The 72,044-nt window shown below is 39.1% G+C and overlaps 1 protein-coding gene across 2 annotated transcripts; it reads right to left on the bottom strand.

Moving 5' to 3' along the window:
* Positions 1–16,241: 16,241 nt before the first annotated feature.
* Positions 16,242–67,358, bottom strand: RAP1B (RAP1B, member of RAS oncogene family). 2 transcript variants are annotated; one of them, XM_079775010.1, is made up of 9 exons: positions 67,201–67,345; positions 57,989–58,081; positions 27,110–27,192; positions 26,063–26,131; positions 24,634–24,690; positions 23,587–23,727; positions 21,753–21,896; positions 20,211–20,327; positions 16,242–17,566 (listed from the first exon to the last, which is right to left on the bottom strand). In XM_079775010.1, the coding sequence occupies exons 3-8, from the start codon at positions 27,164–27,166 to the stop codon at positions 20,241–20,243; spliced, it is 555 nt and encodes a 184-aa protein (XP_079631136.1). In that variant the 5' UTR covers positions 27,167–27,192; positions 57,989–58,081; positions 67,201–67,345; the 3' UTR covers positions 16,242–17,566; positions 20,211–20,240. The 2 variants fall into 2 exon arrangements, with proteins under 2 accessions (XP_079631136.1, XP_079631135.1); XM_079775009.1 differs by lacking the exon at positions 57,989–58,081 and having other exon boundaries at positions 67,201–67,358.
* Positions 67,359–72,044: the final 4,686 nt, after the last annotated feature.

Below are 72,044 nucleotides of genomic sequence, written 5' to 3'. Positions count from 1 at the left end.
ATCAGGAACTCACAGAATTGTGGAGAAGCTGGAGAAAAGGCTTGGGAAAGAACAGCTGCTCAGGAACTCAGGCCCAGTAAGCAAGCAGCCATCCTCAAAACACTCAAACCTGAACTGCCTGATAGGGAGCACCATTTCCTCTCGCTCACCCCCAACAGCTGAGAAGAACAAACATCATTGCCCCCCACCCCACCTAGTTTTTATTTTGAAAATTTTCAGAACTACAGAAAAGCTGTAAAATAGTACAATAGGCATCAATATACTCTTTTTTATTTTATTGTTGACAGTTTTACAGATGTCTCCTTTACCTCCCTCCACCCAGCCCCTGCCTCCCGCCCCCCCCACCCCCAGATCTTCACCACCCTCCTTTTAATTTTATTGTTGACAGTTTTACAGATGTCTCCTTTACCTCCCTCCACCCAGCCCCTGCCTCCCACCGCCACCCCCCCCCCATCTTCACCACCCTATTGTCCATGTCCATGGGCTATGCATATCTATAATAATAAAAGCGTAATATGCTAATTAGACCAGACGTCCTTCCGGACGACCTTCTGGACAAAGCCGGGGCTGTGAGGGAAGCCCGCGTCCTGGGTGCCGGAGGGAAGCCAGTGCTGGCAGCCGGGGTAAGGAAGGCCTACTCTTTTTTATTCTTTTTTTTTAAATATATTTTATTGATTTTTTAGAGCCAGGAAGGGAGAGGGAGAGAGAGTTAGAAACATCGATGAGAGAGAAACATCATGAGAGAGAATCATTGATGGGCTGCCTCCTGCACGTGCCCCCTGGGGATGTGCGAGAAACCAAGGTACATGCCCTTGACCAGAATCGAACCTGGGATCCTTCAGTCTGCAGGTTAGGGCGGAAGGCCTACTCTTGCGCTAATTTCATGCATCAGGCCTCTAGTAAGTATATAAGTTCTTTGGTTTATCTCTCCTCGTCCCCGACCCCCACATGGAGGTATGTCAGTCTGTTCCATGCCTCCATGCTTCCGGTCTTATTTTGTTAGTCAATTCATTTTTTTTCATTAGATACACTCTTTTAAAGCAATTTTATTGATTGATTGATTTTAGAGAGAAAGGGAGAAAGGAAGAGGAAGAGAGAGAGAGAGAGATCCATTTATTGTTCTACTTATTTATGCATTCATTATTTGCTTCTTGTATGTGCCTTGTCCAGAGATCAAACCTGCGACCTTGGCATGTCGGGATGACACTCCAACCAACTGAGTTAACTGGGCAAGGTGGCTTCAATATAACTTTCATTAATTGCTAACATTTTTGCACAACTGCTCTCTCCTTTTTGTTTGTTTTTGCCTGAACCATTTGGAAGTTAGCTGTACACATCTTGACACTTCACCCCTAAGTACTTCAGAATGTATATTCTAAATCAGGGACAAAACATTCTTCTACCTAATACAATAAAATAAACAGAACATTTGACATTGACAGAATATATATTCAAGTTTCCGCAGTTGTCTCAATAATGCCCTTTTTAACAGCCCTCCTCCAAGACAGGATCCAATAGAGGATTATGCATTTAGTTGTCATGTCTTTTTGTTCTACTTTAGTTTAGAATAGTCCCCAGACATTAAAAAAATTATTAGTATATCTAAGAGTTCAGACCAATTTTTGCAGAATATTCCTCAATTTGGAATATACTCTCATTGTAAAAACTATTTGGAGGGACAGAGTGCAGGGATACCTCATAGGTATTGTTGAGTATTTCTTACTTATTCACATAAGATGGTACATGAGGTCAGTTTGTCTCAGTTCAAAAATCTGCCTGACCTCTCTTCCCCCTCAAAAGGAAGCATCCTTTCCCCTGGCACTCCTTTCTGGCTGTTGTCTTTCCCCTGTCCTTCCCTCCTCAGCCAGACTTGCTTTGGTTGCATTGTAAAACACTCAGTCTTCGGGATCCGATTTGCCTGTCTGACACTGGCATCATCTTGCCATTATCTCTACCTCAAATTCTATGTTCTAGGTACATTCAACTACAATTCCACAAACATTCTATAGGGGAGGCTGTGCAAATTTGGGGGGAGGGGAGCATATGGGACATCTCTGTTCCTTCCTCTCAATTTTGCTGTGAATCTAAAAGAAAATCGAGTCTTAAAAAAAATCTGAACAAAGATCATACCAAATTTTGATAGTGGTTGTCTTCGGTGAGACTGGGTGATTTTGTTGTTATTGTCTAGTTCACTGTGCCTTGTTTTATTTAAGGCAATTTATTTTCATAGTATGGTCCAATTGAAATGAAAACAATATTTTGATAAATTCATTAAGTATTCCAATGAGTCAGATGTGACCTAGTGAATTAAGTAAGTTATAGTAGATGCTTAAATATTCATTGCCATGTCCAAAAGTTAGAAGAATATTGAATATAATTTAGGGTACACTGCAGATTATAGAAAGCAAAAGGAAGTACTTAGATTTTAACAGCCTGTTCAGATTTTAGATTTTAAAAAATATTTGGGGAGCAGTTTTCTTCTTTGAGCTCAAAACATTGCAAACATGCCCTGGCTGGTTTGGCTCAGTGGATGGAGCATCGCCCTGTGGACTCAAGGGTCCTGGGTTCGATTCTGGTCAAGGGCATATGCAACGGGTTGCAGGCTCGATCCCTAGTGGGGGGCAGGAGGCAGCCGATCAATGATTCTCTCTCATCATTGTTTCTCTCTCCCTTTCCCTCTCTCTGAAATTAATAAAAATATATTTTAAAAAAACATTGCAAACATGCTATTATCTATATATATAAAAGCCTAAGTGACCATCGCAACCAAATGGACGAGCAGCAGGCTGCGTGGGGCGACCAGGCCAGCAGGGGGGTCAGTGAGGGGTGACCAAATGACCGAGCAGCAGGCTGTGTGGGGCAACCAGGCCGGCATGGGGGGCAGTAAGGGGTGACCAGGCTGGTGGGGGGGGCAGTTAGGGGCAACCAGGCTGGTGGGGCGGGGGGGGGGGGGGCTGTTGGAAGCGACCAAGCCGGCAGACAGGGCAGTTAGTGGCAACCAGGCCAGCAGGGGCGGGGCAGTTGGGGGCAACTAGGCCGGCAGGGGGGGCAGTTGGGGGTGACCAGGCCAGCAGGGGGGCAGTTGGGGGTGACCAGGCCAGCAGGGGGGGGGCAGTTAGGGGAGATCAGGCAAGCAGGCAGGTGAGCAGTTAGGAGCCAGTGGTCCCGGATTATGAGAGGGATGTCCAACTGCCGGTTTAGACCCGATCCCAGGATTGGGCCTAAACAGGCAGTTGGACATCCCCCAAGAGGTCCTGGATTGGAGAGGGTGCAGGCTGGGCTGAGGGGACACGCCCCCTGTGCATTCTTTCAAATTGTGTTCAATTTGAAGAGGAAAATAGAATGGCGAAATGTAAAACTTTATAATTTTAAGTTACTCTTTTATTGCTGGATTGTGATTTAAACACTGATGTCTGGAAGATTTTTAAACATGAAATCATAAATATATTATTGCTTCATAGAATTCTAACAGTAAGGGTTAGCCTAATATAGGTTTCATTGCGGCTTGTGCTTCTAGTGCAGAAGTTAACAACCTTTTTTTGGCCAAGCCCCACCTAAGCATCTCTAAAATCTGATGCTCCCCCCCACCCCCGTGAGATATTATTCTTATTATTCAAAAAGTGAACTCCTATTCATGTGGAGGAAGCCTAAAAGGCCATTAACTTCAAAGAACATGGCATCCATGAAAGAGAAAAATAAAAGAACAGTTAAAGTACTGAGGAAGAAATTGTTAAAAAAAATAACAACATGAAGTGATATGAAAAAATAGCAAATAAAGTTTCAAAACATTCTACATAATAAAATGGTAATATGTAAATTACCATCACTCCGCTACGCCCACGATTGGGCCAGCAGGAGGCGCAGGGGGCGGGACTCAGGGTGGCCGGGGTAGCTGATTGGGCCAGCAGGACGCTGAGCTCGCGGCGCCACTGGCGCCCCGAGCTCAGCGTCTGTGCCATGGCTGCCGGAGGCTTTCGGAAGGCCTGGGGCACCGGCAGACAGCCAGCCAGGTCCCCCGCGATCAAAGGCCAAAGCGGGGGACCTGGCCGGCTGTCTGCTCCGGCGCAAGGCCTTTCGAAAGCCTCCGCAGCGCCGGAGGCTTTCGGAAGGCCTGGGGCACCCGCGGAGAGCCGGCCAGGTCCCCCGCGATCAAAGGCCAAAGCGGGGGACCTGGCCGGCTGTCTGCTCCGGCGCAAGGCCTTTCGAAAGCCTCCGCAACGCCGGAGGCTTTCGGAAGGCCTGGGGCACCCGCGGACAGCCAGCCCGCTGGTGCACCAGGTGCATGATTAAATCATGCACTGGGCCTCTAGTATAATAGATAACTGAAATGCATAAATTTGTCACAATATATATTTATATACTGTATATGAAGCTCCTAGAACCATAAGAAATGCAAAAAAATTCACTGTTAGTAACTCATTCTCGAATTGCCCCCCTTAAAAACCAAATTGTCCCCCTATGGGGTGTGTGCCCCACGTTGGGAACCACTTTTCTAGTGTCTTAAGCAAAGAGTAATTAGTGACATTTTCAAGGTAGTGGGGAATTTGCTGACAAAAAGTTTGCCAGACAAATACGTTAATTGCAATGACTCCTCTTTACAGACATCTTAGGCCTCATCAATAGTGAAAATGACCTTGGGGGCAATTGAAAAACTAAAATCATGATTCCCTGTTGATATGGCATTCTCCAGCTAAACCACAAAACTTTTATTGCAGCTTGCACATTTTACCTTGCTGTTTTCACATACTTCTGTTTGGCATAGAAATCATGTAAACGCACATTTGCGTTTCTGAAGAATGACCTATTACATCTCTGTCTTCTCTAAGTAGTACGATTTATATTGTTTAGACCTTATTATGAAAAGAAGGTAGCTAGTATGAACCTTACCTCATAAATTTGACTGGGTAAGAAAATCACGTTAAAATTTTAATATGTGGTCTTAGTTCTGACTGCATGGTTTGGTGGGTTGAAGGCAGGAAATTCAACCTCATCTAGCATGGGAGTTTTCTCCTCTTCTGAGGTTTGCATAAGAATCCAGAGGATGGCTTTTGTGGTGCTAAGAACACAGATGAAGACATTTAGACTTCAGTCCACTTCATCTAATGAGGGTCATGTCCAGACCTCAGTGTTTGGCTCCAGTGGGAGGCACGTGTTGATTGCATACTGAGATAGTTGGAAGAGGGCAGGGAGGGGGAAAACAAACATCATCATCTGACTAATGATAACCTTTTGAGAAATAATGTAACAAATAATTAAAATTTTGAATAGGTAATTACCATATATGTACAGCTTTCTTTGTCTTTAAGTAAAGATCTCACAGCATGCATGATCCTATGAATCTATTCTTTAACAACAACAAAATTTTCAAGGTGTTATTTTAATGATTAAAAGTGTAGTATATTTATTCCACAAATCAAGACCAGGAACTGACTTTTAAAATACTTTGAGTATATTTTGAGCTTTAAACATATTGACATATAAGAGCAAACTAGGCAGGTTCTATTAATAGAAGTGCATTAAAAAGCATAAAATGGTAAAATGTAAATATTGGCAGTGCAATATAACGCCAAAAAAAAGCTGTGCCTTGTCTTGAACATTGCCCTTGAAACTTGAGTCTGTGCTGCCAAAGGGCATTAGGTAAATCTGTGCTTCAAAATCCATCCTGGCTTCCTTTTTGCAATTTTTAAATGATTGCGTTTAATCTTTAGGAAACTGCTTGCCATCCTAGGGGAGCCCTTCTGCTTCTTTGTCCTTCACAAGATCAACGGGACTTTTTTAGCTGCACAACAAGGTTGAATTTCAGGTAATAAAAGGAAGCTAAACTCCTTTGACTTTTTGAATGATGATTCCCATCCCCCCCCCCCCCCAATTTAAGTATGAAGTTATGATGATGACTTAATGACAAAATTTTTAAAATTTACTTTTACGTAAAGGTAGCAAAACAATGTTAGGGCAAAGTAATTCAAAAGTCATCCATATTACTACTGCTAGCACAATAATTTTTATAATTATACATTATCCTCCTCACATGCTTACATTCGTATTTTACTTATAATAACATTCATATAGTTTTTAATATTTATATTCCGGAAACTTATTTAGTTGCTACTGACAATGAAGATTCTCTATACCTTTGTCCTCCTGTTTTTTCCCCATCATTGTATTTTTGCTTTTCTTCTCTCACCTCCTGAAATCTCCTTAACTTGCTCACCCTACCCTCCTCTAGCAATTTAATTTATGTAAACTATTTTAATTTTAAAATAGCTTCCAAGTTTCTTGAATTGGGCTAAGGTCTCCCCTATCTCTAGACTACACTTCCAGTCTCTTAGATTTTCTTCTAAAATTTTTTTTTTACTTATAGCTTGAAATTTTTCAATATGTCTGCAATGTGCTTTTGGTGTGATATAGGGGTCAAAGTTTTATTTTCTTAATAAATATTTTCTAGCTTGAATATTTACTTCAAACTAGTTGTGCCAGCATCATTTACAAAATAATATTCTTTCTTATTGAAATGTTTTTGTTATATGTTAACTTTTGTTATGTACTGGAATCTGCTTCTGGACTCAAATCTAATCTACTGGTTAATGCTATTTCCTCTTTCCCTTGAACTTTAAGATCATTTAGTTCAATTTCAATTTAAAAATCTTACCCAGTTGAAATTCAAATTAGAATCATATTACATTAAATGTTAACTTGGGGGAATTGGTGTTTTATGACATTGTCATTGCATTCAAAAATATTTATTCAGATCTTGATTTATGTCATTTAATAAAAATTTATAATAGCTCTTTCTTGTTAGCTTTATTCCTTTAGACATTTATAGTTTTTATCTGTCATAAATATTTCCTCCTTTATCAACTTCTAAGTGCTTATTGTGACTATAGAAAAAAAAAAGCTATTTGTTTTTGACATATTTATCTTGTATCCAGCCACATTTCAACTTCCTGAGTAATTCTTAGATTTTTTGAGCTTTTGAAGTATTCATTTAGATCAGCAAAAATAACTTCATTTTCCAGTGTTTATAATGAATATTTCATTCTATTGATTTGATGCACCATTGGCACTATAATAGCCCCTATTTCATGGCATTGTTTTGTGGGCTAAGACAAACACATAAAGTCCTTAGAATAGTGGGAGGCACATAGTAGGAGGTTCAAGAAATAACTAATATGATTACTTCTTAACTATCAGAGCTTGTGAGTTGTTCATAGAAACATCATGCTGAAGAACCAAGAATTAAGCTGTCATTTGCTGTTTTTTCTTATTCTTTCACTATTCTCCTTTTGTGATTCTCTCAAAATAGGTTAGCCGGAAAGAAGAGCAGAGAAACAGTCCATGTATGGAAATGGTACTGCAAATTGTTATCAATATAACAACCTCAGATTATTTTCCTTTGGGAAAGAAAAGTTATAGTCTAATTAAGATTAAGGCTAGATAGTGAATATATTTTGGTTTAACTCAAAAGGTGTTTTACGGTTCATTTGTGCAGGTCAAGACCTGTTAAAATTTTTTGCTTCCTAGAATTTGTTACTTTTCTTCTTCAAAGTGATAAAGCAGTTGAGCCAATTGTGACAAATTCTATTGCTTCTCTCAGTAAGTTTTACCAATAACTGATTTAAAAATTCCTTCCTTATGATGTAATAGCCTTGGGTAGTTGAACTCTTGGGGAGATGCAGCTGACAGACAGTGGGGGAGGTAACACTGTAAACTGTCTTCACTTTCCAGGGCTGACAAGTTACATTTATTTCGTTTGGATGACATTCTGAGACCTGTTCTCTTTACTGTCACTAAACAAGAAGACCCTTGGCAGAGGGCCTAGGGCAACAAAATCATTAATTCTGTATCCGGCATTAGCCACATCCTGCTAAGGGGAGAGTGCCCTGATAACAGGAATATCCTGTACTCGTTTAGAGTGGGAGGATAAGGGGAGAGATAGTGGGCGCCACTTTCTTCCTTAGGGACATCCTCCATGGCAGCATTGGTGGAATCAGTAAGGGTCACGGTGGTGGCTGTTTCTGAAAAATTAGGAGCTGGCTGAAAAATCAAGTCAGGTATTTGCTAAATAATAACTACCAGCTGGTGCAGTTTCTACAAGGAGCCCAAGATGTAGTTCAGGTATTGTCTTTCAGTCTAATAAAATAGACTCTATAACTCTTCAGTTAAAATCTTTATTTTATTGAATTCAGAAAACTCAAAGGAAAGAATGAGTGAAGTGATGGAAACTATTTCCAGAATAGTTCTAGGAAAGGATGACTGGATCAACTTCTGGGAACATGTGTCTTAGATATGTAAACCACACAGATAATGACCATCTCCTTACACCGTTGCTTCAAATAATTAATAAATAAGGCCTATTTGGAGAAGGTCCAGTGACAGAAACCTCACCCCTATGCATGGTGTGTACTAACAAATATTTTTTAAAAACCCAAACGCATTGCGTTGAATTAATCCCTAATTTGTTTGAATGTTCAATGTACTTCATCTAACCATATGATTTTTATCATTTAATTCTTGTGCCTGCACACTCCTCCCATTTCCAAAAAACAAACAACACATAAACAAAACATTAAATTCAGGGCAGAAATTGAGTACAATCTTCTAAATCATGACACTGGTTTCAGCAGCACTCATTGTCTTCTAATATGAATCATGTATGTCTGATTAAAGGTGGGGGGTGAGGTGGAGGAAAAGCTCTCTTGTGGCTGAAAATGATAAAGAAAATCAAGTTTGCTATTTACCTCACTCAGTGGAAGGGGGAAATTTCTGTCATTACTGAAAATATAAAATATTTGTAGTACACAAGATGTATGCTAACACCAGTAGAAGGTAATTCAGTGGGAAAATGCTTTACACAGCATTCCATAGACACTATATTGATTCTTGAATTGCGAAACTAGCCCAGACTAGACCTCTCACTGACTCCTGCAAATTTTGTCTGATTCTAGCTTCCTTCAGAAGAATCGCTGCAGAGTAGCTTAATTCTGGAGCTTTCCTAGGTCTGATTTAATTCAGCATATTTTGGGTAATTCTAGAGTAGACCCATGCTAGTCTCTGTTATTGCAAAACTAGTAAAACACTGTGGTGGGCTGATGTCTCCCAAAGATATGTCTGCTTCCAAATGCCCAAACTTATGCATGTTGCTTTTATTTTAAAAAGGTGTTTTTTGGGGATGATCACTTAGGAAGTTTTATAATGTCTTATTACTGAGGTGTATACCTGAAACTAATATGTCAACTGTAATTTAAAAATATGTATATATACATATATGTCTTTGCAGATGTGGTTAAGGCTCTTGAGAATATCCTGGATTGTGCTGAGGGGCCCTGAATGCCATCACAAATGTCCTTAGAAGTGAGAGATAAAACACACAGAGATATGAAGATGGAGGCATAGTTTGGGTTGTGGCCTAATGACAAGGAACACCAGCAGCAAGGAATGGATTCTCTTCTGGAGCCGCTAGAGGGAGCAAGGCCTGCTGACACTGATTTTGGACCTTTGGCCTCCAGAACTGTGAGCAAGTTTGTTTTAAGCCACCAGATTTGTGGTAATTTGTTATAGTAGCCCTAGGAACTAATACATACTGTTTAACTAGGACACTCATCTTTTTAGAAAATAATAGATCAACATGAGACCCTAGTTAATAAGAATTAGTAAGAATCCCCTAACACATTTTTGTGGGTAAAACACCAAAGTGCCATTTAAGAAAAATGAGAGGAACAAAAAATGTTTGTATTATTGGAAAGGTATATGGAGAAATATTTCAGTGACATGTATTTGAAAGATGCCTTGTGGCCTTGGTGCTGCTCAATATGAAGTTTATCAACACTGGCTCTGAAACAGACTTTTTAATCATTGCACCCACATCCACAGACCTGGTACTAATTTAGAGGACGATATTTCCAAAACTATCCTATCATCTCCTTAGATTAGTAGTCACTTCTCCCCCTAAGAAGTATATATAGAGACAGATACAAATTATGATGTGTCCAGAGGATGGAATTACTGCTAGCTTATAGCATAGTAGGGGGAACATGATCTTACTCCTTGCCATCAGCCTCTGTATGTTCAGGCCATCGAAGGCTATCTGATCTGTAAGAGCAGCCCTTTGTACTCCAACTCTCCCCTCTCCATCCCCAGCCCACTTAGGTCAGGATGTCCTATTTTTCTTTCTCATGCTTAATCCTTATGAAAATAGTTTCATTCACATTCATGGTTTCAGTTGCCTCCTGTATGTCAGTGACTTCAAGGTCCAACTGTTAAAATTCGCCTCTCCTCAGAAGATACTCATGACAATATTTCGCTTAACTTAAACTTTGTCTTAACAAAAAATTCTTTTGCTCATACACTAAAAACCAATTCCTTGCTGGCTTCTTCCTTCTTCAATTTATCTTCATTGGTACTCACTCTGGTCCTGCTAATATAATCAGATATTTTACTTTCCTTCATCCCCTGCATCTAAGCCATTAACCAATTTTCCAGTTATTCCTTTAAAAAATTTCTTGGGTCCCTTTCTCATCAGAGCTCCAACCCTATTTACTTCATCCTTCCAGACCCAAGCAGCCTACAAGCTGGCTGGGTTAACTCCAGCTTTACCATTATTCCTCTCTGGCTATCTTTCACACAGCTGTCAAAATGTTACTTAGTCGTAGTACTCACTTAGAACAGTGGAGTGACTCCCTGGTAACTACTCACTATGCCACATCAATTTGATTGCACTCCATTTCCAGTATGTAAAGATACTCATTTTTTTTCCTGCCAGCCATGCAGTTCTCCACCAATGGTTGATTTGCTCAGAGAATCTAACATTGACTTGAGTAAAACTAATAATTACACATTTGAAAGCAATTTTTACTTTTATGTCACTTGTATAGTATGGATAACAGAATATGATCTACTAGAGGCCCGGTGCACGAAATTCGTGCACGGAGGGGGGTTGTCCCTCAGCCCAGCCTGTACCCTCTCCAATATGGGACCCCTCGAGGGATGTCTGACTGCCCGTTCAGGCCCGATCCCGGTGGGCAGTCGGATCCCTAAACAGGCAGTCGGACATCCCTCTCACAATTCAGGACTGCTGGCTCCCAACTGCTTGCCTGCCTGCCTTCCTGATTGCCCCTAACCGCTTCTGTCTGCCAGCCTGATCACCCCCTAACCACTCTGCTGCCAGCCTGTTTGCCCCCAACTTCCCTCCTCTGCCGGCCTGGTCACCCCTAACTGCCCTCCCTTGCAGGCTGGGTGCCTCCCAACTGCCCTCTCCTGCTGGCCATCTTGTGGTGGCCATCTTTTGTCCACATGGGGGCAGCTATATTGTGTGTTGCAGTGATGATCAATCTGTATATTACTCTTTTATTAGATAGGATAGAGGCCTGGTACAGGGGTGGGGGCCAGCTGGTTTGCCCTGAAGGGCATCCTGGATCAGGTGGGGGTTCCCTTGGGGTGTGGGGCGGCCTGAGCGAGGGGCCTGTGGTGGTTTGCAGGCCAGCCACGCCCCCTGGCAACCCAAGCGGAGGCCCTGGTATCTGGAATTTATTTTCCTTCTACAATTGAAACTTTGTAGCCTGGAGCGGAGCCAAGCCTGGGGCTCCCTGCGAGGCCAGCAGCCATTTGTGTTGGGGTTATAATTGAAACTTTGTTGCCTTAAGCGGGTGGGCCCGGCCAGGGTGTGCAGAAAGCTTTGCTTCCCCTGTTGCCGGCGGCAACCCTGGCCTGCTCTCTCAAGCTCCATTCTGCCGCCATTTGTTTGAATTTGTTTACCTTCTATAATTGAAACTTTGTAGCTTGAGTGGAGGCTTAGGCCTGGCAAGGGCAGGCGGAAAGCTTGGCTTCCTCTGTTACCTAGGAAACCTTGCTCTCTGTGGCTGTAGCCATCTTGGTTTGGATTAATTTGCATACTCGCTCTGGATGGTGGGCATGGCTTGTGGGTGTCAGAGGTATGGTCAATTTGCATATTTGTCTATTATTAGATAGGATTATTAGATATGTTACTAGATTTTTGCTTATTTGAAACTTTTTGAGTTGTCTTACCCACCATTGATGCATTAAGCATCTTGCAGGGACTGGGGTTTAGCATTTACCCCCCCCCCCTTTTTTTAAACATTATTGATTTCAGAGAGGAAGGGAGAGGGAGAGAGAAACATCAATGATGACAGAGAATCATTGATTGGCAGCCTCCTGCAGGCCCCACACTGGGAATTGAACCCACAACCCAGGCATGTGCCCTGATGGTGGAATCGAACCATGACCTCCTGGTTCATAGGTCCATGCTCAACTGAGTCACGGCTGCTGGGCTAGCATTTATTCTTTGATACTTCCCTCTGCCCCAAGCACAGAAAGGTGCACATTCAAAAGTTGGACAATAAAGTCATGAGCAGCTTAACAACATGTTGAGAAATCCTTTGTTAGACGATTTGTCATGTGAACACCATAGACTGCACTTACACAAACCTAGATGGCTTAGCCTACAACACACACATAGGCTATAAGGTATACCACTGTACATGCAGTCCATCATCGACGGAAACATTATGCAGCACATGACTGTAACAGTTTCCTGTTCTGAACGTAGTGCTTATAGGGAACATCAACTATTGCACTATACACAGAAATTTGAAGGACTAATAATGGCAAGTGACAAAAACATGAAAGGCTTATCTCTGCCTATTTAAAAACTGCTGAAAACCTTTTGACTTAATATATTATTCACATAAAAATCTGTACGATCTGTGCTAATTTTCAGAAAACAAAAAACTGTGCATTTTGTCCCAAATGCTGAATCTGCATTATTATCTCATTTATGTAACTGTATAAGGAAAATCATGTCAAACTAGGTTCAGAATATAAAATATTAAAAATTGTCTCCACCCCCTTTCAGACAAATCAGGAGATATTATTGCCTATAAATGATAAAACAAGGTAGACATGCAATATTGAATATGTTTGTTGATTCTTAGCTTTAAAAAAATCAGGTAGCTATTCCTAATTTTGGTCAGAATTTTTAATTCTTAAAGTCAGTAATCTATAGGCCACTAAGAAGGATGTTTTAAGGGAGCAAGTTCAAAGTATGTACAACATGTGGAATATTTTTTTTAAATCTGAAAAAACACTGCAGCACTTAGAAAACAGACCTATTTAGCAATGAGTATATTATTTCTACCTTTCAAAGATAAACTAATATCAAACCTACAAACTTAGTTGTTTCATTAATAGGTTTAGAAGCCAATTTTGACAAGTACCAATATCCCAGCAAAGACTCATACATACCTCTCTTAATATCAGTTAAGAGAACATAAATTTAGTTCTATTCTCAATTTATTACATTCTTCTCATGCATTCATAACATACCACTATATTAATGCACTGAAACAAATTACAGAACAAATTTTTAAAAATAATTTGAATCCCATAAATCACTATTTGTTAAGGCTCACTGATAGGTTAAGAGAGATAAGCCCTGGCCAGTGTGGTTCAATTGGTTGGAGCATCTTTCAATGCACGGAAAGGTTGCAGGTTTGATTCCCATTCAGGGCACATGCCCAGGTTTCAGGCTTGATCCCCAGTAGGGGGCACACAGGAGGTAGCTGATTGATGTTGCACTCTCATGAATGTTTCTCTCTCCCTTTTCCTTCCAATCTCCAAAAATCAATAAAAACATGTTAAAAAGAGAGAGGAGCCTGCAAACACTTAAGATTTCTAAGATAAGGTCACAGGAATATTAATTATAAAATACTTTAACTCTGCCCTAGCTGGTTTGGCTCAATGGATAGAGCATTGGCCTATGGACCAAAGGGTCCTGGGTTCGATTCTGGTCAAGGGCACACCTTGGTTGCAGGCTCCTCCCCAGCCTGGGCCCTGGTCAGGGCTTGTGCAGGGGGCAACCAATCCATGTGTTTGTTTCTCTCACATCGATGTTTCTCTGTTTTCCCCTCTCTTCCACTCTCCCTAAAAAATCAATGGAAAAATATCCTCTGGTGAGGATTAACAAAAAAATAAAAATAAAATAAAAATACTATAACTCCTTCCTATATTTCCAAGATTTAATAGAGAGGAGACAGAACAATTTATGGGGATTAAATTCAATGAAGACACAGATTGAGGTACACGAAAACCAGGTTGCATTGATTCTAAGTTTGCTGCCCCACATCTAAAGTCAAGATGATTAAAAAAGCAAAGCAAAACTTACTTTCAAAAATAGAGGTTTTAAAACTTTCTACTCATAAAAAAGGCTGAGCCAACATTAAAGTCAAAATAGGGTTTTTATATTTTTCAGAAAAATTAAGTGAAATACCCTTCTGGTTTTCTCCTAAAATTCAAGTTTCTACAAGTATCCTTGGGGACATTAAAAGGAACTTGTGAGTTTTCTGACTGAATTACTTTAGCATTTTTCCATTTAAGCACATAAGTCTTTCTACATATGATTTGCATTCCTAAGGAGCAGTTACTATTTTGTATGAGAGATAATGGTGCTTTCTGTGTAACTACAGCCCTATATCTATCAGTGAAATACAAATATATATATTAGTATATATTGACCTAGAGGGGTGGTATTGGCATTTATTTCACTTTTTAACTCCTATGAAGTAGGTGCTATTATCATTCCCATTTTACAGATAAGGAAATAGAGGGATCTAACCAGGGTCACAAGCTAAGAAGTGGCAGAACTGGGATTAGAAACCCTGGAAATCTGGTTCCAGAGGCTACATTCTTATTCATAAGCTGTCCATTTTGTACCCCTCACACTCACTGGAGTGTATTTTCACTTTTAAATAAATTAATGTATTTCCTACCAGATCAGTGGTTCCCAACCAGGGTGATTTCGCCCTTCAACACCTGCTCTCCTCCCCCTTCCCTAAATCTAACTGGAGGACAGCTGGCAATGGCATTACTGGCATCTAGTGGGTGGAGACCACGGATGCTCCAAGAATCCTGTAATGCACAGGGCAGCCTCCCACAACTCCTTCATTATCCAGCACAAAACATCCATGGCGCTGGCTGAGAAACTCTACAACAGATTATAAATTCTAGGTCAGGGTACTAAGTTAATCTCATTACTGCTCTATCGTCAGACCCTAGAACAATGCTTAAAATGGAAGTACTTAAATTTTATCTGTTGAATATCTGTTTTTAAGAGCCTAGAACCGAGCCTGATATATAGGTGGTAGGTAACAAACATTTGAATTAATGAGGGTTCTCCTAGCCGGTTTGGCTCAGTGGATAGAGCGTTGGCCTGTGGACTGAAGGGCCCTGGGTTCGAATCAGGACAAGGGCCTATGTCTGGGTTGTGGGCTCCATCCCCAGTAGGAGGTGTGCAGGAGGCAGCCGATCAATGATTCTCTCTTATCATTGATGTTTCTCTCTCTCCCTCTCCGAAATCAATAAAAATATAAATATTATAAAAAAAGAGGGTGCCCTCAAATAGGGTCAAATGGATATAACAGGACACAGTAAATTGAAGTGACTTTAGGGCTCCACAATCCCATGTCTTTTGGGTTTAACTTTCTCCCAATGACTACAAGTAAAACCAGTTCTGCCAAAATAAGTCTTTTTAGTTAAGTGGGGCTACTGCAAGGACAAACATTTATTTTTTCTATAGATCCATGGAACCTTTAAATACATGGAATTTTGTGAGTTAAATATGTAAGGAGTAAGACCCTTTTCTTCTTTAAATGAAAGCCTTTAAGTATCCCATTCAATAGCATCTATTTAGGGGATTGGCAGACATCCCTAAATTAGATGGTAGCAGTAATTAATTGATGATATACTTGAGTGGCTGACAAATACTTTGAGAAAGTTTGAGTTAACTTTTGTTTGCAAGTGTCAACCCCCCCCCCCAAAAAAAACCCTGAATTATAGTACACATAAGACAAAGACAGATCTATTATTTAAAAAGAAAGTAGTACTTAAGTCCACTTCATTCAAAAAATTTTATAACCATAATATTCTAAGTATAACTTCATCCTATATTTTTAAAAAAATCCAAATGTGTAACATCTGTCAATGTATTTTCAATTCTTCCTCTTACACCTCAAAGAGCTATTAAACATTATGCAGAAGGCATATGTTCATAAGTAATATTGCTTGATTTACAAAACTCTTTCCCAAGGAAAAATTCAAAAGGCTGTTATATGGATATTCAAATAATACTAGGGGAAAAAATGACATATTTCACTTATCAGTTCTGCACGTAATGAATGAGTCTGCTTGCCCAAATGTTAAATTATGAAACCACACTATGTGAAATACACCTATTAGATTTAAAAAGAAGTTAAATCTATATTTATTTACTAGCACTGTTAAACATTACACAAAACACATTCAAGTGGCAAGTAATTATAATGCAAGCCCTTGCATGGCAATCCAAATTTATTGAACTACTGATGCTAAGTTATACAAAATTGCACCACTTTAATTAAGGCTTTTAGTTTACATTTGGCCACCTCTAAGTAGTTGTAACATTAGGTTGGTCAATTTAAATACTGCGGCTCCCTCTTGGATAGACACACAATCTTTACACCCAAACATTAATGCATACAAAGCAACAAGGCATTGTTAAATAAAACAGCAATAGTTACTGCAACTTGGGCCTTGTGACCAATTATACATGATTAAAATTACTTCCCACATTCACATCCACAGTACTCGTCCACCATTTAACATCTCAACCAAAACGTTACACATGTGAAACAATTACTAACAGGCAAAAATACTAAACCTGTATATTTGGTATTGCAAATACACTTATGCATGAGCAAGCAAGGGATTCACAGTGAGAATCTACAGCTGCAGAAGCCTGAAAATGATTTACAAAAATTGTTAAATCATTAAAAAATTGTTTGAAAATATACACTTCTTGTTGTAGACCCCCACTGTACACACAACTATAAACATTGTTCCCTATGTAAACAAAAAAGGAAACATATAAGAGATTTGAAAAATCTGGACATTTCCTTCCCAACAGATATTAAAGGCAACGTCTTTAATCTAAGACATTATACTGAAAGGACTATTGTATTTTTAAAGACAAGATCACTGTCTCCACAGGTTTTTTAAAAATTAAAAAAACTATATAGCTGTGTTAATCAAAGCGCTTATTTGTACAATACAATGATAATGACCTTGATTTTCTTAAAAAAAATTACAGTAAGCTACAAGTATCAAAGAAGCGAAGTTATCTGGAGTAGTCTATATAGGAGCTCTTTGGACTTTCTTTTATTATGCTAAAATAGTGGTGCTTTTAGGATTTACATTATTGTACTCTCCAAAACAAAGTATGGGGCATGTTCTAGTATACAGTACACCATTTTCATACATGTACAACATTGGTGGATGAAAATGTCTCTTAGCAGTAATACTGGATTGTAGCCTCTGGTTTTACCAGATGCATACACTAGGGCTATTATATAAGTAAAAATCTCTCTTGTGATACTGGAAAGTGATTAGAATGTGCAAACTGATGTAGTAGCTTTCATCCGCCTCTTAAAGGGTACCACCACAGAAAGTCCATTTAAGATGTTGGTAGGTTTAACAAAGTTGGAATGCTGGCACTGTTGAATTGGGCAACAGTTCTTCAGACCTGTCAAAAGAAAAAAATAAATTGCAAACATGGGTTGAAAACAGCACACAAAAGAGCCAAAGGAACACATTAAGACAACAGTGTTCAAGGTTTAAAAATGAACAGAATGCAGGCTCTTGTCTTCATTACATTAATGACAATGTACCACAACTCATAGCAAAGCAAAGCAAAGCAAGGGTAGATGTTTTCATCTTTTTAGAATTACTTCATCTAACCTGCTGCCATCTTGAAAGTCAGTCAAATGAAAGTCTTAGATAAAAAAAGGGAGTATCCCTTAGTGTAGTGGTCGGCAAACTCATTAGTCAACAGAGCCAAATATCAACAGTACAACAATTGAAATTTCTTTTGAGAGCCAAATTTTTTAAACTTAAACTATATAGGTAGGTACATTGTTTTTAACTTAATTAGGGTACTCCTAAGCTGGCCTTTGCTAAAAACTCAAAGGGCCAAAGAGCCGCATGTGGCTCGTGAGCCACAGTTTGCCGACCACTGCCTTAGTGCAAATCTCTGTGTATTACCTTCCAAAGATTAAAAGCGGGGGGGGGGGGGGGGAGGTGGGAGGAAATCACATTAAAATTTTAGGTCAGTTCAACTTTATTAGAATTAAGATGAAAAGACAGCAATATTAACAAAATTGGTGACTCTACAAGTGTTCACAATCCTAGAATTACATCTTAAGTATAGAATGCACAGCTCACTAAGGTTCCTAGTATCAGAAAATCAAGGTCTTTCTTCCTCTTCCAATAAGAGTGGCTAAAAAGCTGGTTCAGAGAAGTAGACAAGAAATTATTTCATGATGGCTCTTTACAGTTGAGTTATATATATACACTTTCTAATTCCACATTTAAACACATTCTATCAATTTTTAGATGAATGTCAGAAAAAGGCTGGTATTACACTAAAATTATGTAAACTTAAAAAGTGGTGAGTGATATAAACAAAAGAAGTAAAGTCAAAACACATTGCCAAATATCTATTTACTTTGGATGATTTTCTCCATACATGTCTGGGCTAAAAAAATGTTCCCTTTTTTTTTTTTTTTACTGTTTTTGTGGGGATCAGACTTGTTGCGAGCTCCAGAAATGCTGTTAATATGTATGTGTTTGTTGATTTCCCAAATGCCTCGAACTTTAAGCCCTCATTTAGAGTCTGAGTTTGCTAAGTTTTCCTAGCAGACTGAATGTAGCAAATTGGAAGGGACAGGTGGGAATGTGTGAGTTCAGGCACATGTGTGCTAAGAATGGGCATGTATGTGGTCAGGAAAGAGAGAATATCAGAAGTGAGAGGATATATCTCTAAAACAGAAAGCCTTAAACGGAGAGTAGGGTCAAAATCCCCCAAAAGATACAGTACCAGAGTGTATGGTAGTACAGGGCCATTTAACATAGGAAGAAGCAGAACCATAAACATATAAAGTGCCCAACGATAAGAGTACAGTACAATATGGTTTAATTAATCCTGAGCAGGAAACCATTATTATTGGCAAACAGCAGTAGCTAAAATGGTTGAGGATTTATCATGTGCCAGGCACTGATCACCTGCTTTATAAGGTTTAACTCACTTAATATGGTTATTTTCAAAAACGATATAAAAATGTTATATGCTCAGTTTTCCTTTGCTACCTCCTCTGTGGCTGAAATTTGTGGTTCTCTCTGGCTGGAATTCTCTACCCCCTTCACAATTTCTACTTGACTTTCATATCTCAGCTTAAACTTTTCCTGAATCCATAGCTCGTGTGACATACCTGGTTTGGTGTCCGTTACATGCTCCTATAGTACTCATTATAACATAGTCCTCATTAATAACTAAGCATGGACTTGGCAGCCAGTCCATGGCTTAAATTATATACTCTAGATCACTGGATTTAAATTCTGGCTTTGTACTTACTAACTGCAGGGCTTAAACAAGTAATCTTTTTTTACAAATATATTTTATTGATTTTTTACAGAGAGGAAGGGAAAGGGATAGAGAGTTAGAAACATCGATGAGAGAGAAACATCGATCAGCTGCCTCCTGCACACCCCTACTGGGGATGTGCCCGCAACCAAGGTACATGCCCTTGACTGGAATCGAACTTGGGACCTTTCAGTCCCCAGGCCGACACTCTATCCACTGAGGCAAACCAGGTAGGGCAGTAACAATCTTTTTGTGTCTCAGTTCACTCATTTGTAACACAGACAGTATTTAAAAAGAGTGCCTGGCACATGATAAACGTGTCATGTATTCTTATTATTAGTACTAGGCTGGATTTATTCTATAATAGCATTTATCATATTTTGCAATTATTTGTCCAACTCTACCACTAGACTTCAATTAAGGCAATGAAGAGGCAAAGAGAGGTCAGTATTGTTCATCACTGTATTGTCAGCAAGAACCAGTGTCTCACTGGGGCTTAAGTACATATTAAATAAAAGAGAATATTCACTTATGTGTAATACTTTACTTCTGATGATATGTAAATGAAATAATTATTTTAGTCACTAAGATATTATACTAACTCATGAATATCTTAAAAGGGAATTATTTCTTTTTTAGAACAACAAAAAATTCTATACTTGCTGTCTTAACAAGAGTGCCCTAAATGAAGTTGAGGTTACAAGTTAAAGGAAAAGATTTTAAAAAGGAGGAAAAGAAATGAACATACCTGGCTCAGAGCTACAATGCATTTAGTATATTAAAGCAGCTGACATGATGACTTTTTGCGGGCCTTCCCAGGCACTGGAGTTTTTCTGTTAATTTGCCGCACTAGGTCATAAAAGATCTGCAAACATATATATATATATATACATATTTTTAATTTACAGGAGACAAAAAAACTAAAAAACAAACAAACAAAAAAACCAACCACCACCAAAAAATGAAAAAGTAAAATTAAAAAATAGAACTTTCCATGGATATAAATGAACCCAAGAAAGCAAAAAATTTTTTTTTTAGTTAAGAAATAAGAGTAAAACCAGGTATTCTTATAAATGCCAAGTTCTTTTCTGTTTATTTTTTGGGAGGGCTAAAATTGTTCTCCTTAAAATAAGCACTGAGTTGAAGGAGCTGTGGAGATCTTAATCTTAGTTCAGTTAGAACATTTACTCTTCTTCAGATCTTCCCAAGTATTTTTACAATATGACTTTAAGCCCCTTCAAGGCAAGAACCGTGCATGCTTTTTTCAATTTGCTCTTTTACATAACACATCTTTCATATACCCAAAGACTTAATTCGTCTTCCCCACCTCTACCATTTTTTTTCCCAGCCTTTCTTCCCCCCCCCCATGGTTTATTCCACTTTAATGAAGAGGTTAAAATACACTGTTGCTTATTAACATGCAGATTATTTAATACTAGAAGCCTGATGCATGAAGATTCGTGTGGAATGGGCCTTCCTTTCCCTCGCTGCCAACACCGCCTTTCCGCTCCGATTCCGCCTGCGTCATCGCCATGGTGATGACGCAAACATCCTGCCCCCGGCCGCTCGGCACCTGCATATGCAAATTAACCCACCAATTTTTGTTGGGTTAATTTGCATACTCACTCCTGATTGGCTGGTGGGCATCACGAAGGTACGGTCAATTTGCACATTTCTCTTTTATTAGTGTAGATAAGATTTTTGCCTACAAGAATTAACAAAGCACCCTGAGCCCTAGCTGGTTTGGCTCAGTGGATAGTCGGCCTGCGGACTGAAGGGTTCTGGGTTCGATTCCGGTCAAGGGCACATGCCCGGGTTGCGAGCTTGATCCCCACCCAAGTAGGGGGCGTGCAAGAGACAGCCAATCAATGATTTTCTTTCATCATTGATGTTTCTATCTCTCTCTACCTCTCCCTTCCTCTCTGAAGTCAATAAAAAATATTAAAAGAAAAAAGAAGCCCTAGCTAGTTTGGCTCAGTGGATAGTGTCAGCCTGCTAACTGAAAGGTTCCAGGTTTGATTCTGGTCAAGGGCACATGCCTGGGTTGCAGGAGGCAGCCGATCCATGATTCTCTCTCATCATGGATGTTTCTATCTCTCTCTCCCTCTTCTTTCCTCTCTGAAATCAATAAAAATATATTTTAAAAAAGAAAAAAAGGAAAAAGAAAAGGAACAAAAAAAGCACCCCGAGTACACATTAACTTGGGGTTGTGTTAATACACATACATTATTTTCCATTAATTCTGCATGTTGAATTCCAAATAGAGTTTTTAAAGTATATTTCACCATACCTCATTAACATTTATTTTTGATTTTGCAGAGGATTCTAAGAATGCACAGTTGTTCCATTGTCTTGCTAGATTTTGACCTTGTTCCTTTCCTACAACTCTTTCATCTTCCAAGTCACACTTATTACCAACCAGAATCATTGGAACCTAAAAATGTATTTGTGAGGGTAAAAAGAAATAAGTAAATAAATATATGCTATAAATTTAAATTCAAAGAATTCTTAGAGTCAACTCTAAGGATTATTTTTTATATTATATCAGAGAAAAATATTAAATTGATAATTTGTAATAAAATTTACAGTTAAGTATGAAAGCCTTAATAATGTTAATTTAAGAACCTTTCACATGAAAATTTTATAAAACAAGCTAGGATCTGTTTATGAAAGGGGAAAATAACCCTTAAGATTATATCACAACAGACTTATAACTGATTATAATAAGCAAAATACAAAACTTTTTTTCAAAAAGGAAGTACCAAAAGGTGTTGCTGTAAAAAGCCAGTATAACTCAAAATTTTTAAATGTTTCTCTTAGAGATGTGAATCAACTTCAAGTTTTCTGACATGCATTTATCAAATAATTATTCTCAATTTTACAACTTAAAAAGGAGAAATTTGGAAAGTCCTTAAAGTAGAATTTTTATTTAGAGTCTGTAATTAAAATGCTACAAAGTTACAATCATCTTTATTTACTAAAATCTACACCACATTAATCATGTGTCTGGATGCATGTGATGTTGTAATTTTAAAAGGACACCATGGAAAAATAATACTTATTCTTCAAAACTCCCTTTAATCATTTAGAGATTGACTTTCTAAAGAATTTTTTGGGGGAAAAATCCAAATTAGAAAATCAAGAATTTTGGCTTTTTAGGAAGATATATAGTATTATATTAATAAATACTTGTTTAATGCAACTGATAGAAGTACAGTAGTTACTACGGATAATACAAAACAGATTTACTAATTAAGAAGTGCTTCACTGAGGTCACTATAAATATGTAGGGTGCCTCAAAGTTTTTATTTCAGAAGTCCAAGAAACAACAGCATTTCCTAGAAGTCTCACAATATTTACCATAATTTAATTATAGATATTATAGTGGTTCTTGAAAGTGTTGGGACAGACCAGCAACATCAACACCATCTAGAAACTTGTTAGAAATACAAATTCTTGAGCTCAATCCTAGACCTAATGAATCAGAAACTCTGGGAGTGGGGCAGTTGGGGCCTGGCAATCTGTTTTAACCAGTTTCAGCTAGTGATTTAAAGCACGATCAACTTTGAGAACCACTGCTATATCGAGTAAGATGAGGAATTAAAATAATCCATTTGAAGTTTCTGGCATACAGGGATTAAACTCCATTATGGTACACTTTGAAGGGGCATGTAAATTAACATTAGAATCTAATATGTTTGTTGGTTTCCTGAAAAATAATTATTATGCTTCTTTTCTGTCTTAGTTTAGTTAGGTGTGTTCACATGTTTAAAAGGCTCTTAAATCTACCAGTAATGTGGCCAGAACATAATTCGCTCTATTAGTTAACATTTGTCACCCACATCTGTCCTTCCTCCCCATCCAATGCATGATTTAAAAATGGGAAGGATATAAATTTTATTTTACACAGGTTAAAGGGAGAGGAGTGTTTTCACTTTCCACATTATATATATTTGAAATAGGTATGAGAGTTAAAGATATATTTTGGCCTCTCAAGGAAAAAGCTTTTGAAATACAAGCCCCCCAAATAAATACATCAACTTTAAATTCTTAGTTTTAAATTGGATATCACTACAATAAGAGTTCAAAATAAAGTACATTTATTTATTAGGATGTCAGCTTACATCATCAGTGTCTTTAACTCGAAGAATCTGTTCTCTCAGATCTTGTAAATCATTAAATGTGGATTGTGCTGTGATGGAATAAACTAATGCAAAGCCTTGTCCATTTTTCATGTACAAATCCCTCATTGCTGTAAATTGTTCCTACAATAGAAAGAATCATTAAAGAATAATGTTGTGACAGTTAATTTGACAATTTTCAAAGTCTATAATTAGAGCTCAATGAAGAATATTGTAATATTATGTAACATATCTTTAAATTACAATCTGTGGCAAGATGCTATTTGAAAAGTTGATATTACAAAAACTAAGCTTTTAATTTAAAAATGATACACCAAAGCAGATTTATGTGCAATAACTATACTCAAGTGGGATAGAAATATCCTGTCTCTAAAAGCTACTTAAAGGAAACTTTTTAATATTTTATAATTTGTAGGGCACCCAAATAAGTCCCCAAGTTACAGCTACCTCACAATGCTCTAGTTCTATGGAGTCCACCGGCATGCTTACCTACATCTTGCCATTTCCCATACCTTTTCTCTTCCATTAGGGTAAGAACACAGTCCATGGCACATATCAGGTACTCAAATATTAGCTGAATGAATACCATATATCCAGAATAAATCTTCCCTTCACCTTCACATACCAACAAATCTAGTTGGTTCATAAATACTTTAAAGGAGGAACGATACCATTCAAAATATTTCACACAGCCACAGAGGAATTAATATATCTTATAGAAATAAATAAGTATACCCAAGTATTTTCCACATTATTTAAAATATGGTAATAAATTTTAACATACTTTAAAAGTACTAGTGAGACCGAAAATTTTCATCCAAACAACTTTCTACTTATTTTTTAAATAACTAACCCCCTGTAATTACAAAGGACACACAAAAAAACAGAATTCAAGAATAAAAAAGCTTTACAATTTAATGCAAGTAGTACTTTTAAATAAGCTTAACTAACATGTCTATAGAATATTAGCATTTACAAGGAGAATACTGCATAAATTGTGCATATACTTTGGTACTTCATTTTACATACCGTTCCTGCAGTATCCAAGATTTCAAGCATACACTGTTGTGCATCTACTTCAACTTGCTGGGGGGAAAAAGTCAAAATAGATCTTTATTTTTTTTATATAAACAACATATCTTAATATACACAAAAGCTAATATGATATTTAAAACAGAGACAGATTATAGCAACTCTAATCTCTAATTAAGGTCCACCAACTTTGTATTAGGCGAAAAAACCATGTATTCTGACTCAACACAGATACCAACAAGATCCAAGCTCAATATGAATCACTAAACACTTAATTCTGGAAAGGAAATTATTTCAGCCCTAGCTGGTTTGGCTCAGTGGATAGAGCGTCGGCCTGTGAACTGCAGGGTCCTGGGTTCGATGCCAGTCAAGGGCACATGCCCGGGTTGTGGGCTCGGAGCCGAGTGGGGAGTGTGCAGGAGGCAGCCGATCAATGATACTCTCTCATCACTGATGTTTCTCTCTCTCCCTCTCCTTTCCTCCTCTCTGAAATCAATAAAAATATATTTAAAAAAACAAAACAAAAAACCCCCCTTCATTAAAAAAAGGAAATTATTTCAAAAAAGCTTAAAAAATTGAAACCAGTTGTAGTGTGAATAATATCAGAAGTGATTCTGTCTACCTCAATTCTGCCAATATTTTAGAAAGAGTTTCATTTTTCTAGATAACCACACCCCCCTTCACTGTATTGGAAAATAAAATCTCTGGTAGCAAGAAAGCAGAGGACAGCTATAAAATAAATTGTGTTTCTCTGTTACCACCTTTCACCCAACATTTTCTAGGGAAAAAAGTTATTTAAAATTAGCTGTGGAAAAAAAAAGTTCTACTGCCTCACAGCTAGGGTGCAGGAAGGGCTTTCCAGTTTTGTTTTGTTTTTGTAGACTGTGGACAAAGGAATGAATGAAACACACTGACTGCATAGCAGTAGGGGCCATGCTGGCTGCTACATAAGGTGAGGCATAACTTTCTCGCTACTACATTAAAATGTCTTCACATTAAGTTCTATTGTCATATATTGTGTTAGCGAACACCGAAATAAACTTTTCTATTATGAGCAGTGACACTTTCTCAGTTATTAGTAGGAAGGTTAGGGATACTCCTGTACTCACATCTTTAGGTTAAAAAAAAAAGGGAACTCGAGAGTATTTTTTCATCTTTGGGGGGGGGTTTGGATGGAACATGAAGCTTGAATAGAACACTTGAAATAGATGGCCTACCTCTTGAGAGAGAGAGAATGAAAGAGAGAATGAGAGGGACAACGAGAGCCAAGTCTTTAAGATCCTCATAAACTGGTAGACATGCAATGCCAAGAAATAATCAAGTATAAATTTTTCCCACTATGTAAATGACATTCAATAATTATAAAGCTAAAACCAATAATTTATAGTAAAGTCAAAAGCAAAAGGCCTTTTAAAGTAACATATACCTTTCTGTAAGAATCTTCTATCGTAGGATCATATTTTTCAACAAAAATTCCTTGAACAAACTGTACAGTCTGAAAAAAATTAACATACCATTATACTTCTAAAGAAAAGAACAAATCCAAATCTGTACATTTCAAACTATTGATTTCACATAGTAGTTATACCACTGATAAAAAACACAATCACATTTGAATGCATGCATTTGGTGAGATTACCTTAGAAAGTTGTTTTTTAAAAAGTAATCACTATGCTCTTTGTTAGGTAATTCTAAATTTAGAGATAATACCATATTTAAAAATTTTAAAATATTTCCAGTTTATCTTAATTGAATTTTAATTAGAAAGTGGCTAATTGTTTTGTGTACACACGTGTGTGCACACACAACACTTCCCCATTACTCTGGATATAATTACACATGAAAAAGCAGCTCATGCTCTGTTGTACACACTTCTCAGTTTGATTTCAGCATGTTAAGTTCTGTGCTAAGTGGTCAAATAGATGATCAATCTATCTTATTGTGGGGCTTTGTAAACTCTCAACTACTCATCAAGTTATTTTCCCTAAGCTTCTTCCCTTTCCCAACCACCATCAAGCTGTGTCTTTTTTCTTACTATATTTTCCTTGATACAGAAAACATGACTGTCAAAATAATGTAAAAACTGTATAATCAGAGGTGATATTTGAAAAATATTTTTATAAGCTTTATTTAATATTTTCTAACATAAATATATATATATAATGACAAAGACCAAAATTAACTCCCATGTGGCTCTGAAATGCACACTTTTATATGCTCTCACCCTCTGTGCTGAACTCAAACTGTATTCTGGCATATTTCATGTTGGTCTGGAACCAGTATTCCAGAGAAAATATGATCTACCCAGATACAACTAAAAGTTGACTAAAATTATAAGAAAAATATTACATTGCTTCTAAAATTACTGAGATTTCACCTTAACAGATAAACAAAAACAAATAATCAAAACCTAAAACTCAACAGAAGAACATGTCTTGGAGTGAATAGCTTAGGTATAGTGAGAATGACTTACCAGAGCAGATTTTCCAACGCCTCCTGAGCCAAGAACGACTAGCTTATACTCACGCATGGTGCAAACCTGTCAAAAGCTAGTACCTATTAAAGAAAAGACAAAAAATTCTTAAGTAATATATCTGTAATCAGGTGGTCCTTATATAAGACCTTCAAGCAAATAGTTTTAAATGATTACCACACTAATATGGAGCATCCCATAAACAGACTTACTAAAGAATGGGCTCTTTTAACACATCAGATGTAGAAAGAAACTGCAGAATTACAGATATGACTTTCAGTACTTCCTAAGTTCAATTAGAATAAAATATTTATTAAGAAAAAAAATGGGTGGTGGGGGGGAGGAGGCTGAAGAAAAGCTTGGAAGGATATTCTATTGGTTAAGATGGCAGCAATAGACATGTTTACCTTCCTATCTTGAGTCACAAGTAGTTGAATGCCTACTAAGTACAGGAATATACCAAATTGGGGGTGGGAGGGGGGAGGGAAAATCCTGCCTTCACTGAGCTAATATTCTAGAAAGATAAATAGGATAGGGCAGAAGTCTATAGACAAATCCAGCCCACCATCTGTTTTTGTACATAAAGTTTTATTGAAATACAGCCATGCCTATTCATTTTTGTATTGTCTGTGGTTGCTATCTTGCTGTGATGGCAGTTAAGAAGTTACAGCAGAGACCATCTGGTCTGCAAAGCCTAAAATATTTACTTTGCCATTTATAGAAAAAAAATTGCTGACCCCTGAGATACATGAATGGTAAATTGAGCTAGCAGAGAAAGCAGACCAAATACTCATTGCTGAAATGGGAGAGGTACAAGGTGTCTGAAAATGGTCAGGAATCAGTGGCAGAATTGAATATCAATGGCCAGACTCTGTTCAATATGATGAAATACTAAGTATCAATAACAATAAAACAAAAAGAAGCAAACCATACTAAGGCTTATCATTGTAAAATTTCAGTATAGAGAAAGAAGACCCTAAAAGTTTCCATGATAGGGGAGAATATGAGAATACAAAGCTCCCACATTCCTAGGGAAAAAAAATTTGGTCAGGGGCCATGATATAAAAGTAGCCACCAGAACAGATTTTAAACTTTCTTCTTAATCAAGAAATAATAGTTCTTTAGTCATAGCAACAAGCAACTACCAGAACTGGTTTAAAAACATTTAATCAACCAATAATCATTTGCTTCAGTGAATATATTTCTGTAAACTAGTTACTATCTGATAGCCCCTTCTGAAAGTCAGTCAATCACAAATGGACTCACTTTGGTATATTTCTTTGTGTTAAATCTCTTTATATGTTCTTTCCTTCCAGCCTATATTCTTAGAAAAGACATCCTTTGTTTAACCTGTCTATGACATTCCTTTATTTCTCAAGATGCCAGGTCTATTGCCATGGACTTCCTTTCAAAACTTTCTCCTTCACTTCTACCTAACTAATATATATACTAGAGGCCTGGCGCACGATCAAGGCCATCTTCCCCGGCTGCCAGCAGCCGGCCCTGGCCACCCCCTCTCCTCCATTCCCCGTTCCCCATCGGGCGATGGGAATCTGCCTGCAGGGGGAAGGGACTGAGATGTTGCCTGTGGGCTGGGGAAGCTCCTGCGTTGAGCGGCTGCCCCCTAGTGGTCAGTGCACATCATAGCGACCCGTCAGTTTACCGGTCGGTTTACCGGTCGGTTTGCCGTTCGATCTATTTGCATATTACCCTTTTATTATATAGGATATATATTTCTGTTCCTGAATGAGGAACCCCTCCTCTAACCTCACAAAAAGTTAGCTGCAAACTTTCCCATTTACTAGTCCCTATATTTTATTTCTAAACTTGAACCCATCATTCCCATAGACTTTTTTCCAGTTCCTGAATATAGTATCCTTAACTTTTATGAGCTGTATAGTTCTTACCAGATTATAATTTTAGGAAAGAGGATATAAAGTAAGTTGAACCAACTTTCAGCTTTAAGGATATTCTATACCAGTGGTCGGCAAACTGCGGCTCGCGAGCCACATGTGGCTCTTTGGCCCCTTGAGTTTTTAGCAAAGGCCAGCTTAGGAGTACCCTAATTAAGTTAATAACAATGTACCTCCCTATATAGTTTAAGTTTAAAAAATTTGGCTCTCGAAAGAAATTTCAATCGTTGTACTGTTGCTATTTGGCTCTGTTGACTAATGAGTTTGCCGACCACTGTTCTATACTATAGCACACATATAAATTTTGGACCAATAAAGAAATTACTATTTGTGCCGAGGCCGGTTTGGCTCAGTGGATAGAGCGTCGGCCTGCGGACTCAAGGTCCCAGGTTCGATTCCGGTCAAGGGCATGTACCTTGGTTGCGGGCACATCCCCAGTAGGGGGTGTGCAAGAGGCAGCTGATCGATGTTTCTCTCTCATCGATGTTTCTAGTTCTCTATCCCTCTCTCTTCCTCTCTGTAAAAAATCAATAAAATATATTTAAAAAAATGAATTAAAAAAAATTACTCTTTGTAAAAGTTCAACCAAAGCCAGGTTTATTTAACATAAAAGAGCATTTAAAAATAGAATTCCGGCCCTGGCTATGTCACTCAGTGGTTAGCGTGTCAGTCCACATTCTGAAGATCTGTAATGATTTACCTGAGAAATATTTTTAAAAACTTAGAATTCTAATGATAGATGCCTCCAAATTTGTGTTTCTGTATCCAATTAGAGGGAATGTGGTAACTCTGGGGACAAGAATTTCCTAAACATCCCAAAGAACAAACCAACTACGTTAATACAAATAAGACTGATCTCCAGCATTCCTTTATCCATTTTTCTTTATCTACAACTTGAAAAAAAACCTCACTTCAATGAACACACATCAAAATGCCAACCAATCAACAACTGTCTCACTTGAGTGACAGTGCTTCTAAAGTTAACATTAATTCACTCCTGCCTTTGAAAGTTTGTTGATCTTTAAACTCTAATTCCCTAAAACCATATAAAACTAGCAGTCTGCTCTGTTCAGGAAGACTGTGTCTGACTAGGATAGCTGTTTCTTAAAGTACTCAATAACTTCAGCTTTGTGTTTTGTTTCAGATATGAATGGTCTCTCTTATTCTCTGACAGTTGACCTAAGACCTTCATTTGGCATCATTCCAAATGAAGCCCTTAGACAAACAAGTGCACTAAATAAACAGGCTGCTTGTGACCCACTGCTGTTTGTTCTTTGAACTTACTGCCAGATAAGTCTGTCTTAACAATGATGGGAGCTCCAACTGGTTCCTTGAGTTTTCATTTCTAAGTTTATTTTGTTATCCTAGGACTTGCACCAAATTGATCTTTGTGTAAGGCAATTAGGCCTTTAGGTTTTGGCTTGGAGGTATATTGTTTGGTAAATATTTTTGCCATTAGTTTAATTCTTTAGTTACTTGATTTGCTTTTGTCCATCTATTTGTGAAAAATGTGTTTTGTTTTGTCTTGGACTGTCTAGTTTGATTCACTGAATAGAGGATGCTCTGTTTGGAATGGATGGAGCATAGGCCTAATAAGCCTCCAATTCAATTCAAACTAGCCCCAAGTACTAAAAGGTTGAAGATGAGTAAAGCCAGTGACCAAGCAAAGGTGAATGACTGTCAAACTTCACCTTGGGTCACTTTTAAAACCTTCATGATGGCATATTATAAGGTCAATATTGTAGGATTGTTGATTATGCGGCTCTTTCCAAACCTCTACTTGGTTAGGGAACCTGAGTATCTGTTTGCAAGGACACATCTATTTTTAAACACTCAAATCATTTTTATTTAGGAATAATTTACATCCAATGAAACAAGTAGATCTTAGGCATTGCAGTTAAATTAGTGTTGACATTTTCTAGTACTGGCAACCACAAACACAGCCCTCATTAAGATTTAAAACACTTTTATCACCCAGAAAGTTCCCAATGTGCCTCTTCTAAGTAATTATCATGACACCATTTTTCTTGTCTCTAGTGATCTCTTCCTTATTTGTCAAAGCCAAAACCTTCTCTAGATAGAATTTGTGTCTTTTATAAACTTCCAATATAATCTTGTTTCTTGCACTTAAATTGGTAAATGACAAAAATTGTGACTAACAATTGTGACTTAACAACTAGACCGATGGTCAACTTTTAGAATGTCAAAACTAATACCTTAATAGGAACTAAAATTATATGAAGAACTATGGGACAAAAATAACACTGAATAATCAGCTCCTTTAATTGGTACTCTGGGGCTTCAAAATACGACTAAAATAGTCTCTCTTTTCTTCTCTACTGCTCAAACCGTTGGAAACCTACCCTTCCTGATTCATTCTGTCTATTTATACTACCCACAAAACCCTTCTATTTCTTCTGCTCCCCTTCCCTTTACTTCTGAAACAAACTACCTTCCTGAGGGTTTCTCAGTAAGGGAACAATTATACTAAACAATGAACAGCCCCTTTAATTGTCTAAGTAGAAAGCAGAACTATAAAAATTGAATTTAAACACTGGCCTAGAATTTAGTTGAAATGATGTTTAAGGATTTTCCTAAATCTCAGGAAGAATGACAGAAATTTGGTGCAGAATTCCAACTTAATTACTAATTATTTAATTTCCCATAAAAGAAAAAGGTTAAAACAGCAGGATAAGAAACACCAGATTCAAATATCTTTTAAAAAAGTGACGTAGAACAATAACCTATTTAGTTTCTATTTCAAAAGTCTTTCTTAGGGGTAGATTGGTCAAGATTTAAAGTTGCAAACAAAATAAAAATGACTTGATAGAAAAAAAATTGACTTCAGGAAATTTAAAAAAATATTTTGTGGTAGACCCTAGCTGAGGTACAGGGAGACAAGTCCCTTCTCTCTGATTGGCTAGGAAACTTAAAATGGAAAATTGTAACTTAGAAAATATACAACGGCTAAGCATTTTCAGAGACCCTCACAAAGTAAACAAGCTAGAAAGAAAAACTGAACCAAAGTGTCTTTGTTTTCTAAGAAATGGGAGCCTATGGAATAGGATAGCTGTACATACTACAAGTAGAGCCATTGGAAGAACCAATGTTCCATGCTTACTAAGAAACAAAAGTAGAAAGATCCCATATCTGTCCCATAACGCTGCTCTCCAAGGGAAACTTGAGCACGCAATACTAGTAATTCCCGGACCTTTCCTCACTGGGGGTAGGAGTAGACTGACTATACAGAGTCTTAAGGGAATATTTTGGGGTGATGGAAGTGTTGTAAAACTGGTTGTAGTGGTGACTACACAACTATAAAGTTACTAAAACCCAAAAACAAAAACAATGACACAACTGAAAAACAAAAATACTTGACTGAATCAACATAAAAATTACCATTTAAAAAACATTGACTATTGGCTTGGTGGTTAGAGCATCAGCCCACAGACGAAGGGTCAGGGTTCAATACCCAGTCAAGGGTATGCATCTCAGTTGCAGGCTCCACCCCCAGCCCAGGTGGGCATATGTGGATGGCAACCAATCGATGTCTCTCTCTCACATCAATGATTCTCTCTCTCTCCCCCCCCTCCATTCTTACTCCCTCCTTTCCTCTCTCTCCAAAAATCAATGGAAAAATGTCCTCAGGTGAGGATTAAAAAAAAAAAGACATTGACTATAAAAAGTAAACATTTATGGAAACTACATTTCTTTTTAAAATATTTTTATTTGTTTAATCATCACCCAAGGACATGCTTCTATTGATTTTAGAGAGAGAGGAAGGGAGAAGGGGGTGGGAAGGGGCTGAGAGAGAGCGAGAGATATGGATGCGAGGGCAAAACATTGGGTTGCCTCCTGCACCCACCCCTACCTGGGATTGAACCCACAAATCAGATATGTGCCCTGACCGAGAATTGAACCCACAATCTTTCAGTGTATGAGATGATGTTCCAATCAATTGAGCCACACTGGCCAGGGCAGAACTACATCCTATATAATAAAAGGGTAATATGCAAATTGACCCTAACGGCAGAACGACCAGAACGACCACTGGACCAGTCACTATGAGGCGTACTGACCACCTCTTGGTTTCTTTCTCTGGCCAGCAGGCTCCGATTGCCTGATGGCCACCCCTGGCGGGGGTGGAGCCAGTGAGCAGGCGGGAACAGCCGACCTCTTGGTCCCTTCCCCGCTGATGGCAAACGGGGAACCGGGGGTGGGTGGCGGTGGGGCCAGCTGCGGGCAGCTGGGGAAGATGACCCTGAAAGCAGGCCAGGCTTAGGGACCGTACCCGCGCACGAATTTTGTGTGCCAGGCTTCTAGTTTTTTAATGAAATGGTTGGGACTCTTTTTCCCAGTTGCTTCATTTATCCATAAATATTACTTGTTGCCAGAATGAATCATGTTCACCCATATTAGTGCTTCTATAAGTAATTTGTTCCTCATGTGTTTTTTTATTGTTGTTGTTAATCCTTACCCAAGGACATGTTTCCACTGATTTTTTACAGAGGATGGAAGGGAAGGGGAGAGAAAGAGAGAGAAACATCGATGTGAGAGAGACACATCAATTGATTGCCTCCCGCTGGGACTGAGGAACTTGCAACTGAGGTGCCCTTGACCAGAATTGAACTGGAGAGTGTTTTGTCTGCAGGCCAACACTCCAACCACTTAGCAAAACTGGCTAGGGCCCTTCTATTTTTTATTACTGACAAAAAAGATACTTTGCATGGGTATAGGACATTTTCTTTATCCATTCACCAGCTGGTGGACATTTGGATTGCTTCCAGCTTGTTTTAATTTTAGTAACTCAACCAAGAAGAATTTTTACCACAGAGTCCTATGGTCATAGGAAATTGAAAATGGTTCAAATTTTGAAGTAGAGAAATGTGATTGAAGTCAGCAATAGACTTCCAAATCTAAAAATATAGTGACAAAACACATCTAACTTACTAATAAATTTTTTTTTTAAACAAGGAACACCAATAAGAAGAAAATACAACTAAACATAGTCATTATCTTTCATTAATTTTTTTCAATACTTCCTTACATGGACCCAGCAACCATAATATTTTAATTTAAATCCTGATAAATACCAATGCTAGAAGTACTTTTTCCTTAAAAATAAAACCCAACAGTACAATAGCCAAAATTTGTGAATATTATTTTTTCAAATCTGTGCTTTTTAGTACACCAGTTTTGAAAAATTGCTTCCAGATTCTAAGACTGATTAAAAAAACCTGATTTAATAGTGAATACCAACTCTAGAAACTGACCATTAGTTTTCAGCAGAAAAGATAATGCTGCCGAAACCGGTTTGGCTCAGTGGATAGAGTGTTGGCCTGCGGACTCAAGGGTCCCAGGTTCGATTCCGGTCAAGGGCATGTACCTTGGTTGCGGGCACATCCCCATTAGGAGGTGTGCAAGAGGCAGCTGATCGATGTTTCTCTCTCATCGATGTTTCTAACTCTCTATCCCTCTCTCTTCCTCTCTGTAAAAAATCAATAAAATATATTTAAAAAAAAGAAAAGAAAAAAAAAAAGAAAAGACAATGCTGATCAGTAAGTAATGTCTGTCATTGGCTTGTTGCGGGGGAAGGGGAATAGGAAAGAAAGTGGTGGTACCCATGTATTTGTGAGCCATAGGCAAAACCTTCCTGTACTAGTGTTCTTTTTTTTTTTTTTTAATATATTTTATTGATTTTTCACAGAGAGGAAGGGAGAGGGATAGAGAGCTAGAAACATCGATGAGAGAGAGACATCGACCAGCTGCCTCCTGCACACCCACCACCGGGGGATGTGCCCGCAACCAATGTACATGCCCTTGACCGGAATCGAACCTGGGACCTTCCAGTCCGCAGCCCGACGCTCTATCCACTGAGCCAAACCGGTTTCGGCTGTACTAGTGTTCTTAACTTCAATGCCATGAACGAGCAATTGAGAACCTGTGAATTCCTAAAATTTCATGCACTATTTCAAGATGGAAAGAGTTATATCAGAATTTCAAGGGGATCCGTGATAAGTAATGTTTAAGACATTGAGAATTATTGTTCTTTCACAGATCTTCAAAGAGGGACAATTTTGACAGCATAGCATAGTGTTCATAGCACCGAAGTTTCAAATCCTGGTTTTGTATAACCTCAGGCAAGTCATGAAAACTTTCGGAGCTTCACTCTCCTTATTGGGTAAATGGAGACAGTAATAACCATATGATAAGGTTGTGAGGCAAATATACAAATTGTAAACTCCACAAAAACTAGGATTTTGGTCTGTTTATTCATCATTGCTATATCCTTAGAATCTAAAACAGTGCCTAGTATACAGTATGTGCTCAATAAATTAAATAGCATGTAGTAGTTTTCCTTAAGAGTCCTGGTACCTTACAATATTAACAATCAATAAAAGATAGCTTTTAAAAAATAATAATAGCAGCAGCAATGGTCTGAGTGCTACTGCTCAGTACATTGTAGCAGAACTGCTCCTCTCTCAGTTGAGAATCACTACTCTATACCATTTTACCTTCTAGCTCAATAAAACGTAAGAATGCAGGTGGGGACTGCTGTACAGCCTTAGTCTGATTTATAAAATTTCTTCCAGGTAAGTGAAGATATAGAATATATATACTAAAATTGGTTTCAAACCATATGGGGGTTCTATCTTTTTTAGTCCTCCTGTCACTCACTGTAACTAGTTTGGAATATATTAAAATAAACGGAACTATACTATAATTCTTTAGCTATAGACTTGATGGTTTACTACTATATTCCACTAAATACTTAACATTTCTGAAATGGAAATGTGTCTTTCAGCAACCTCCTCTCCCCTGTACTGACAAAAAGCTAAGAACATATTAGTATTTTGAATCATTAAAAAATGTATTTCAGGTAGACTGGTAATTAATCCCCTCTTTCAAGTTTTTAAAAAACAGATCACTACACAAAAATATTATTAGTACTGATGTTTTTTGATCCTTAATATTAATTACACAAGTCAATGACCTTTACTGTGTGGCAAGTTACACAGACTGTAATTCTGATAGTCTAGAGAAAATCTCAGTGTTACTACTTTAGGAATACTGAGAAAATCTTAAGATTGTATTTAATTTTCTTGAACTTAAATTTTAAAAACCTGAAGGTAAAAAATAATTGTGGAATTGTCTTGTAATTTACCCCATGTTGTTATAATTTTAAAATGTTGGTAATTATTGGCATTTTTAAAAAGTGGGCATTAGAAACTAAAAAATACTAAGTTTAACAAGTCACTCAATTCAGAATGAATAAAATATTAATGCTGACAAGATATGTGTTGAATAAAGATGTGTCAGCAATAGGGGATATCTTGGTTAAATATTTTGCCAAAAATGATGGTGCTTGGTCAACCAACTATAAAACATTCTAGTTTGAATTTCCAGTACAGCTGATGAGATTTTGTTGGTTTACATATGCTCTCTTTTATGGTATTCCTTGTAAATAATAGCATTTATATGTAAAAACTGGATGCGGTTTGGAAGTTATCTGTAAAGTTAAGAATTGCTAATTAACAATAATATGCCTATGCTAATCTGCAAATACAGCATTATTTGAATCAAGCTTTAATCTATGTACTTAACCAATGATATTAACTCATTAATTAGTTAGGGACTCCAAGATCCCCATTTTCTTTGGGTGGTTAAACAGGCAAGAACAAAGTATACTAGTATATGCATAATGAACTTAGAAGTGTTATTAACAGTGCCACTTCTCACATATATTATACTTCATCAGCAAGAAAGTGCAACTCCTGTAACAAGCAGGCACTTATACAATTATAAATATGAAGCATGACTCACATTACTTCTCCAACAATCTAAGAATACAGATGAAGAAAACCAATTAAATATGTAAATAACTACCAAAACACTGGAAATTCCAATACTGTTAAAACTGGAAGCATTTTTGACACTAATTTTTCAAATACTCTGCTACTTATCTTTTACTAAAAACCTTTTGGTTATTTTAGGTATTTATATATCATTTGCATTTAAAGATTCCTAATTTTAGTTACTTATATAAATCCCCTAAAATTTGTGTGAATCAACCAAGTCCTGATCAAAGTAACTGGTAGTTCTTATAGTTTTACTTGTATTTCTTGCAAAATTCTTGAGTATCCTGTTCACTAATTTAAAAGGTTGTTTTATTATTACCTTCTACAACTTTCTCCTTTTACTTTGCAGCTTGGCTTACACTGTTGGTTCATTTTATCAATTGAAGAAGTTGTTTAGTTCTAGTCTCAGAGAAAATCATAGGCAAGACATGGAAAGACGAGAAAACAACACCTCCTAAAGGCTCTATCCCAAGTCAGGTTCCAGGAGGTGTTTCTTAATTGCTTGAAATGAGAGTTGAGGAAAGCAGCAGACACAATCATGTTCCACATTAAGTGCAGTCAACTTATCAAAGACAGTATTTCATCAACCAGAAATTATTAATTGGCATTTTCACAAAACAATAACTCTGAGCAGAAAATTATGAAGAGATTTATGAGTCAAAGAAAAAAAATTATAGTAAAGTTTTAGTCTAAATGTACTCACTATGTAAAAGTACACATCAAAAAGCACATTATTGATTCCATTATCCACCATTCTGTTGTATAACATATATTTTTCATTAATAAGACCTAAGACAGCCGAAACCGGTTTGGCTCAGTGGATAGAGCGTCGGCCTGCGGACTCAAGGGTCCCGGGTTCGATTCCGGTCAAGGGCATGTACCTTGGTTGCGGGCACATCCCCAGTGGGGGGTGTGCAGGAGGCAGCTGATCGATGTTTCTCTCTCATCGATGTTTCTAACTCTCTGTCCCTCTCTCTTCCTCTCTGTAAAAAATCAATAAAATATATTTAAAAAAAAAAAAAAAAAAAAGACCTAAGACAGACCCAACTTCGGATATTACTGTTCCTAATATGAACTACAAGAGTAATTCTGAAAATCACTGGGGAAATGATTTTCCCCAATGCCTAACAAAATGATCTATAATAATAAAAGCGTAATATGCTAATTAGACCGGACAGCCGGACATCCTTCTGGAAGAAGCTGCTGCAGCAGGGGCGAGGCAGAGGTGGTTAGGGGCAATGAGGCAGGCAGGTGAGTGGTTAGGGGCAATGAGGCAGGCAGGGGAGCGGTTAGGGGTGATCAGGCAGGCAGGCAGAGTGGTTAGGGGTGATCAGGCAGGCAGGCAGAGGTGGGTAGAGGTGATGAAGCAGGCAGGCAGGCGGAGGTGGGTAGGGGTGATAAGGCAGGCAGGCAGAGGTGGTTAGGGGCAATGAGACAGGCAGGCAGGCAGTTAGGGGCGATGAGGCAGGCAGGCGAGTGGTTAGGGGCAACCAGGCAGGCAGGTGAGTGGTTAGGGGTGATCAGGCAGAGGGATTAGGGGCGATCAGGAAGGCAGGCAGAGTGGTTAGGGGCAATTAGGCAGGCAGGCAGGCGAGCGGTTAGGAGCCAGCGGTCCTGGATTGCGAGAGGGATGTCTGACTGCTGGTTTAGGCCCGATCAATCGGACATCCCCCGAGGGTTCCCGGACTGCAAGAGGGTGCAGGCCGAGCTGAGGGACCTCCCCCACCCCAGTACATGCATGAATTTCATGCACCGGGCCTCTAGTAAATATATATTTTAAAACTCTTGGCTATTTATTTGGTGTTGACATGTACTGAGGACCTACTCTGATTTAAGAAATGTGCTAGAACCTGAGGATTAAAAAATAAATTCTAAGAAATTCTAACTTTTATCATAATTACTGTAATATAGCATTCAATATTCAACATCAATATATAACAAGTGCCTACTACATGTTCTAGGCAATGGGAATAAAGCAGTGAACAAAAGACCCTGTTCTGAAAATTTATATAATCCAGAGGGGCAAATAAAATTAACATAAAATATGTTAGATGTGATAAGCACTGTGGAGAAAAAAAATAAAGCAAGGTAAGGGAGAGAGTGTGGGAATGTGGGGATTGTTTTATAAAGGGTGGTTATAAAGAACTTCTGTAAAGATGAAAGTAATATATAGCTTATTGCCAAAGAGTCCTTTCAATGGATTGCTATTAAATCCTGTTTTTTAACAAAAGGCTCTGTCATTAGGCTTTGTTCTGTTTAGTATTTTTAAATCAACATCTTTGGTAGGATGACATGTCAATTAATTTGTGGCTGAAGTTAAATTTGGATTTTGGAGAGCTCATGGCTTTAATACCCCTTCTTCCTCTACTAATAGGGGCACAAATGAGATTTCTGGAGGAATCTAAATGTAGTTGTTCTTATGAGGGACTGTGTTATTCAGTAAAAATGTCACTCAGTGTTTTCCTTTGCCAGCTCTATACCAGATATTCACCCCCGCCACCCCACAATCAGTTTGAAATTATTTTATCTTAAATGATAAGGGCTAAGTAAAAACACTTAACTACTGGTTCCTAAAGTCAAGTGACATTACTTTTTCCATTAAACACTTTCTGGAAGAGATGATTCCTCCTTTCTGCCTCCAATTCCCAAAGTAGTATGTTAGCAGTTAAAGAGAATTACTGTGTTCTCTTCTCATTCCCAAATAAAATTAACTACTTCAAATATCAGAAGAACCTGGTTAATCTGTTAGACATAATGATAGAAATAAAAACGTCTGATCAGATTTAAAAATTATTTTTGGAGGAAGAAATAAGAGGTCTAAACACTACCTCTCATAGCCTCTTTTAAACATAAAACGTCTAACAGGGAACTACAAAACAAAGCTGTTTAAATGAGTATTGCTGCCAGGACCGGTTTGGCTCAGTGGATAGAGCGTCGGCCTGTGGACTGAAAGGTCCCGGGTTCGATTCCGGTCAGGGGCATGTACCTTGGTTGCGGGCAATCCCCAGTAGGGGGTGTGCAGGAGGCAGCTGATCGATGCTTCTCTCTCATCGATGTTTCTAACTCTCTATCCCTCTCTCTTCCTCTCTGTAAAAAATCAATAAAATATATTTAAAAAAAATAAATGAGTATTGCTTACCATATTTACTTTCTGAGTTGTCTGACTCTCATAATGAGAACAAATGGGAAATGTTTCCAATCTTATAGTCAGCTGAGAAAGGTCTTCTCTAAAATTTTAAATTTAATCAAGTGCAGAATTTGTAGACTGTCAAACTGTTTATAGCAATTTCTCTATTTTGATCATATTTATAATACCTCAAGTAGGGGAAAAATTATTCCCCTGCACTTTCCATGATTAATATTGCCAGTAAATAAAGATTATTCCAACATACACTGTGACATGCAAATGAAGGTCATGTTTTCCAGTTTTATCTCTGGAGTTTTAACTGTAGTTACCTTTCAGTTCAGTACTTGATCACATCTCTGAGACTATATTAACTACAGTATAATAATTTATCAGTAATGTGACAAATGCAGAAGAACCAGTTTCTTTATAGATTTCTCAGCCAAGTCAATAGGTTAGCAAGGTAGTTAAGTGACAAAAGATTAAAAAAATAAAAAAGATTTCAACAATGTTTCAAAACAGGCAAGGAGAAATAATGTGGGCTCAAAAGATCACTTTATTGGTTTCTAGAAGATCCTCTCACACAAGTTGGATTTGTGTAGAACTCTCCCTGCTCCCAAGACTAACTTGGACATGACCTAAATATTAAACTGTCAGTCCCCCCCCCCCCCTCAAATCTGATATAACTGTAAATTCTATAGGCATACAGAGTGACTCAAAGATCTACTGTGTATTCCAAACATAATTTAGGTAACCTGAATATGAACATTAACTTTATTATTTGCTGTTTTAGAATTGGACACACACACACACACACACACACACTCCCAAATGCATGCACACGCGCCTTAGTTAACTGTATTTTACTAGAGGCCCAGTGCACGAAACTCGTGCAATGGTAGGGGCCCCTAGCGGCTGCCGGCCAGGGCCTCCCTCCCTTTCCCAGGCCGGCTCTGCCCCCTGGTCGAACACCTAGTCGACCTCCCTGTCGAGGGGACAACTTGTATACTATGCTTTTATTATATAGGATACTTAAATAATAAAATCATAACAACAGTTATGAGCATAAGCTGTAGATCTGGTTTCTTGGGTTAGGATGTCAGTTCTAATACAGATTAGCTAAGTTACCTTGTTCATGTTATTTAAACTCTCTGTGCATCATTTACTCATCTGAAAATGCAACTAACAGTACCCAGTACTTAAAAGTTTTCAAGAATGAAATAACTTATTCTACACAAAATGTTTAACACCAGTGAGTAGCATATAAAGCCTATTTTTAAAAATAAATATTTAGATTTTTTAAAGACCATTAATAAGTTACCTTTCATAGGTAAACTGCCATTTAAGTTCATACCAATGAACTTAACTGCAGGTGATTGGCCAGTGGGGCCTGCCCTCGACTGGGGTTGGGGTACTATACTATACTATACTATACTATACGAAACTGTACACCTGATTCATTCTACCTTGGTGTCTCTGGAATCAATTTCATTCTCTCCACTCTACCTTATAAGGACCCACATTATTTCTCACACAAGAAAAGGGGGATAGAGGAGGCAAGTATGAAGGGAAGACATTTTTAAGGGAATAATGATGTTCACAGGAAGATGAGGATTTTTCTGGGCAAAAGCATTAACATGAGAGAATTCATCACATCATCAATGCAGGGATAGGTGGAAGAGGAAGAAAGGAACTTCTTTGCTTAAAAGTTTGGCCTGTCTTTTATAAGAAACTGAGAGACAAGAGTTTGCAAGCTGGGAAATCATCTATCTATATATATATAAAAAGCCAGCAACCGTAACGGCCATAATGACCCTAATGACCAGTCAACTATGAAGCCCACCGTGGCCAGCAAACTGGCCCGATCAGGGGGTGGGCTGGCCGGCCAACCTCGCGGGCCTTCACCCCTGCCAGCCCACCCCTAATCAAATTCTCCCACCCTGATCAAGAGCAGGCTGCAAGCCAAACGTCGCCTCCCTTCCCCCCTGCCAACTCTGCCCCCGATCAGCCAGCCCCACCACGATAGGCCCGCAGCCCATCCCCCTGGCGGGCCTGCCCCTAATCTCACCCCCCCACCCCAATAGGGGGTGGGGCTGGACAGCCAACCTCCTGCAGCCCTTCCCCCTGGCTGGCCACGCCCCTGATGGCCCCCTCCCACCCTGATCGGCCCACATCCCGCCCCCCGGCCGGCCCTGCCCCTGATCGCCCCCCCACCCCAATAGGGGGCGGGGCTGGACGGCCAACTTCCTGCAGCCCTTCCCCCCGCCCAGCCCCCCCTCCAGATCACTCTCCCAACCTGATCAGGGGCAGGGCCAGCCAGCCAACCACCCATGGCCCCTCCCCAGACCTCCCATCGGCATCCCAACTCCAATCGAGGGCAGGTCCCACTGGCCAATCACCTGCAGCCCCTTGCCCCAGTCGCCCGGCCCGATCTTGGGGCAGGCCAGCTGGCCAACCTCCCGCCATCTCCTCTTCCCGACAGGCCCAGCCCAATCCAGCTGGACCCCACCCATGCATGAATTTGTGCACTGGGCCTCTAGTGTAAACATAACTGTTTTAGAATGATCACAGAAACTAATTTTCTGAATTTTGGAAATTCAGTAATAAGTTTACCACAGGTAAGAGATGATGACCTTCATCAAGGCAGTGACAGAAGGAATAAAGAGAAGGTATATTTGAGCAATGTATAAGTCATAATCAAGAGAACATGGTGAATGACTAAATGGGTGTGAACAGAACAATAAGATGCACCATGATCAAACAGATGGATAATGAGGCCATTAAACCAGACAGCGCACCTAGGGGGAACAGACCTGGTTTAAGTAGATATCTTTTATCTTTTGGAATAGGTCTCAAAGACAGTGGAGTAAAAGCTGACAATGTTATGGACACGACAGCAGCATCTTTTATTCCTAAAGAGATTCAGAAGGAAGATGCTCATTGCCTGTGTTCAAAAGGCTTCAGTCATGGATCACTGACTTGTTTAGTGAGATTAGAAACGCAACATGTGTAATTTTGTTTCAAATATCTAAGATTTTATAGTTTTAGTTGTAAGGCTTCAAATAAACTCTGATGGATTCTTTTGCCAGTTTATGAGAAATAAAAACATGAAAAGAAATAATTAATATTGTATAAAACCAAAAGCCTTTCTAGTCTTAATGAGTTTCTCAGTGTAAAACAGTCAGTAACTAGCTTATATTGTACAATAAACCATAAAATATAAAAATCATTTGCCCATACAGGGCCTCTGGACTTGCTCCTTTTCCTCTTTTCCTGAAGGCTTTTGTAAACAGGAGAGTAGGATCTTACACCCTATTTTTTCTTTCTCTAGGATTAAACAGATATTACTGGTTTGGTGACACCATTGCCAGTGTTTACTTCATAGTCTTTTAAGGTCTAGTCTTTGTATCTATATATACATATATATTACAAATCAACCAAATCTATTACTAGTATAAGCAAAAAAGTACATTATTTCCTCCTTTCTCCTAAGAAAAAGACACCATTCTATTTTCTTGTCTTCTCAAGTCTTTTCATCAAACAAATCTTATCTTTACATTTCTACACAGGAATATAAGATTGGATACATTTGCTTTAAAGGCACAAGTAATTTTTCTACAACAATGTGGTCCAGGATATAAGTGAACAAGTCTCACAAGCTGGCAAAAAGAACCCTAAAACACCATCAAAAGAACTCTTCATTCTTTTTTTTTTTTTTTTAAATATATTTTTATTGATTTCAGAGAGGAAGGAAGAGGGAGAGAGAGATAGAAACATTGATGATGAGAGAGAATCATGGATTGGCTGCCTCCTGCAAGTCCCCCACTGGGGACTGAGCCCACAACCCAGGCACGTGCCCTTGACCAGAATCGAACCTGGGACCCTTCAGTTCGCAGGCCGACGCTCTATCCACTGAGCCAAACCAGCTAGGGCACTATTCACATTCTTAAAACAAGAAAAATGAAAGAAAAGCCAAAAAACAACTAAAACAAACCATCCCAGAAGAGCCTATTTTAGCCAACAGATTAATCAAATTAAGGACACTATTATTATTATTATTATTGCACATAGCCCAAGGGGCATGATAAAGTTTAATCATTACAAAGCAGGAGGAAACATTGATGTAAGAGAGACACATGGATTGGTTGCCTCCTGCATGCACCCTGATCAGGGCCGGGGATGGAGCCTGCAACCGAGGTACATGCCCTTGACTGGAATCGAACCCAGGACCCTTAAGTCCTAGGCTGATACTCTAATCATTGAGCAAACCGGCCAGGGCAGGAACTAGGTCTTTAAAGTCCTTTTAGGTATAGAGTATCGATATTTTTAATGGCTCTTTTCCAACAATACCATCAGGCACAGTGTTTGTCCCAGAATAGTTTATGTCCTACTATGGCTTACTGATAAAATTTGCAAGGGTTTTTAGTAGCCACTTTAAGTTATATACCTGCTATTAGTTGAATTAGAATTCATGGATTTATGTAACATTATCACGTACTAATGCTAATTCCAGCAAAGGAATGACAAGGATAGACTATCCTAGACATTTCTTTAGAAACGGTCTGCAAATCTATTACCAAAGCTTAAACCACTTTAAAGGCAACCAAGAAAACTTTCAGGCTGCCCCAGACCTTGCTATAGTTAATAAAACACATTTAAATAAAGTATTAGTGCCCTAGCCTGTTTGGGTCAGTGGATAGAGCGTCGGACTGCGGACTGAAGGATCCCAGGTTTGATTTCGGTCAAAGGCACATGGCCGGGTTGCCAGCCTGATCCCCAGTAGGGGGCATGTGGGAGGCAGCCAATCAATGATTCTCATCATTGATGTTTCTATCTCTCTCTCCATCTCTCTTCCTCTCTGAAATCAATAATATAAAAAAAAATATATTTGTGTTAAATTAAAATAAATAATAAAGTATTAGTATCTAACAGAGTATGAAATTATTAAAAATTTTGAGTAGTACCACCTTCTGATAAGACACTATGCTATATCATAAATAAACATATCCTTAAATAGATGAATTAATAAAATACTTTCATATTTTTATTTGAACATTAAAGAATGTCTGTCTAAAATAATATTCAGAAACTTAATTAATAAAAGCCCAAATGCCCCAATAATCCTCCCCTACCAAGTCAATCACCTAGTTACCAGGCATTCATTACATTTCCTTCGAACTATAGCACAGTGATATGTAAAGGAGATGGCTAAATTATTAAGTGAAATCAGGGTAACCAACAGGTCCTGGTTTTAGTACTGAAAAGTCTTGTGTCCCACAAAATCCTCAGTCCAGGGCAAAACAACCTAGTTGGTTATTTTGGGTGGATACATCTTGATAGAAACTTTGAGCACGTTTGGGTGTTTATAGAAACAGACAATATCTGTATAGCCTTTACAATTTTGACATGCATTTTCTCATTTGGATAAAGTCCAAGGACATTTACCAAGGAATACTTGCTTAATTTGAAAAGTGTACCTTTCATCTACTCAGTATTTGAATATGCATTAAGTGAAGTCACCATGAAGGTTACAAAAATAAACAAAATATACTTGCTCTCAAGAAGCTTAGAATTTTGTAGGAAATATGAGACATACAAATATGGAAACTATCATGAGAAACACAAAAATATTAAGGAAATTCAGAAGAAGAAAGGCCAGACAGATTTATGAAGAAGGTGGCAAATAAATAAAAGTTACAGCATTTGAATAGGAAAGAACATACCATGGAAAAGAAAGGTGACAGCAAAGGCATAAAAGGCAGCAAAATGTAGGAATAAGATTAGACAACAATAGAAAGTAGGGTCTGACTGCATCTCAATGTGCAAAGGAACAGGAAAATAAAAACAGCAGGAGTCTAAAATTAACAGAGATCTCTGAGTATTGGTCAAGAGCCTTGACTCATTTGGTAAGCAATAGTACTTACTACACATTTTACGAGAAACACACCAACTCTGAGAAAACTAAAAGTACTTAAAAAATGAATTTACAAAGTTCTGCCTGGCCGGCGTGGCTCAGTGGTTGAGTGTCAACCTACAAACCAGGAGGTCACAGTTCGATGCCTGGGTTGTGGGGTTGACCCCAGTAGGGGGCCTACAGGAGGCAGCCAATCAATGATTCTCATCATTGCTATTTTTATCACTCTCTCCCTCTCTGAAATCAATAAAAAGATATATATTTTTAGAAAGTTCCGACAGAAGTCTTGACAATACATCTAGAAATGTTTATTTAACATTTTATTAAAACATGATCTATATGCTATACTTTTAAAGTACATAAATTGGTTTACAACAAAAACCTACAAAAAGATGATGAAAACCAAAATTAAGAGGTCAGAATCATGTATTGCATAGATCTGAAGAAAATTGTAAGAAACTGACAAAAGACAGTTAAGGTAACTGGTAATTTCAGCTTTATTCTACAACACTGTGTGAATACTAAGTAGTTACTATGTGTGCAGGAGTGCAGACACAAAATGCACATATCTTATGCTCCCTATTTTTCACAACAGGATGCTAACTGATACCACAGCATCTGGTATCTAAAGCATACTGAGATTACTTTTAGTTAATATGACTACCATAGAACATGGCACTTAGGGTATTTACCTAAGATCTCACAAATAAGGCAGATGTATGGCCATATTTTTCCTCAACCTGCTTTGGATCTGCCATGTGCATAAAAAATTTTCACCTTAATTAAGCCTGTCTCAGGGCTTAAATACCTCACTGTGTATGTTAATTGCTGCACAACTAAAACTTAACACAGTGAGTGGAATACAGAAGCAATTATTATTGAATGAATCAAAACCAGTTTCTTGCCCTAGAGCAGGGGTTGGCAAACTCCAGCCCTCAAAGCCAACTCCCATCTGCTGCCTATCTTTTTGTAAATAAAATTATGTCAAAACACAGCCATTCAATTGCATATTGTCCATGGTTTACTCATAATAGCATTAGCAGAGTTGAGTGGTTGTGACAGAGACTTGTATGGTATGGTCCACAAAGCCTATTTGCTGATACCTGCCCTATAGGCTACACAGCCTGGAAGAGATAAGGAGAGATTTTGTCCATTAATTCACTTGTAGCAAGTGGGTTTTAGCTCAAACACCAACTCAAAACATTAAGTTACCTGGACGACAAAGTTAAGAACTGTGGATAAAAAGGGTCCACATACTAAACCTGACAAGCTCAGGGAAGGCCTGAATGGTAGCCTTACACACTCGGAGACCTAAAATAATCACAAAGGATGGTCTGAAATTAAAACTTTTTAACTAAAAGCAATTTATGGCAGGTAGTCATGTTCTAGGCTAGAATTTTCCCTGACAGGTCAATTTTCACCTTAATTAAGCCTGTCTATTGTCTTTGTGCATCTACAATAACGTAACCTTTGAAATGTCAAAGCAATTTCCCTTTTCAGACCCCTCAAAGCACAGGGACATCAGAGATGAGACCACAAACTCCCTCATTGTTATTAATTGCTGACTTCAACCATCCTGTACCCACCTATGTAAAAAAATGTCTATCATTTTACTTTCTATCCAATCCCAAAAGTTTCTTTACTTTGCTTTCTCTCACTTTCCTAATCTATCACCAATAGATTTCATGTAACCCACTTATGTCTTCTTTCTTTTTGATATATATATATATATATGTGTATATGTGTGTGTGTGTGTGTGTGTGTGTGTGTGTGTGTGTGTGTGTATATATATATATATATATATATATATATATATATATATATATATATACTAGAAGCCCAGTGCACGAAATTCGTGCACGGCGGGGGGTTGTCCCTCAGCCCAGCCTGTATCCTCTCCAATCTGGGACTCCTGGAGGGATGTCCGACTGCCCGTTTAGGCCCGATCCTGGTGGGATCGGGCCTAAATGGGCAGTCGGACATCGCTCTCACAATCCAGGATTGCTGGCTCCCAACTGCTTGCCTGCCTGCCTTCCTGATTGCCCCTAACCGCTTCTGCCTGCCAGCCTGATCACCCCCTAACCACTCCGCTGCCAGCCTGGTTGATGCTTAACTGCTCCCCTGCCAGCCTGTTTGCCCCCAACTTCCCTCCTCTGCCAGCCTGGTCACCCCTAACTGCCCTCTCCTGCAGGGTTGATCACCTCCAACTGCCCTCCCTTGCAAGACTGGTCCCTCTCAACTGCCCTCCCTTGCAGGCCTGGTCCCTCACAACTGCCCTCCCTTGCAGGCCGGGTGCCTCCCAACTGTCCTCTCCTGCTGGCCATCTTGTGGTGGCCATCTTGTGTCCACATGGGGGCAGCTATATTGTGTGTTGCAGTGATGATCAATCTGCATATTACCCTTTTATTAGATAGGATAGAGGCCTGGTGCACGGGTGGGGGCCAGCTGGTTTGCCCTGAAGGGTATCAAAGATAAGGGTGGGGGTTCCCTTGGGTGTGGGGCAGCCTGAGCGAGGGGCCTGTGGTGGTTTGCAGGCTGGCCACGCCCCCTGGCAACCCAAGGGGAGGCCCTGGTATCTGGAATTTATTTTCCTTCTACAATTGAAACTTTGTAGCCTGGGGCGGCAGCCATTTCTGTGGCAGTTAATTCACCTTCTACAATTGAAACTTTGTAGCCTTAAGCAGGTGAGCCCGGCCAGGATGTGCGGAAAGCTTTGCTTCCCCTGTTGCTGCCGGCAACCCTGGCCTGCTCTCTCAAGCTCCATTCTGCCGCCATTTGTTTGAATTTGTTTACCTTCTATAATTGAAACTTTGTAGCTTGAGTGGAGGCTTAGGCCTGCAATGGCTATGGAAAGCTTGGCTTGCTCTGTTACCTGGGAAACCTTGCTCTCTGTGGCTGTAGCCATCTTGGATTGGGGTTAATTTGCATACTCGCCCTGATTGGCTGGTGGGCGTGGCTCATGTAGCAGAGTGATGGTTAATTTGCATATTACAATTTTATTAGAGAGGATACACACACTAGAGGCCCAGTGCATGAAATTCGTGCATGGGTAGGGTCCCTAGGCCTGGCCAGTGATCAGGGCCAATTGGGGCCTTCCTTCATTCCACGGTGCCCCCTGGTGGTCAGCGCACATCATAGTGAGCGATCGAACTCCCGGTCTCTGGTCGAACTCCCGAGGAGACACTTTGCATATTAGTCATCTATAATAATCTATAATAATAAAAGCATAATATGCTAATTAGACCAGATGACCTCGGGGCAACCGTCTAGACCAGTGATGGGCAACCTTTTGAGCTTGGTGTGTCAAACTTCGCCAAAAAACTGAGCATAACTTGGGTAGTGTGTCACTTTGAGGAAAAAACTAACTCCAAGACTCTAGTCGAAAATGTTTGATCCTCAGGAGCAGCAAATGTTTCATCGTCAGCATGCGGCCACGTGTCATCAGAAATGGCTACGCGTGTCAGTGCTGACACGCGTGTCATAGGTTCGCCATCACTGGTCTAAACAAAGCCGCAGCTGCAAGGGCAGAGGCAGAGGCAGTCGCTGCCGCTGCGAGGGCCGAGCCCCTCGCACAAATTTCGTGCATCGGGCCTCTAGTATTTATTCATTCATTCATTCATTTCAGAGTGGCAGTGAGAGGGGGAGAGAAACTTCAATGATGAGAATCACTGATCATCTCCCCTTACTGGGGATCAAGCCTGCAACCCAGACATGTCCCCTGATCAGGAATCTGAATTGTGATCTTCTGGGTGATAGGTTGACACTCAACCACTGAACCATGCTGGCTGGACTTATGTCTTCTCTTTTGATGGAATATATAAAGTAAGATGCAAAACTGCCATTCTCTGGCCTTGGCTAGTGTGGCTTAGTAATTAAGTGTGTTGCACCAAGGGGTCCTGGGTTTGATTCTGGTCAAAGGCACGTTACTGGGTGACAGGTTCGATTCCTGGTCCCGGTTGGGGTATGTGTGGGAGGCAACCAATCCATGTCTCACATCAGTTTCTCTCTCTCTCCTTCTCCCTCTCCCCTTCCCTACATATTTTCCACTTTCTCGAAAAATCAATGGGAAAAATATCCTTGGGTGAGGATTAACAAACAAACACCTGCCATTCTCTAGAGCATTTTCTCAACTCATTGAGATTTTGCTTCCTGGCAATTGTTGACAGTTTGGCTCAAATAAACTAAAAAATTATCTACAGGCTTTACCATTGTAATTAGCTAGCTATTAATAAGAAGGAGCAAAAGGGGAGGCCAGACATTATAAGCATGACCATCTGGACAGCTTCACTAGGAAGCTGCAACTCTACACTCCCTTGGGAACCAACAAAGGGGAGATGGAGGCAAGCGCAGTGTCGCAGTGAGGTAGGGAAGGTGCCTGTCTGTCAAACCTGGGAAGAGAGATCATTGGCTAGGGGGGACAGAGCCACAGCAAGCCCATGAAAATTTGGGAATACATAATCCCCCAAAGGAGTTTGCTCTCTTACATTCGCTCATGTTCCCTCCATAGCCATGTGGCTGGCCTGAGAGACTGCATGGCCATGGCCATGTGGATCCCACATGTCATGGATTGAAGGACTGCAGTTGGGAACACAAGCTAAGCTAGCCTGATGCTGGACTGGACTGTGCAGACATGGAATGGAAACTCTGGGCAACGGCTTTAATCCTAGCCTTGGTAAAGACACAGCTGGACTTCTTCCTTGGCGGGACAAAGGGAAATGGGACCTTGGAACTCAGGGGTTTGATTCCACAGAAAGCTTTCTGCAGTATCTCATTCTCCTGTGCAAGTCTCAGAAAATTCTTTTGCTTATGACATCGCAAGAAGCCCATGTCCCCTGGCAACAAGTGGGGACAAGGAGAGTTCCCCAACTGGTAACAAAAGTTTGAATGTTTCCTATGATGACAGAACGATTCTGAGACCAACTCTGGACTCAAAGGGAAAGAATTCAGTTCTCAATTATCAATATCTACTGTGGTTTAGGGGAAGGAGAATCAGGGTTGTAACTCTAAAAACATTTCAAAACGTCTAGTGCTAGCTATTTAAAATGTAGAATACTTCATTTTGAACAGCTAGTACTGTTGTCTGAATATTACAAAGATGAATTACCTGCAACATAATATGAAAAAACAAACAAAACAACAACCCAAAAAACCCCCACAAAAGAACTCTGAAAGCAATCACTGAGAATAGTCCACCCGAATGCTTGGAGAATGTCTACCAAAAACAATGATTGGGTTCCAGCAAAGTGATGTTGCTCGTTTTACAACATTCATTCAACCGGCACCTTATTCATCAGTGAATAGATTTAGTTGTTTAAGGCCATTCATAAAGATGATAAAGTAGTAGTATTAGGAGAACCTATGGCAAAAAGGTAAGCCCCCAACATATTCAAAAACTCCATCAACTTTACAGATAAAATAAAAAAGGATATCTTGGGTAAAGTACATTTTTGCATATGAAGCTAAATCTGACCCATTGAATCTGCCCACTTTGATTCTGGAAATAGTTAATAAATAGTCTAACATTAAAGCATTAATGCCATTAGGGCAGTTTCCCTTCAGATTATTTAAAAAAATCCTTTGTTTGCTAGACCTACATCAAGTACTTGCACCCCAGCTACAAGGGAGACTGAAAGCTAGGACTGGACACTTTCATTTTTATAAAGCAAGGTTGTCCACCAAGACTCATATAAGTCTGTCTTTTCAGACACTGTGAGTCTCTAAAGATAAATGTGAACACTATATAACGAAGATGTTATGTTTCTGGAAGATGTAGTCTGGCCCATATGGGTCACACCCTGGCATGACAGGAAGGAACCACGCATGGGGTACTTGAAGAGGTGGCAAAACAGTCACTACTGGGAATGAGTGGCAGGGGATGTGTCAAGGTCATATCAAATTTAAATCTGAAGAACCAGAATCCTAGTTCAATGAAATAATGAGAGCAGTGGTCATTAGTAACATTTCTTATTATAGTAGGGAGTGTGTGTGCTTGCTTTCTTAAAACTGATTTTTAGAGAGGGAGAGAGAGAGAAACATCGATCGGCTGGCTCCTGCATGCCCCTTACTAGGATAGAGCCCGTAATCCGGGCACGTGGCCTGACTGGGAATCGAACTGGCAACCTATTGGTGCTCAGGAAGATGCCCAATCAACTGAGCCACATGGGCTAGGGCAGATTCTTCAGTAATTTAAATAACGTGCTGTTAATGTGTTAGTTTCCATAATCACAGAAAAAAAGAGATCCCACCATTGCAAAGGGATAACCATTATTGGGAGTAAGAAGACTAGATGTCTTTCTATGTTCCTATTGAAGCCACATCTTTTCCAAGTATCCTGAATTTGTGATTCCAGAATTTAACACTAACACAAAGTGCTCAATAATGTTTGCTGAATAGGTTGCAGAATAAGATAATGACATCAATCTCAGAGATATCCCCATTCATTAGAGAACATATTTGTTTTCCTGTATTTCAAGCAAATACATACACAGTATAGTTTATGAGCTATTGGGGCAGATGTCAAGAAATCAGAGGTGAAGCACTTTAGTGCTAGCAGATTAATTAGAATTTTCATGAATGGAAGAATGCCACAAATAATTCTTTAAAAAAATTGATTTCAGAGAGAGGAAGGGAGAGGGAGAAAGCGATAGAAACATCAATGATAAGAGAGAATCATCGAATGGCTACCTCCGACATGCCTCCCCACTGAGCCCGAAATCTGGGCAAGTGCCCTGACCGGATTTGAACGGTGATCTCCTGGTTCATGGGTCAACATTCAACCACTGAGCCATACTGGCCGGGCAAAATATTTCTTTTAATATAAATTCTCAGATTTTACAATATACCTCTCTCCACAAGGATGGGAAAACTTTTAAAACATAATTTTACAGTCTGTTTCAACATAAGGCTAAATTCAGAAATAAATGCAATTAGTGTCTTCCAATAGAGAAGGAACAAATGACTACAAAAATATTTTATTTCATTTTACTGTTAGCCTAACCAGAATTAAATGACAAAGCTTAACATGACTGCCCCCAAATGCATTTGAAACCATAATAAAAACGCCACGATTTTAGGTTGTGGGTTTATCATTTGCATGACTACATTACATGCTAAATAAAATTTCAAGACCAGGACATTCTTAATGGAAAATTCCCCAGTAAACACGCCAAAGGTTCAGAGGAGAAAAATTAACCAACTTAAAAAAGCCAGTGGAAGCCCAGGTACTTTCCTGAATAATATTAATATCTCAATCCAAGCAGTTTATGCTAGCTGCTTAATGCCCATAACTGGCTTGTGCAACTCATTTTTTTTAATGAAGTTATTTTAACTAATTTAACAGTTCTTCTTTTTATACTCTACCCGCTTCAGTTTATTAAAAAATGCACTTAATATCCAGGAAAATAAAGACCACTTAGAAAAATAAAAAACATGCCACACATTATAAGTCATAAATAATGCTTATATTTGGCTTTCAATACACTATTCCACTTACTTGATAATTGTTAGGTCAGTAAACACTTTTTTAAAAGTAGCTTTGAAAAATGCCTGTCTTTGCAATTTAATGAGATATGCAAAAAACAGCATCAAAGGAAAAAAAACTCCCACAACAAAACAAAACAGCAGCACATACACATTTGCAATCCTGGACATTAGTAACACCAAATGAATGGTGAAGGGCAATGAGAACTGAAGTTTGGATGGTAATTAGGCTGTTAGAATAAGCAGAGCACATGGAGAAAACACAGAAAATAGGCAGGCACTTCTTGCAATCCTGTTTCAGAAGCGTATTTTCAGTTATTTAACTTCTTTTCTTTCAGTACCAAGTGATTCATTCCATCATGGATTTTTAAATAGAGATTATGTTAGTCCTGTAATATTCCTATTCTAATATTCTATTGTACTCTTACTTCAAAATTAAATGTATCATATAATCCTTAGAAACCTTATCAATTGAGAGAAAAATGTCACGGAATCTTGTAAGACTTTAAAAATCTATCAAGAAGAAATTGTGGCTAAAATATGAGGTCTCAATCACTGAACATTAAAAAAAAAATACTATTTTCCAGGTATTTAGATACACAAATGAATCTTCACTATTTCCAAACATTTAACTGGTGTATAACTAAGGTAAGTGGTTCTCCCATCCCCTTAAATACTCATCACCCTAGTAGTACATTCCACCCCACCAGTGTAAAAATAATTCCTTGGTAGAGACTGTTTCTAAGCTAAAAGCAATGTTGCTTTAAAGTAACATTTTTCAGGCCTCCATGTTCTCCCCAAAGACACAAAGTAATGATTTTGGAACTCAGGGATTCTGAAATCCTAAAATCTTTGAAACCTGAAAGTTTCTCAACTGAATTCGTTGATAAAAAACTAATTTGGTGACAAAGCCTGACCTGATATAAAGTTTATACACAGCAAAACTTCACCTAAGCACTGATATGAGACTATTTATAGTTTTTATGTATCCTATTTAGCGACTATTCGTGTTTCACTTTAGAAATATTAAGTGCTTGATTATAATCTTACCAAAATTCAAAACAAATCTTTCCCAAAAATTCTGAATTCCAAAATACCTGGCACCAAGGGGTTATAGGTGAGGGATTATGGACCTATAATCCATTTCACAGATATCTATTACAGAAACACATTCCCTTGAACATACTTTGCGAGATTCACTGTTAGCCTAAAATTTACATACCCCTTTAATATCATGTAAGATCCCACCTTATTTTTAAAGTCTTCTTGGACTGTGAGAACCTAAGAGTTTTTAGTTCTTTCTCTGACTCTATAAGCACTCATCAAAATTACTCATGTGGGGACTTATTATTTTAAACTATTTACATTTCACATGAACTTTTCATGTCCTTGCTAAGAACCTTTTGTGCCTAAATTTTCAATTTAATCCTACAATAGTAACTGAGAACTAGCTCTTAATAACATGCAGTCAGATGAAGGAGTCCTCAAGAGATAGATGCTCTAAATGAGGAATTATAGTTGGAAATAGGCATAACACTTTAAAATTATATAAAGGTAGCCTATGATGGGAATTAGTAAAAACAAACCACTGAACACTTTATGTATTCTTTCAATTAAAATAACTTTTGCGCACTTACTATGTGCCAGTTACTGGCTAACCATTTGAGATTGTGGTGTACTAGTAAAAGTGACAAGGTGTTCCTGTCCCGCTGACACACAATTTAGAGGGGAAGAGAGGATAAATTGACAAATATAGTAATTATTTTTAATATATTTTTTTATTGATTTCAGAAAGGAAGGGAGAGGGAGAGAGAGACAGAAACATCAACGGTGAGAGAATTAATTGATCGTCTGCCTCGTGCACGCCTCCACCAGGGATCGGCTCCGAAACTCGGGCATGTGCCCTGACCTGGATTCAAACAGGGACCTCCTGGATCATGTTGATGCTCAACCACGGAGCCACACCAGCCAGGCAGACAAATAAAAGTATTGAGTGTGATAAGAACTGTGAAGGTAACAAAGGGGAATGCTTCTTTATATAAGGTAATCAGGAAAAACTTTGTGGATATGACATCTGAGCTGAGATCCAATGTTGAGACTGAGGCAAAATTGCAGACAATGAGGAAAGAAAGATTATGATAGACAGAAAGTAGGTGTAAGCACCAAAACTAAAAAGACCATAAAGGACCCCAGTCAAGATCAGAAAGAAGTCCAGTATTATATATAAACTATACTTAAAAATGAAAGTGCATTATATCTAGAGCTTGGTGAAAGGAGGTAAACTAGTGAAATAATAAGCAAGAACTGAATCTGGTTTTTATTTTAAGTCACTGGGGGGAAACTGGGACTCGCGGGCATTACATGATCTGATTTACATTTTTAAAAGACTGTCTTCTGGATGGAGACTGAGGTAAAAGGAGGACAAGAACGTAAACAAGTTAGGAAGCTCCTGTAGGAGTCCAGACAACAGATGACTGCCTGCTTTATCAAAGGCAACATCACAGTAATACAGGATTTTAGCGCTCCGAAAGGCATTAACAGCCATTCATTTAAACTTTTTCTACATAAAGAGAGGAGTTAACCTGTTCAAGGTTTCACAGCCAGTGCCAGAGAGAGAATGGAAGTTTAGGGTACCCAGGTCAAAGTTATTACCACTAACCATGCTATATTGAAGACACAGGATAGAATCAAAGGTCTAGCAACTAATCAAAATTAGCACATCACTTTTCAGATTTACCCCTCATGCTAAAAAAAAATGAGCTAAAACTTATGACTAAAATGAAATGTGCACACTTTGAGCAGAGAAAAGTACATAAGGACCTGTTGCGAAGTAAAAAAAGCCAAAGTACTCTCAGCTCACTCTGCTTAGTAATGAAACTTTAACACTATAATCTCTAAGATAGATAATACTAATTTATCATCTACATAGGACCCTTTGGAGGAAAAGATCTATCACAAAAGCATCACAAGTGCTTTTCTTTCCCCCCCCCCTCAGCTTTGTTCTTCTTTTTACTTAAAATAAAAAAAATCTTATTGTTGAAAGTATTAATAGGTACTCCTTTACCCCCATAAACTAGCCCCCCCACCCGCAAGTGCTTTTCAAAGTTTTTATCATTCCTGTTCAAACCAGAACTCTAAACTAAACAGTGATAGCCCTGTTCATTTAGAATGAGACCCTCCTACTCACTATCCTCACTCTTTTCTGCTCTACTTACTGCCCCTTCCACCTCTTCATGATCTATTATTCACCATCATCACTTTCATGTAAACAATAGAAAAATGTTATAAATGCTCTTCTATCTTAAGCTTACAAACTTTGTCTTCTCTTTATTTAAGGTGATGAAGTAAGGTGACTGGGCTCTTGGAAGACAAAAAAACCCAACAACCACCCTTAAGTATGAAAAAATCTGAAATAGACAAAATTTCATAAAAATATATTTTTTAAACTAGCAACTAAAGCTGCATAAGCAATAGCCAGGGGTAATCTTGTGACTAATATGGATGTCCTGGACATGAAATATCATTTCAGTATGTTCCCTAATTCAGAACGGACAGAACAGCTGACCAGTTCATTAATACTAGAAGCCTGATGCACGAAGATTCGTGCTAGAATGGGCCTTCCTTTCCCTGGCTGCCGGCACCGCCTTTCCACTCCGGCCCAGCCCTGGAGCCACCTCTTTCTGCTCTGGCCCTGCCTTCCCACGCTGCCCAGAGATCCTGAGAGACCAGGGGTGGGGCAGAACGCCTGCGCTGTTGCCATGGAGATGCAAGTGTCCTGCCCGCCCCGTCGCTCACTGATTGGCTGGTGGGCGTAGCAGAGGTATGGTCAATTTACATGTTTGTCTATTATTAAGTAAGATAGGGAGAACTAAAGCTCCTTATTAAATTCCCCCCCTTCCTGTGGGGTTAAGCTCCAGTAGGCAGAAGTACTATGATGTTTACTGCCTGAAGAGACCCTTAAATTAGCAGTTTTACACTTATTCCTCTCCACACCACTCTACACCCCCTTCTTTTCCTCTGAAGTCAACCATAATCAAATAGTGATGCTCAGATTCAATACCCTTGTTCTTCATAGAACACACCAATTTTATTATCTCCAGGGAAATAAATGGCACTAAATTTCCAAGAAATTGAATTAAACTATAATTTACCTTTCTTCTTTCATAATCTGCAACTTATTACTTGAACCAAATGCAGTTTAGCCTAAAAATCCTTTAATATTTGGAATTGTCCTATGACATGAGGTTTATAAAAAGTTGTTTAACAAAAATTGCTACAACTCTTAAATAAACATGAAAAAGAAACAGCTTTCTCCCAGAAGGTAAGAACATTATCCATTATCATTTGTTTTGGAAAAGGATCTACTGCAAGTAGACAACACACCAAATTCTCAGGTCAAACGGAGACATTATTAAACTTCAATAGGAAAAAGTCCATAGCTTCACTTATAAAAAAGCTGTCACATATCCTAAAATTGTGCAAGTCAACTATTATCTTAAAAATCTGCTTTTTTCCCTGGCCTGGTGGCTTAGTTGGTTGGAGTGTCATCCCCTACTTTTGAAAGGTTCCATTCCTGGTTGGAGCACATACCTGGGTTTGGGGATTGATCCTGTTCAGGATCTGGGCGCGTTCGGGACACAACCGGTCATCGATTTTTCTCTCTCCCTTTCTCTTCCCCTCTCTCTAAAATCAATAAACATATCATTGGGTGAGGATAAAACAAAACAAAACTGCTCTTTTAAGATTATGCCAAAACCTGGACACACATACAATCTATCTATGAGTAACCAGGTGTACAAAACAAGAATTAAAACAAAAATAGGCTTAAAAATATCAATTACCTAATCTATTACTGTGATTAATAGTTGAATGGACACTCAAAAGACTGCAAAGAAATTAAACTTAAAATGTTTCTATATTAATAAGATTTTAAGATAAAAGCACATGAAAACACTGCCTCGCATATGTCCATGGTTCCTAGTCTTCTCTTCCCCTCAAAATAAGTAAATAAATAAATAAATAAAATAAAATTTTAAAAATGATTTTAGACATTCAGCATAGCATGGAAAAATGAGTAATATAAAAAGAAAAAAGTGAATAAACAGACAGACAGTGGGACTCTTTTTATTAGCCTTTTCAGATAATTGTGGATATTTTCCTTTACTACTACACCAAAACTTGACAACTGGTTGCAATATATTGAAATAAGAAACCGTATCAATAAACTTGATGTTCTCTCTCTCTCTTTTTTTTATGATTAAACATTAAAATTTATTATTATTATTATTTTTTAATTTCTTTATTGATTAAGGTTTGATGTTCTCTTTAACATTAAAATCCACTGGTCTAGGTAGAACTGTGGAAAAATTTCTTATCTATGCATGATTTTGTAATATTATGTTTAGTCACTTGGAAAATACTGGTTCACAGAGTTACACAGATCTTCCAATATTGACACACGTCATTACATTTTATTAAAAACAAAAAAAATACTCATTAACATCACCAACATCATCAAAAGAATCTTTCAAATAATGAGAAGCTGTCAAGAGCACAGTGGCTGAGGCAAGTTTTCAAAACTTCTAATTTTATCACTGGCCATAAATACTGTCAATCTTTTCCTGAAAGCAACAGGCTCACTTTATTTTTGAGAAAAATGTCAGCCTAATACCCAAATCCAAATAACTATAGTTTGTCAGGGATTCTTTCAAGTAAAAATGGTGTTCTTTAAAAAAATGGCCAGTCCAACTTGCAATTCAAATAATCACAAAAATGCTTTTCTCAGAGACAACAATGACAGCAAAAAGTGTTTTAAGCATACTTCGCATTTTGTCACAGTACATTAAAATGACGTACACAAGAGTTGAGATTTAATTTAAAAAATGTTTACTTCTTCCCCCTGGCTGGTTAGTGTTGGCCCGAGCATCAAAGGGTCTGTGGTTTGAGTCCCAGTCAAGGGCACATACCTGGGTTGCAGGTTTAATCCCTGGCCTGGCCAGGGCACATGGGGGAGGAAATCAATTGATGTCTCTCTCTCACATCAATGTTTCTCTTGCTCACTCACTTTCTTCCCTCTCCCCTTCCCCTCTCTTCTACTCTATCTAAAAAGCAGTGGAAAATATATCCTCAAGTGAAGATTTTTTTTTTAAAGCTGCATTTAGGTAAAAATTTTAAGTTTTGTTTTTAATTTTAATTTTTTAAAATATATTTTTATTGACTTCAGACAGGAAGGGAGAGGGAGACAGAGATAGAAACATCAATGATGAGAGAGAATTATTGATGGCTGCTTCCTGCCCGCCTCCTACTGGGGATTGAGCCCAAAACCCCAGGCATGTCCACAGGCCGAAGCTCTATTCACTGAGCCAAACCAGCGAGAACTGTCTTTTGCTTTTTAAATTGTGAGTGCATGGTAGTGAAGAATATAATGATTACTAATAGTGTGGTGCTCTGACCTGATTTATTCTAAGGTGCCAGAAGTTTTACCCACCATTGCTTTTGTACCATTGGTACAAATGTCAACACATGGAAAAGGCAAAGAACATCTCAGTATTATTATTTTTTAAAATATATTTTTATTGATTTCAGAGAGAAAGGGTGAGGGAGGAGAGATAAAAATATCTTCGATGAGAGAGAATCATTGATTGGCTGCCTCCTGCATACCCCACAGTGGGGACTGAGACCATAACCTGGGAATGTGCCCCTGACTGGAATCGAACTGTGATCTCCTGGTTCATAAGTTGATGCTTAACCACTGAGCTATAACCAACTGGTCTCAGTATTATTGTAAAAATAGTTTTGTACTTGCAGACTTCCTGAAAATGTCTAGGCAATCTCCAGGATTCCTTCGACCTTTGAAAATCACTGAGCTAGATAATTTGTTAAGTTTTTCACAATCACATTCATATCTTAATGGGAATCTTAAAATCAAATAACCAAATAAACTTCAACTGGGAGTAGCAATGCTACAGGGGAATAAAAGCTTTATAATAAAAAGTACTACTACATTAGTATATTCTTTTGTAAACATCTATATATATAAAAGCCTAAGTGACTGTTATGACCAGTTGACGGAACGACTGGTCAACCAGTCAATACGATGCGCACTGACCACCAGGGGGCAGATGCCCAACGCAGGAGCTGCTCCCTGGTGGTCAGTGCACTCCCACAGCCAACCTCCCTCAGCCGGCTAACCTCCCACAGTCCCCACTCCTCCCCCCTGCCCACCGACTAGGCAAGACAGGCCCAATTGCTGGCCAGGCCGAGGGACCCCACCCATGCACGAATTCATGCACTGGGCCTCTAGTTTGTGAATAATACTCCATTTAATCTTCAACAACTCTAGTATATGTCTTCTTTCCCACTGAGGAAGCAAGGAGGTAAAAAAGATTCAGAAAGGGAAGTACAAATTAGCCTAAAAATTCATTGTACTGGTAGTATTACAAGTGATATTAATTTTCTTTATACTTTTTCATATTCTAAACACTTTAATAAGAAAACTAGAAAGACAAACATATTTGAAAACTCAACCAGTCTTACCATTACAAATTCAGTGCAATATCCCAGTTTAACAATTTCAAGAGCAAAAGAAAATAATACAGTTTATATACTTTATCCCTATCCTTCCTTACTATCTGTACAGTACAGAATTCAAGATTCTTGAGAGATTCCTGAGTTTTGCTATTGTCGCTAAGGTGCTTAATATCACTAATAACTTATAATCTTAGAAGCAGCAGCTATAATCTTAGAAGCAGTAACTATGTAGTAACAGTAATATTCTCACTGCAATCTTAAAACACAGGTAACAGTTGGATGCAATATACATACGATTTTGACACCTAAAATCTATTAATTAAATGAAAAGTTATATTAGTAGTCTTTATTAATCATCTGTCCCATTAACTAAAATTTTTACAAAGTCACACAAGTTTCCCCCCCCCCCCCCCTTTTTAGGATAAAGTTACTTCAAAAAATATTCAAATGAGAAGGATAAATTTTAGAAGCTACAGATAATTGGAATTTTATTTTACATAACATTTTCCATTTCCTCTCCAGAAGCTTTGGCCAAAAACTGCTATTAAATGAACAAAACAGATTTTCTTTCATCATTTTTCCCTTCCCACAAAACTAAGAAGAAAGCAACAGATACAGCTAATCCACCAATGGATTACCACTGGGGCAATCAGCTCACTGGTAAAAGTGATGATTCTAAGACAGCAATTTAGTGATCAAAATAATTTAAAACTGCTTTTAATAGATGCTCTCTTCCTTTATCATCTTTATTCAGTCTACTTGTACATTAAAAACCCATTTAATCCTCCAACACTGGAAAAGATTACTTAACAAGTTATTTCATGAGATCAGAATCCAGTTTAAATTTAAAAGGCCTGCCGAAACCGGTTTGGCTCAGTGGATAGAGCGTCGGTCTGTGGACTGAAGGGTCCCAGGTTCGATTCCGGTCAAGGGCATGTACATTGGTTGCGGGAACATCCCCGGTGGGGGGTGTGCAGGAGGCAGCTGTTTCTCAATCATCGATGTTTCTAGCTCTCTATCCCTCTCCCTTTCTCTCTGTGAAAAATCAATAAAATATATTTAAAAAAATAATAAATTTAAAAGGCTTCACTGATAGAATGTGTATGTAGTAACAGGACTACAAAATGATAAAATAGCATAACTACAAAGGTAACCTTAAGGAACCAGTTCAATGTAAAATTCAAAATAAGAACGTCAGAAAATTACTCTCTATGGTCAGAGAGACTAAAATTCTTAATTTAAAAGTGAATATATTCCTAGTACTGAAGCACCTCATATAAATCAAACAATTTAAAGCATGGTAATACTCTAGAATATTGTTCTGACCAGATGGAAATTCTGCAATTCATGTTGTATGTATTTTACTTTTGATAAATAATTTAAATATTATTTAAAAACCTGGTACATTCATTCCCCTGAATTTTCACTTCTTTCTTTTATAAGTTTTTAGGCTCCTTGGAAACAGAGTTTAAATTTTTTTGGTCCTCTACTGATGCAAAGCAAAGTTCTTTCTAAATTGCTACTGAAATAATAATCAGTTGGTGTGTACCCTTAATTTGACTAACATCAGGAATAAACAACCATTGTTAGGATGTATTTTTTTTGTTAGAGGTACATTTTAAAAAGTGACTTCAAATTTTTTAAAGGCAGCACAAAAGTTACTCATAACCTTTCTTCTTTTAATAGAAATCTATGACTAAAGGGATTGGTTTTACAAACCAGTGCTCAACTAGGTTCAATAAAATATGTCACAGATTATACAAGGTAGGGGCAAAAGGAGATTTACAGTTGTATGGAAAATACAATCCTTCCTAATATATAAAAACCCAGGGTCCGTAACGACTGACCGAAGGCGCAACCGAACACCGGAAGTCAGTCCTAAACCCAGCACTGACTGCTGAGGGGGCTGTGGATCAGACCCAGAGAGAGGCCCGGAGAGAGGCAGGGTCTGATCCGCAGCCTCCGTGGCAGCTGTTGATCAGCCATTGCCTCTCTCTTTCTTTCCAGGCTTTGCCAGCAGCTGCGCCTGTTTCTCTCTGGGCCTGCCTCTGCTGATCAGCCCCGGAGACGCTGACTGGCATAGAAACTGACCAATCAGAACCAAATCTGGGTGAACTGTGAGGCGCAATGGCTGCCTAGGAGGTGGAGCTTTTGACGCTGACTGGCAGAGAAACCGATCAATCAGAACCAAATTGGCCAGCAGGGGAGGGCAGTTGGGGGCGAGATCAGGCCGGCAGAGGAGGGCAGTTGGGGGCAACCAGGCCAGCAAGGGAGGGCAGTTGGGGGTGAGATCAGGCCGGCAGGGAGGGCAGTTAGGGGCGATCAGGCAGGCAGAGGGGTTAGGGGCAATCAAGCAGGCAGGCAGATGAGCAGTTAGGAGCCAGCGGTCCCAGATTGCGAGATTGGGCCTAAACCGGCAGTTGGACATCCCCCAAGGGGTTCCCGGTTGGAGAGGGTGCAGGCTGGGCTGAGGGAACCCCCTCCTCCGTGCACAAATTTCGTGCACCAGGCCACTAGTCTATATATACATATATAGAAAAAAGGCTGATATGCAAAGTGTCCCCTTGGGAGTTCAACCGGGAGTTCTATCGCTTGCTATGACGTACGCTGACCACCAGGGGGCGTGCCGGATGAAGGAAGACCTCAGTCAGCAGCTGGAAGGCCCTGATAGGCCCTGGTCGCCAGCAGGGGATGGCACAAATTTCGTGCACCGGGCTTCTAGTAATAAATAATGATACAAGAATAAACACAGTGTTTCGAATATTCACAACTGTAAACCCATTTTTTGCCCCACCCTGTATATATATATCAAGCCAACCTTTACTGCAAATGTATAAATTCATCCTGTGTAGCTACTGCTTTCATTTTGTTCAAGAGATTCCCAGAGAATAAAAGATTTAGCGCTCAAAAGGTAATTAATCCCCTTTCAATAAATGTGCAAAATATCTAAGACAGGAAAAACATTAGGCTTTCAGCAAAAGGGTAAGCCATGGTAAGTACTCCTGTTTATTGGAAAACTTGTCCAATGTTACAATGAATCATTACATTAGCCAAAATGTCTGTTTTTTAATTTCTAAAAGAAATTCAATTTGAAAAGGTAAACAGTAAAACTTGAGTCTAATCTCTAAGACCTAGCATAGAGTCCTCAAAAATGATAGTAGGAGGGAAAATCAAGGCATTATTTAGTCACAACCTTATACAGCCTTACAAAGTTTAAGGTCAATCTTTATTAATTTTTTTCTAGACTGAACACGTGACATCATGGTCATAATGGGAAAAAACAGTTTTTGAATATTTATTTCATAAATACTAAACTATTCCTGGTGCCAGTTAAATCTAGACATTATAGATCAATATCCACTCTCTTATCAATACACACTCAGGAAAACATTATTTTAAGTCTTAAGGAAAATGATGAGTGCTTATCAGTAAGATCTTGATATTCAATAATAAATTTGTCTATTTAAACTACACTTTGGGGGAGGAGGGGGCGAAATGACACCTTTGTAAAATCAGCCAAATCCTCTTTGTATCAGATCCAGTTTCACTGATTAATTTTACTCCCTTTACAGATATTTATCAAGCACCTACAACTAAAAGACAAAGAAAACTGAACATGAGCAGTTTCTCATCCAAATCTTAAGACTTTATATTTAAAACAACATGTATAATTAGTTAGCTTGTTTTCAATCTATGCACAGGCCTACCAACCAGGAATTAAATTGGAAGATACATTTACTAAGATTCGTATGTACATGGATCAAGGTTTTTTTATGATCACTTCTTTATTACACTTGGCTAGGCCCTCCTTACAAGACAGGTCCTTACTATGGGGGATCACCTTCCCTTTATATAACTAAGAGAAAATATCGAAATTCTATAGTAAAGAATTGTTTCCCAAAGCCATTGTGGAAATGTTTCTTTTTGAAGGAATACAAGGTTCTCTTTCAAATATCCTCTCTTGAAGTTCATTACAATCAATCCCTAAATCTAAATGCTAAATAGTATGTGCACAGCAAGGTTATAGGAACTAAGAATACAGTGGAGAATGAAAGGAATAAAGTCCCTACCCTCATGGTGCTTACATTTAACAAACTGGTATTCTCTATGTGCAAGGTATCATGCCAGTACTTTGGAGCATACAAGGAACACATCCTGTCCTTGGAGTTTACAATTTAGTGGAATATGTAACAAAAATACATATAAAGATAACAGAAGATAGGAAGTGATATGTGTCATAGACAGGAAAAGAGATGACTTTTTTAGATGGGGGTGGGGGAAGCAAAAGACAAGAAGAGCTTTCCTTTTTATGTCCCATACCACATTTAAAAATTACGCCAATTTATTATTAGGCTTTTTGGTTGTATCCTGGTACATGACATGTTAAAATCAAACTAGCTATATGTATTTCCAAGATTTACTCTGGGGACTCCTCAGATAGGGCAGCCTCACAATTTATTGTGAAGGCCGAACAAGAAATGGCAGGAGAAAACATTGTGTAGTGCAGAGATTTAAAGCGCGGATGGGTTCAAATAAAACTATCATTCAGGGCTCTGTGTCCTTAAACTTATTTCATTTCCTGAGTAGCAATGTCCTCTCTTGATACGTGAGAATTAAATCACCCAAGTGGTGCTTCCACACTATTTGACTGGGGCACCCACCTTTTCTTGGGTGTGATGGGAATGCTATCCTCTGTAAAATGTAAAAATGGCCCCTTTCTTCCTCTAGGTTCCCTATGAGGGATAGACTACTGTCCTAAAAGTCAGCAGGACCACTAACGAGTTATCATTCCTAGGCCTCAGTTTCCTCCTCCATAAAATGAGAGGGTGGGACTGGATGATCTCAACAGTTTTTTCCGGGCCTTAAAAAAAGTCCCATGACTCTATTATGACTCAAATACTATTCAAAGAGTCAGCTTTTGGGAGTGATATGAACTTAAAAGTTAAATGATCGGCTTCCCTTTTTATAAGTTACTTCTTACTAAGATAAGGTTCTGTTGAGCAAGTCCAAACAGCATTTTAATTACAAAAAAAAAAAAAAAGAGGGTTAAAAATAAATTTACAAGAAGCTTTAAGTTATAACACTCCCTATATGTTATATATACCACTAGCAAAACTAAAATCCAGTTAGACTGAGTTAATTCTAAAATATTAAAATCAACCTTCAGTGTAAACTTTCTACCCGTTAAAAAATGTGATTTCCCGTTACTGTAAAACACAACTGCTTATGCTCATAAGAAACAGGGCAAAATGTTTTTTTTTCCCCAACTAATAAAGAGAATGGGAAAGCAAATCATCTGCCTAAACTAGCCAGGATGATTTCTTCTCCGAAAGCCATCAGGTTTTGTGTGTTTTTTTCCTCCCCCCATAGGAAATATTCTGAAGGCCCGGTTCACTGCGGGGTAGTTTTAAAATAAAACCCAAGGCGCTGACAGTCAGTTTTAGGATTAGACACACCGAGATGGCGAAAAGGAGGACAAACTTCCTGGGTTTTCTCTCTCCCTGGAAGAGAAAGAGATTTCCTCCTGCTGACGAAGGGAAAGGCCCCTTTAACAGTTTTCCCCGGCGCGGCGGCGGCTGCCAGACTAGGTGGGGCTCCCTCCGCTGCCGCCCTCCTGCCACTTCCCGCAACAAATGGAGCAAACCAGCCCCGTTTCAGGCAAACTTTTTCCCTGTCAGGCTCGAGCCCGCGGGGCGCCGGGGAGTGGTTTCCCCCGAACGTCCCTCGTCCGGGCTCCAGGCTGGGGGAAGCTGAGTCTTCGCAAAAGACAACTTTCTGGTTTCCGTTCTAACTTCCACCCACACCCGGGAGGGACCGAGGCGGCCAGCGAGGGGGCTCGGGGGCGGGGACGAGTCCTCCGGGAGCCGGCGGGGGAGCCCGGCCAGGGGAGAGGCTGCGGCGGCCGCGGGCAGGAGGGATCGGGCGCGGTAGGGGAGGGGGGGTCCTCGGGCTCTCCCTTCCTCCGCCATATTTCAGACATTTGACCCCTTCCGCAAAGCGCGCTGCTCCCCCGCGGCGGCGGCAGCGGCAGCGGCAGCGACTCGCCCCCGCCGGCCCGAGAGGCAGCGCGCTGGCCCGCCGGGCGCCGGGCCCCCGCACACCTGCCGCGCTCCGGGAGGCAGCGGCCGCCGGCCGGGCCCCTGACCGCTGCGCGCGCCCCGCCCGGCCCGCGCCGCACCCCACTCGCTCCCCTCAGCCGGCGCCTGGGCCCCCGCCCCGCAGGGCTGCCGCGCCGCCGCTCCCCTCGGCGGCCACGCACGCACTCTGCGAACCTCTCACGCTGTCAGCGGGTCCCCGTGGCCAGCGTCGCCCCACACGTTGCGCTCCCTCCGGGTCGCAGCTCCCGGCGCCACGGCGGTCCTGCGCTGCCGCCGCTCCGGCTGGTTTACACGCCTGACTCTGGGCGAGGTTTGGCGGTGTCGCCTTGACGTCAGGCGTTCAGTCTCGCTCTCGCTTCCGTCCGCGGGCGGGGCGCGCGGGTACGCGGCCCGGGAAGGGGCGGGGCCGAGGGGCGGGGCGAGGGGAGCCGAGGGGGCGGGGCTTCCGCGCCTCCACCGCGCCCGCCGGACGCGCTCGGCGCCCCTCGCGCCGTTTCCTCCGCGGTGTTGCTCTCCCGCCCCCCACCGCTCGGGCGCGGGGAGCCATCGCCTGTTGGCTTCCGGGCCCCAGCGGTTCGCCGGAATGCGGTGGGCTAAGAAGCCCTCCAAAACTCCAAAGGTGTCTTTGATGCAAACTGTAGTCCCGTCACCTACGTCACCCAACAGTGGGTGCTCGCGCGCCCCTTTGTGCTGGGGAGAGTGGCTGGAGACGTCACTGAGAGCGCAGCTTCGCACACCTAGAGCTCCGTGAAGGCGCCTAGGCCAGGGCACAGTCTTTTTCATTCTTGAAAGGGAGTTTCCTTTGAATTGGCAAGTATTTCATCCACTGGTGTCTTAACCTGGGTGAACTCTTTCCAAATTACTTTGCTAAACTCAGTGAACAAATCGATGATCCCAAACAACTTTTGTGCTCTGTACCTAAATCACTGTTTATAGGAATAAAATAAATTGCATACTTGAATGCAATTTAAAGGGTTACCCACAGGTAGGTTTATGATCTGACTACAGTACTGGGCAACAGAAGGCACTTTCTGTTCCAAAAATGCCTTGTTCCAAAAGGGGCGGGAACTTAACCTTTCTTAGAGAAAAGCCTAAAATACAACTACTCTTAGGACAAGGTTTTATGAAGCAAGGTTTTGATGGACGAAGAGATGCAAAGAGCAAGAGAGCAGGGATAGTAGGAGTTGGGGATGTCACTGAAGACTTAACTTTTGCTTAGTTCATAGTTCATGAGCCCCGTATTATTCTTTTTTTAAAAAAAAATATGCTTTATTGATTTTTTAACAGAGAGGAAGGGAGAGGGATATAGAGTCAGAAACATCGATGAGAGAGAAACAACGATCAGCTGCCTCTTGCACACCCCCCACTGGGGATGTCCCGGCAGCAGAGGTACATGCCCTTGACCAGAATCGAACCTGGGACCCTTCAGTCCGCAGGCCTACACTCTATCCACTGAGCCAAACCGGTTAGGATGATTATTATTCTTGAAATATTTTTTATGAACTTTGATAAATTTGGAAGATTAATGAAAAGCATGATTGATTTCACTCCTTTTTTATTGAAAAGTAAAAGGAATTGATAAGAATGAACTATAATTACCCTAAGTTTTCTGTATGTACGTTGTTTTCTTGGTGTTTTACAATTTAGGTTAATTGAATATGTTACATATTTCAGTAATTTTATGTTCCCTTAGAAAACCGTTTTTTTTTAATGGAAATTTCAAAAGCAAATTCCAGAATAGTTTATAGGAATTATTATAAATTCTGAGTGAATGAATTTCAAATAAATTTGACCCTACTGACGCTTCAATTACTGCATGAAACTGAGAAGTCTGAAAGCCTGAAACTCCTAGTTCATGGAAGCAGATGTTACCTGGGTATACTGTTCTTTTCTTTTTTCTTTCTGAACGTTTTTTGCCCTTAGGCAACACTTTTTTTTCCCCTTTCAGAGTCAATTTTAAAAGATTGAAGCCAGGATTATTTAGAATTTGAGAGAATGTGTAAAGTAGTTTATTTTAATTTAATATATATTTGTTTTCCTCTGTTATACTGGAAATCATTACACTTGTATTAAACTATTAATCTGCATCTCTTATCATTGAATCACTTTTGGGTTTGAGCCCCTTGTTCCTATCTCCTTGAAATCTTCACCAGGATATTGCACTGGCAACTTGAACTGGTCATGTGTGCTAACTGAACTCATCATCATTTTTGTCACCAAACCAGTTTCCTCTCCTTTCTTTTGTTAATTGTATCACCATATTTGAAATTACCTAGTTTTCCAGCTTGATACTGTTCTCTGCCTTTTCTTAAACCATCAGTCAGTTGGCCCATCTGTTAAATAATAACTAATTCCTACTAAGATCACACTTGCTTAGGCTGGCACTACTTCTCAACTCCTAGACTTAAGCTATACCTTCCTACCTTGCCGTTGGGTGTCTGGTCTGGTCTCTGGTCTGTTCCTGCTGTGATCCATTCTACACATGCCATTGCCAGATCAATTATATTCAAGCTTACTGAGCTCTTCCTCAAAGAGCTTTCAGTTACTTCCTGCTCTACCAAAATAACGTTAAAATTCTTGTGTCCTACTTTTCCCTTTCACTTAAAACTGTCTTACAGAGTGAGTGGACTTTTCATCTTGCCCAAATGTATAGTTTTCCCACTTCTCAGGTGTGTAGAGGTGATTTCCTCTGCCTGGAATGCCTCTCCCACCCCTGCCTGTTATTCAGTCACTTTACTTTCTCCAAGAAAGAATATCTTTTCTGCTATTTCCAATCTAATGTGGTTTCTTCTGTTTCCAATCCCCATACCACTCTAGTGCTCCTTTCTTTTGTTACTTGTTTTCTACCTTCCTGCCTGAACAGGGGATTGCAAATTGTTTCTGTAAAGAGCCAGATCAGATAGTAAATATTTAAGGCTTTGTGGGCCAGCCAGATGGTCTTTGTTGCAAATATTCAACTCGGCCTTTCTTGTGCAAAAACAGCCATAGGCTACATAAAGAATGAGTGTACCTGTATTCTAATAACATTTCATTTATGGACACTAAAATTTGAATTTTATGTCATCTTCACATGTCACAAATATTCTTCTTTTAAAAAACCACTACTTAAGCCGAAACCGGTTTGGCTCAGTGGATAGAGCGTTGGCCTGCGGACTCAAGGGTCCCAGGTTCGATTCCGGTCAAGGGCATGTACCTTGGTTGCGGGCACATCCCCAGTGGGGGGTGTGCAGGAGGCAGCTGATCGATGTTTCTATCTCTCTATCCCTCTCTCTTCCTCTCTGTAAAAAATCAATAAAATATATATTTAAAAAAAAAAACAAAAAAAACCACCACTACTTAAAAATGTGAAAAGTGTTCTTAGCTCATGGCGGAACAAATATAGGCAGCAGGCTGGATTTGGCCAGGAGGCCATTGTTTGCCCTCCAGTACTCGGGGCTAACCTCATGGGCCTGTGACAAGGCTCTGTGCTTAGGAAGGCTCCATGATCAGTTTAATGCTCTGATGTCAGCATCTTGAAATTTTTAATGATTTTGAAAAGAGGCCTGCTTTTTCATTTTGCCCTGGGTCTCTCAAATGATATAGCTGGTGTTGCCGGTACTAAAAAATCCATGAGATTAGGATGTATAGTTTTCAGGTTTGGCCTGGTGCTTTTCACCTAATAGGTATCCAAAATGGGTTTGTTGAATTTTCTATTCCTAAGGTACTTTGAACATAGTGAACACTAGAGCCAGTCTTCAGCTCCACCACATATTAGCTGTGTGCTATCGGGCAAATTCTTTAATCATGTTGAGACTTAGTTTTCTCAAATATAACATGGGATAATAACCTCTGCCTTAAAGAACTGTTTTAAGATAAAATATAGAATATAGCCATGTCTTAGCCCCTGGGACTAGAATAAATAAAGCTCAACATTATTTTTTCCCCTTTTAGGGGAAGTGAATTAATAGTGTGCTCACCCAGAATTCTTGATGTATTTAACCTGATACAGTATTTCTGATTATTCATGTTATTTGCCTTCTTAATAGTTTTATTTCAAATAACATCTATACCACATTTGTTTCATTTGAAAAGTTCATTTAAGCAAAGATCTTATTGCAAATCCAAAATTATATGAAAAAAACCAAATTTATAATTTTTCTAATTAACAATTAATGTTTATTAGCATTTAATGAGAGTCATGCTATTTAGCTTCCAATTAAGCATGGTTTTCAGTAGGATTGATAATTATTAACCTTAAACATTATGTTATTTCATTCATAAAAAATATTGAAAATTGATTCTTTCAAGGCACTTTCTTACTGGTTTTCCCTCTGTTGTGTGTGTATGCATATGTGTGCATGCATATATATGTGTGTATACACACTATCTATATTTGTCATTATATACATGCATATGTGTGTATATCTTGTATATAGTATGAAATATAATTCTGTTCCTTTGCAGCACCCTGCATAGCTGGACTTGGAAGTTGAGAAGGATAAGAAGACTGCTTGTTCATGCAAAAAAGGAAAAACCATGGCTTAAATCCCCAGTTAGATACATCCTGTTTTCTTGGTCAGAGTCTTTGGTCAAATTCTTGCAGTTATTTCAAAAATTCTAGCACTTAATCATTCAAGAGACCAGGTAAGATCATAATTATACTATTACTATTATAGGAAAGTAACTCTGAACTCATATGTTTCTAGGGTATTTTGTATTCCTTTAAGATTTCTGTCTTGGGGAAACCAAGTCCTTTTATATAAGAAAAATGAGGCAACATGGTATGTTTTCTACTGAGTATAATAACTGCTTACTTGTCTCAAGATATATTTCACATTCTCGCTGTACTCTATTTCAGCAGCTGTAGGCTTGGCCACCAGACCTGCCTATACCACATTAAGTAAATCTAGCAGTTCTATAATTTTGTCATGGCTAATGTCTATGATGTAAGGAACAGTTAATACTTAAAATGTCCCCCTTTCTTAAGCTGAGAAAAACCATACAAATGAAAATGACGTTTCCAGAAACATCATGCAAAA

The sequence above is a fragment of the Cnephaeus nilssonii genome (assembly GCF_951640355.1).
Source record: "Cnephaeus nilssonii genome assembly, chromosome: 6".
Taxonomy (NCBI): Eukaryota; Metazoa; Chordata; class Mammalia; order Chiroptera; family Vespertilionidae; genus Cnephaeus; species Cnephaeus nilssonii.
The sequence above is the reverse complement of the archived record's forward strand: the minus strand, read 5'-3'. Positions and strand labels throughout refer to the sequence as shown.

Bases quoted from the DNA above. Each gene is read 5' to 3' on its own strand.
- RAP1B (XM_079775009.1), bottom strand. From the start codon at position 27,166: ATGCGTGAGTATAAGCTAGTCGTTCTTGGCTCAGGAGGCGTTGGAAAA. The intron at 26,132-27,109 runs GTAAGTCATTCT...AATTTTTTTCAG, and splicing joins GCGTTGGAAAATCTGCTCTG to ACTGTACAGTTTGTTCAAGG. The intron at 20,328-21,752 runs GTATGGTGAAAT...ATATGTTTGCAG, and splicing joins CAAAAATAAATGTTAATGAG to ATCTTTTATGACCTAGTGCG.